This window comes from Protopterus annectens, chromosome 15.part0 (assembly GCF_019279795.1).
Source record: "Protopterus annectens isolate FY-2018-M chromosome 15.part0, PAN1.0, whole genome shotgun sequence".
In the NCBI taxonomy this organism is placed as follows: domain Eukaryota; kingdom Metazoa; phylum Chordata; order Ceratodontiformes; family Protopteridae; genus Protopterus; species Protopterus annectens.
Window position 1 is genome coordinate 333,830,198 of NC_056749.1, and position 72,089 is coordinate 333,902,286.

Here is a 72,089-nt window from a genome sequence, read left to right on the forward strand (position 1 = left end):
GACACATATGTATAACAGTAATATAGACAGAATGTACACAGAATTTACATAGTCAAATAGTTACCAGTTTTCATATTGAAAAGTTACCATGTATTCCTGCATTTTGTTGGACAGAGGGAGAGAGAGAGGCCAAATACTAAGTATCAGATAGAGTAAGGCGAAGTTAGTGGAGTTTATGTTGTGTGCCTGTAGAGAAGTACTTTGATTTAAATTGTGTCTTGAGATAGTTGTGCTCAAAATATGGGATATAAGGAACAATCTGATAAATGGGGAAAATTGTTAAAAGTTTGAGTTCATGAACGGAAGAGGGATAGTTACTGCACTGACATCTGATTTGGGGGTATGGAAGACTGGACCTGAGTTATTATGACTTCTCATGTTATATAATGCATTGCAATAAATTTCAAGGCCCTTCATTTTATAATACTTTCTGCACTTAAAATCTGTTCATACCTGGAGTGATCAGCATTCAGTATGAGATGCCATACCAACACTTTCTTCTGAAGAATGTTATCTTAGACACCTCTAAGATTATCCAGCCTTACATGCTCTCATAAAAATAAATAAATAAATAAATACACTTGTGTAACTGACATACTTGTAAAAAGCATTCAGCTTTAACCTGCTGTCATAAACATGAAAATATCTGCATGTGTGTGTAACTGTTTTTTTATTGCTTTGAAACGCATAAGAAACTGCTATATTACATTTAAATGTTCTTTCCAAAATGTTCCTTTACACAAAACAAACTGTTTAAATGTGATAAGCTCAAAGATGGATTACTCTTAAAAATGTTGTAGTAATAAACAATGGCCACATTGGAATGTGCTTGTGAATGTAGGTTTTAAATGAAATACATTTTTTGTTTTATAACAAGTGCTTCAAGTTGCTGTATATTTCTATGAGAATAAGTGTGCATGTGCGTCTGTGTGTGCATCTGTGTTTCTGTGTGAGAGTGTGGTCTGTTGCCTGATGAATTAAACTATTGCTTTAGAGAATAAACAAGTAGGTGAAGCAATGAATAATGAAATAACTTCCCCAATCCAACAGTTTATTTTCTTTGCTTATGTTAGTAATTTTAGTAAGAGCCTTACAATGTCTAGTTCTACAAATGTATAATAATAATAATAATATAATGCCTCAAAACTAAACAATAAGCATAAAACTGTCATGAAATCCAGATATCAATTATAATCAATACATATCTGAACATTTTAAAAGCCTAACAGTTCTTGTAGTTCCCCCTTGGATAAGAGATGGCCTCTCATGTTCCATTAGAGATGGACATGTAGGGACCTTCTGCAGAGGGATTTTATCTGTAACTCCTATTTATGTATGGCAATGGATATCAAAGAACTTGGTCAAGACAGCTAAAGCTATCCCATCTAGATGATTCATCACATAAAGGGCAGAAGCACACTCTGGAGCTGCCATATGGGGAAATATGGACACATCATCTCTTTCAAATAGGCATGACCCTCATCACTTATGGCCTGGTCAATCGGGATGAGGATCTTAACAAGATCGAGAGCCAAAACTGCAAGCTAAGACAAGATGTACAAGAATGGAGTGATAGCACATAGTCTAAATGAGCCAGTGACATATCCCTGCTCTGAATTTTGATGTGCTAACGTACCATCCCAAAACTCCTTGCAAGGTGTACTGCTATAGTCATGGTTAGAAAGATCCAAACTTGTATCACTGGCATTAATTCCTATGGTGGAATGTAGTCTATGCTCTTGGCTATATGCTATAGTTGTAAGTAACATTTCTTTTGACAACAAATCACATTGGGTCCTTCACTGCCAATCATTTTTCTAGGATAAAGCCAAAATCTGTCCTGCCCCATATATAAGCAATAGTTACAGCAAAGAAAAAGGAAATTATAATGGATAGATAGCAATATGCATTAAAATATTCCCAGTCATATCTATACTGAATTTCAACTGTTCTTAAACGTCATCATAAATGATCATCAACCTCCTTTTTTCACAGTTTCTTCATGGGACTGGGATGTTGCATAAGATGTTGCCACCTCACTTGATTTGGTGTTACTGTTCTTCCTTTTAGACAGTCACAACTAGGTGATACAGGCCTTAAATCATGCAATCCTTGGGGGTAGAACCTAGATGGCAAACAGATAAGCAGCATTTTTTACAGCTCCAAAAAACACTACTAGAAAACAGGGAAAAAATTATTTTCATTAACCAGAAATAGAAAAAAAAATATTAAGGAACTTAAGAACTCTACAACTCTACCAAATTTCAAGAAATAATTAGTTTTTCCTGTCAAAATATTTTGGAGAACAACACAGCTGTTTGGTAATGGCCAGTTTAAAGATTTCTCACTCAGAAACCACTCTGAAGAAGGAGATACAATTGATGTTTTCCACATTACATAAACTGTCATTAAAAATAGATAGATTCACTGATAATTTGGAAAGTCTCAAGGAAAACTGCCAAAAGCATACAGATGTACTAAAATAAATACTGCAGCAACAACAAAGTAAATTACTTGATATGAAGACATCACTAAATGACATCGATGGAAGACTCAAAGAAGAGGAAAATCAGACAGAATTCTTACTTCCCCAAAATAACTGGCTACTTAATAAAGTGGATGATTTAGAGAATAGGGAGAGGAGAACTAATATAAGAATATTTGGCCTTCCAGAAAAAACTGAGGGAGAAGACATCATCACCTTTTTTAATTCCTGTCTTCTTGAAGTGCTTGATTTAAAAGAGGGATTATCAAATGGAATAGAAAGAGCTCACAGAGCCATAGGAAAATCTATACCCTCTTCACCTAATGCACCACCAGGATCAATTGTGGTAAAGTTCCTGTCCTCCTTGGATAAAGAGCTCATTTTAAAAACAGTCTGGAGAAAAATTCCCATAACATATAAACAGAGTCTGATCAGATTTGACAATGATTATTCTGAAAAAGTATTCGAAACAAGGAAAAAAACTTGGCAATTAGTGAAACTTCTCAAACAAAATAAAATAAAAGCACAGATAGTATAGCCTGCTAGAATCAGAATTTTCAATTCAAATGACATGAGAACCTTTAACAACATTGAAGGAGCTTCTACCTTCATCAAGAATAATAATATCATCACAATTCCTGAAAAAATGGACTGGACTGTTTTCACCAACTTGAACAGATCTCCAGAAAAAATACTTAGTCTGATGTAAGGAAAAAGAAACAAAGAACTGATTCAAAAACTACACAGTCTTCCAAATCTGTCAAAGAATCAACAGAGATATAGACTTGTGAACTTTAACTCAAAATGTATATATTTTATCTATTATATTGCCTATTATACTCTGAGACATTTATACTTTTTCTTATTATACTTTATGCAACATACTCATCACGAGTCTAGTGGTTGTGTCTGATAATGTTAAATGGTTTTATAATTCAGAGTGACTTCTAAAAATATAGTTACATCTAATTCATAGGCAGTGAGGAAAACCAGATTCAAATGTTATCTTTCACTTTAGTATAATTAGATGTCATAGTCATAGGTCATAGGTCATAGGTTAGTACTAAAAGGAAGAACAGAGACAACTTATACACAAATGTTTTTTTTCTCATCTCCCTTTTTATTAGTGTATTTAGTTCACCTCATTGTTGCATAATAGGAATTGAAAATTTTTAATCATAGTTTCTGTGGCTTGCTGACTTCACTACACTTCAAATTCCCATTTTAAAAGTAAAATAGATATCCATATTTTTAAATGTGGAAAAAACAGAGTCACTATAAACAGAGTTAATTACTGGGTTCTGACAATGCTGTTGTTGTTTGAAACATTCCTGTGCACTAGGTAGAACTTTCCTTGTCTGCTATGAAAGATTTAAGGTGGAAATAGTTAAGGAATCCCCTGCTTGTCTGTTAAGGTAGCGCTGGTAGTGTGATATCAGTTGCACAAGCAGTATATTTTAAGCTCATTTAACATGGTCTTTGGATTTAAACCCTGACTTCTTTCAAATAAATAAAAATAATAGGTTTGAAATCAGTGACAGAGTAGCTGTTTTTCATGTAGGTACCACAAAAAAGAAGAATTTACTGTAACATTGAACAACATCCAATTGAAAAAGTAATTGAAGCATTACAGACTACATTGTTACACTTGAAGTAAACACAGTCCTTTCTTACTTCTGAATTATTCCTACCTAGGCTATAAGATGCACTATGCTAAGGTGATCCAGTAAAATGGCATGTCTGATAGTTTTGTAAGCATCTGTTACAGTGTTGCAAGTGTAAATAGGAAAATGTGTGAGCTGCACACATCAGTTGCAGTTGTGATCTACTTCTGCGCACATAATAAGTACAATTAAGACAGGTTTTAGACATATTATACTGAATACTTCATTACCCTTGTATTAGAAATCATCTAATTTCAGAAGCCACAAAGGGACTTATTACCTTGTACTTATAACTCCTGCTTATTTGAATATAATGTGCTCATTAGATAACATAGTAAACCCTGTGTTATTTTCCGCTGCTCACACTGCCTAGACATGTTCAATTGAATTGATTAAGTAGTAACCAAATAAAAAGTGAATACAATAGATAGTAAATTACCGATTACTCTCCTCACCCTGTAGTGCTTTCTAATCTTCGGTAAGTGGGGTTCAACTTTCAGTAAAGTGGCAAAGATGCTGGTAATAAGCCAAAATTCTTACACCAACATGCAAGTAGTTGTTTAACTGCACTACTTTATTGTGGGGGCATGTGTACTTATTTTCTATGATGAACAGTTGATTTATTCCCAGCAAAACTTTAAGCCATGGTTCTATAACTCATAAAATTGGCATCTCAGACAGAATTGCGAGTGCCAGTTGATGTATTGTGGGAATTACCTTGATAACTGGGAAGTACTGGGAAACCTATAGTAAAACTGCACATAAATTAGCATGATAAAGTAGTTTAGATGTCATTAATTCTACCAAGAATTGCTTGAATTACACATTTATAGACATAGGTTCCTAAGAAATGCAAATCCTAAATGATATTCTGTATGCTACATATCTGGTTAAGGCAGGGATTTATAACATAATCTACCTTTAATCCTTCAAACAATTGTATAGCTGACTATTATGCAGCTGATATTTTTACTGAATATGGACAACTGTTTAAATAATAAGGTTATCAGTTTCTTAATGAGATGGTTGGTACAATGAGTTCATCCTGAAAGTCCATCTTTATTTCTTTAAAGTAAAGGACCCATGTGAAAATGTTTTCATGGTCTGCTTTTGTTACTGCTTCAATTAGTAAAATAAGACAGATTTGTAAATTGTAATTCTTGATGAGAAATTCAAGTAGAACACTAATTAAATAGATATGAGATAGAGAGATTTCTTAAGGCACTGTTCAGCTTAATAGGTTTTGTATTTTTTAGAATGTCATTACTTTTAGCAATTTAATAACAAAGATGGGAGTCTGCTTGCTCTTGTATCTTGCCGCATGACACAGTCTTTGATAAACACTCTATCATAAAGGTTCTAAGGAAGTGTGGCTGAGCAGAACAGCTTCAGTAATGCTCTGTCTTCACTAGCATTTTGTTCAATATTCTGTGATGCTATTCTCATAATATGAATTGATATTATAACTATGCATTAGTATTAAGAAGTTTATAAATTACTCACCCACATGGCCACTTATCAGAGCAAATTGCTTCTGTTTCATCATCAATGAGTGATCACTATGGTCTAATGTTTTCTTTCTTAATTTTTTCTTTTAATATGTCACAGCTACATTCATAGGTGGACATAATATAAACTGAATCTGGTTATGCATTCATTTGTCTCTAATTGAAACCATATGAGTGATACATTGAGATTTATGATGTATTGTTCACTCAAACATATTTACATTATCATCTCTAGTGAACACAACTCTAATACTTCATTCTAGGGACTACATAGTTTTTGTCGCATGATTCAGGTGTTCTGAATAGAGTTGTCCATATTTATCTTCACTTATTGATACATTTCTAAATCTACTTCACTCAGTTATAATATATTTTTAGTATGTAGGAGAGAGTTTATCTGACATAATCATTAGTATATTGGTCATATAATATTGGAGACTATTAATATGTATATATACTACTCTCAGGCTAAAGAGAACTAATGTTAAGCAACATTTGCTGTGTTATAAATGAGCTTTTACTTTATGAATGTGTAAGTCGTGCATGATAGGATGATTATATTCTGAAAAAAAAGTCTAATCTAATCAAAAATTAAATTGATTTACCAAATCAATACTCATATCCATACATTATGTTAATTCATTATTAATAGTTATATAGGGAAAATAATAATGAATATTGTTAAGTCTCCAAGATAAGAGAAAAGGTATACTGGAGCTCGAAAGGGGTTAGATTTTTTTCTTTTTTTTTTCATGATTGATGGTAGGAAATCTGTTAGATTTCTTCTCATCTAGCAGATTGCAAGTGTATTTCACTTCATGTACATTAGAAGGGTTACAAAAATATTTACATACTTGTTGTTATACAAGTAAATTTAGCTTTTTTCTTTTTTTATTGGCCTGAACTAAACTCTATTTTAAGTTATTTGACCAAAATTAAAATATTGACTACAATGAGAATTATTAACACAGTAGTTACACATTTTACATTTGGTATGGTATTACAAAATATAATACAAAACAAATATGATGTAAAGGTAAATACTCCGAATGGACTTGACTATTTTATCCTTAAACACGGTTTAAACAATCCAAGGAAAAGATCTAATTTATTAAGACATATGAAAATAAAGTACAAGTAGTATTTCTTCAAGAGACTCACTTCAAAACCTTTAGCTGGAATCCTAATGAATATATGATCTTATCTTACTCTTCATATAAGAAAAAGACTAGGGGAACTTTAATTTTGTGGAAAAAATGTCACTATGCCTCACATCATTTACAAATATGAAGATAAAAAAGGACTTCTGGCCATAGTAATAGTAAAATATAATAATAGACTCTGGACATTAGTAAATATATATTGGTTTCCAGGTATTGGGGTTGGGACAATAAGAAAACACATGGATCTAATAACTGGAGTATATAAAGGAAATTTGATTTTGAGAGGTGACTTTAATTGTATATTGGATAAATCAGAGACCACAAGCAAATGAAATGTATGTGTAAGTTCTATAGGGAAGCTACTTAAGACATGGGAAGAAAGTTTAAATCTAATTGATACATTTAGTTATAAGGAGAATAATTCATTATTATTTTCACGCCAAGACCACAGATTTGGGACACATACAATAACTGATAAAATATTCATATCTCAAGAGCTAAATTCAAAAATAATAACACCCATGTCCCTTTTCAGACTATAATTAATTAATTCTCAAAATACATACAGATTATAAGAAATTAAATTTTATGTCAAGAATTCCAGCTTACATTACAAAATTAAAACAATTTAAACATTGATTAGATTCAGAAGTACAATCCTTTTTAGATATAAACTACACTACTGAAATAAATGTAATTAATCTTTGGGATATCTTGAAAGCCTATCTAAATGGAAAAAAATATTTCATGGTATAAAAACAAGCTAAAAGAGTGGGAATCAGAATTATGTAACATCCAAAAGCAAGTTACAGATCTCACTAATAATTAATCTACTTACACACAAAATAATCATAAAAAAGCATTGGAAGACTTAAAAGATATAAAGAAGTCCTAACTCACAAAACTAATACAGCTGTAGAAAGGTTAAAACTTAGTTTCTATGCAGTACATCCAAAACATATGCATAATTTAGCAATAGGATTAAAAAAATTGATTAAAAATAATATTACAAGTATTATACATGAAGGAAGGAAAAAAAAAAACAAGGTTTTGGATATAAATGATATACTAGATGCATTTAAACATTATTTCTCTGACCATGATAATGATACTTCACATATAACTAATACATCAATCTTAGACTTGGAATTAGTAAAGGTAATGGTGATACCAGAAAAGTTAGTTAGACATTCAAAAACAAATATCTCTAAAAGAAATTACTCAACAAATCAAGGAAAGTATAAGTAATAAAACACCAGGAATTGATGGAATAGTTAATGAATTGTATAATATATTTCTATCTTCAGTAATAACATTGTTTCACAAAACTTTGAATGAAATTCTAGCACAAAACACAACTCCAATTTCATGGAAATACTCCTTAATTACACCCTTTATAAAAGAAAACAAAGACCCTTTACAGTGTAAATCTTATAGGCCAATATCTTTACTTAACAATGATTATAAAAATCTTCATGTCAATATTAGTAGAAATAAAAATCATTGACACACACAATAAACAAGGATCAAACAGGATTCATTTATGAAAGACACACACATGACAACATACAAAGAATTCTAACACTCATAGATTTTCTAAACAGAAACAACCAAGAATCTCTAATAGTAGCTTTGGATATAGAAAACAAGCCTTTGATTTGTTGAACTGGGATTTTCTTTTTAAGGCTTTAGAATTGTATGAATTTCCTAATAATTTTATTACACTAATAAAGAATATTTATAAAAAATTTGGCTTATGTAAAACGTTGGCCATTTACCTCGAAGTCTATTAAAATAACCAAAGGTACAAAGCAGGGATGTCCGATGTCTCCCATCTTGTTTGCCTTAGAATTGAATTATTTGCTTAATTAGTACACCACAACTCTAATATATTAGGCATAGATGCATATGGTCAACTCAGTTAAAAAATTATGTTATTTGCTGATGATGATTTACTCATGTTATCGGTCTCTGATAAATCAGTACAAAAACTAGATGAAATAGTGGAAAGGTTCTATCATATTTCCGGCCTTAGATTTAACAAGGAAAAATCTAATTATATACATTTGAATAAAAACAGAGAATTCACCTTAACTACAAATTGTGTGATAGGAAAACAAGTTCCCATAATAAAATATTTAGGAATAAACACTATGTGGTAATTTGGAATCTACATTTGCCACAAATTATAGCAACATAATTAATAACATGAAAATGTTAATAGTAAACTGGAACAAAATGTTCTTAAAATTTAAAGACAGATTACAAATAATAAAAATGTCAATAATTCTAAAATTAATTACTTTGCACAAGTTATTCCTATAGTACCTAACAAGAAAATCTTGAAAGAAATAAATACAATTCTATTAAACTTTCTTTGGTATCCAAAAAGAAATAGAATAGCCTATACACATATGATATTTTGGGAAATGGGTGGAATTAAACTTCCAGTTCTAGAATCATACATAAAAGCTTCCATATTAAGAACTATCATTAATTGGATAGATCCTAATTATTCTTCAAAATGGAAAACTTTGCACACTATTATTTTTTTAAATGAAAGTAAAATAATTAAAAATTGTATATTAAGTGAACAAAATAATAGGATGTGGTACATATTGACTGTTATTATTCAATATAATATAACAAAACCATCAAACTTAAATTATATAAATAATATTTACAATTTATTCAGAAGATTTATATATACTAACAAGGATATTAAGATTTGGCTAGACATGATAATATCCTTTAGCTCTACAAATAATTTCTTCAATAAAATTCATAGTTATTTTAACTAGATGGGAGGGGAAAAACTTCACTTGTTGGCAACATTGTATAGAGAATTAAGTAGTATTAGACACTCAACAAATTCAGAATAAATATGACATTACAGCAGTAGATTGGTTGATACTACAAAGCATATCATATGTTAAGGATATTAATAGTAAAATTATTAATTCTCCTTATAAAACAAGTCCAAATTTGATAAGTCTAATATCTGAAGTGATTTACAACAATTATAATTGGACAAATTTAATTTCAAAATTATACAAAATATAGATAACATATAAAACTAAGCCTAATGCAAGATATTGGAATTTCATAGCAAGAGGATGTCACACTAATCTATCAATTGAGAGTAAAACAAATCTTTTATGTTCTATTAACTTAACATTTAATTTACAAGTATGGAAAATATTTACATAGAAATATATTCACAGGGTATTTATTACACCTAATACACTAGCCAAATTCAGTTAACTTGATACATCCATTTGTTTGAGATGTTCTTTAAATTGTAAAGTTGATTGGTCTCCTTTATTTTTTGATTGTATTAATATAAAACAATTCTGAGAAGAAATTACTATTTTTCTCCAAACTATATTCACATATACCTTTATTTTAACCAAATCTTTAGTCATCTTAAATGTTATTGATACTATTGGAATGAATAAAAAAGACCTATACCTTCTTTGGAAATGTTAATGATACTATTGGAATGAATAAAAAAGATCTATACCTACTTTGGTCCATACTAGCTGTGGAAAGGAAATGTATTAACTAGAAAGTGGAAGTCTTCACAAGAACCTTCTCTGGAAGAATTCTTGAGATTGATGGAAGAAACAGCGACATTAGAAATCAAGGTAAAGGAATCAAGAATTTCACCTAAAACATGGACAAACAATCCTTGGGAAAAATGTAACTCTTATTGAGACATTAAAAATGAACCCTAAATTAATGTGTAACTTTATACTTTATTAATTGAATATTATACATTTTTGTTACTAATTTCATATATTTTATACATTTTTTCCCTCCTTTGTTCAGGTCAGTTGTACATAGTGTATATAAAGGTTTATAATACTTGGTTATTGATGATTGTATTGTTAAGCATTAAATCCCACGGTGGTGGTGCTGCGGTAGCATTGTCACCACACAGTAAGACACTGTCCGGTTCGATTCTCAGCAAAAGCGTCTTCTGTGTGGAGACATGCGTGAATGGGCGTACCTTCATTGAAGGTTGTGCATCAGGGCTGGTAACTGGGCACGTAAAAATCAACTACCAATCATTAGGGGACCAGAGTTCCGTTGCGGCGACCCCTAACTGGGAAAAGTGGAAAGACACAACAACATTGTTAAACATTATATTATTTCGAAAATAAAAAATTATTTGAAAAAAAAAACATGCAATCCTTCTTGACTTTTCCTGTCTCTCCCAAATCATCGTCTGGAAGCATTTATAATGCTATTAAGTTAATTTTTTTCTATAATTACATTGGTAACCCTCACCTAGTAATTGGTTAATGAACCTGATTGTTTGTTAGCAAAAATACACAGTAATCCCAAAATATCAAAAAAAAAAACACATAACGCCACACCAGAAAAAAATGTGAAGTTCTTTACTGATGTCTCCGGTACCTCGGCTTACGCCTTCAAGGAATACATTTTTATACCAAGCAGCATCCATTTATATAATTCAATTCCCCCTATGTAACAATCAAGCAATGAAAAAACAATCCACTTCTTAAAGACCCCATACATATAGACATAAACAACTGACATTTTCAAGTATATGTGTTATTCATTGCCTATCACGTGGATATTCTAATTATTAATATTGTTATTCCACATTATTAAAACCCTTCAGTCTTAATTCAAAAAATTTGTACATGTATTAAAGCATCCATTTAAAACTTTAATATACATTCTAATACCAATGTGAAAAATATATAGTGAAATATCAAAAACATTCTAAAAAGTGTGACCTTCGATATTATGCCAAACCTCGTCCTATTGGTCATAGCCCTACCGAGTTACAATGCTGGAGGGAAAATTGGACACACAAAACTGCACTTTTGTTACTCAGAAATACACATGGCTCATTTCTCTCCCCCTTTCTAATATTTATGTTTTGTCTTGCTTTATTTAAAAGAGAATGAACTGAATAATAGATCTTGTGAATGATTGGCCCATTGAAGGCACATGATCTTGGACTCGCCAAGATTTCAGAAGAAAATTGTTTTTTCATACTTAAGTTTTTTAGTACCGCTTGACTCTTAAATTTGCTTTATTGAACATTGTTTATGCTTGTGATTAATCTGGACTTGCTGCTTGTACAAACTTGCTTAACGCTTTGCAACTCAAGTCCTTACAACACTGTGTTCATATTTGCTGCTTGTAAGGTCTTGTTTAAAGTAGTGTAGCTTACATTTGATCACATACAGTATTGTAAATATTTATCTCAAATGTACTTATTTGTGAACACTGGTGTTTCTAATTAGCAATGCTTTAGTTACGGATTGCATTGCTGTTGATGTTTTCACAGATCATCTTACAGGTATGTCAAATCATTACAGCACACTGAGTATTGCTGCTTCAGTGCACTTTGTGCTGCAGAGGCGTATCTCAAATGTGCTGATTTCTAAATTATATTAGCTTAAAATTGCCTTTATTATGAGGTCGTCGAAAGAATAACTGCAGCTGGAAAGATTTAATGTTATTTTGCCATTGATGGGACACTGCCTTTATGCAGCCAGTAGATGGCTGTTTCTCTTGAAATTAGTTCAAGAGTAAACTTTGTTGCAGAAAGCTACAGTGTGTATTCAAAAGTGAATCATTTTGTGCATGGGCTTTAAGCGAGCTACACAGTGGGTTAGTTGTACTACATGGCTATCTGAATCTGAGCCTATCATGTACAATCTTCCTATCCACCTCTCTGTGTATGGGTTTAGCAATCATGCTCTCTAGCATTTACATCACAGAGTGTGACACAATTCCAGTAACTGTAATGCAAACGGTTGTGAATGTCCCATTGTTTTCTTGTACACTGATATTAGAATGCTCATTTTTCAGTCATCTGGGATACACAATTCTTTTCATAACAAAATGATTGCATGAGGAGGCATTCCTCCTCTAACTCTTCTTACTGTTGTAATCATATCTAACATGACTTTATCTGATTCTGCAATTTTCAATGACTTCCTTTACTTGGTATTGGACTTGCGTCTAGAATTTTTCTTTTCCATCTTTCATCATAGTATGTTGATAATGTAAAGGATGTCCAACTTTCTCCTTACCATCATGTTGTCCACTTCTGAACTGCATCTTGTCAGTGAACCAAGTTTCACTGTAGTTCATTTGACAAATTGGTTTTATATTTAGTTTTTCACTCAGCAAAGCTCTCCTGGGCAACCAAGGCTGGGCAACTGGGCACCAGATGATCAGTAGCCATTTGAGGTAGGGAAACTGAGCTTTATGGGAAGCAGAAAATGGACAGTAGTGACATATGAACCCTCCAGATAATTTGCATGGGTCCTTGATGTAGGTCAGAATAGGCCAGGTCTTCAACCTGTTTAGCACAGGCAAATAGCCATCATCACCATTTTTGGTGGGATTTCTCAACATGACCAAATTACCTAGAAACAGTTTTAACACAACTGGATGGCTAACATATCCATAGCTATTTTAAAAATGAATCCAACAGCCCTCTAGAATTTAAAAATATGACACAGTATCCAAAGAAAAAGACATATCTCATTGTCATTAGTACACACCTGGTAATATCTCTCCTAACCATGAACTTCCTGAAGGGAAAGTTGTGAATAACAAAGGGGGTCAAGCCTGAGTCCTGGAGTACACCACAGTTGTGTAGTTAAGAATTCAAAGAATTCAAACCTGTGACAATATGGATGCGTCAACAGAGATCTAGCAGGCAAACCACTCAGCTGTATAAGATGTGCCAAAGGGCATTCTCAAACATTAAATCCTAACTCCATGATCCACCTTTTCAGATGCCAGTAAGAACTGAGGCAAGACCAAATATTATAGTTCTTTTCTCTCTTGCCATCAATGCTCCTCTGATGTGCTATGCAGCGATTGAAAAACAGACTGACAAGAATGTGATAGACCATAACAGGTTAAAGAAAAATGGAGCTTGGTGTAAGCCACCTTCAGTGAAGCATTCCTGTTGAATGGCAGATGAGAGTTAAGGCAAACATTCTTAAGACTATTTGCATAAAAATATTTTTGGTGATCAGGACAATAACTGCCACTTTTAACAGAGGGAAACAGTCTTGACCTCAAAGACTGAACAATCTGGGGAGAAAATGGAACTGTACCATGGTTCATAGAAGGACCCAAGGTATAACTGGTCGAATAAATAGCTGAATCCACGGTCATGAGTTTGCCTTAAGCTGCATTTTGAAACTCAACCCAGCATAAGTCTAGATCATACCTCAGTCATATCACAACCTCTGATGAATGAAACACAACCACATTGAGGATATTTTTCAACCAAAAAATCATGCTTTACTGTCCTGAGTCAAACTTTTCCTGGTAGACAGACTGGGCTATATGCATCTCTGACCAACTAAAACAGCAGAAGGATGTCATCTCAGAATGTTTAGGCAAGACTTATGTCAGTATAGTTCTATAAAGGTAACACGTTGCCATTAAGAAGAAACACTTTCTAAGCAAAAGGCCAGCTTTCAGGGCACTGTAGCAAGCAATACATCCTGCTGAGCTTGTATGTACATCTCATTATCAAAGAGATCTCCTAATACTGAAATGTCTGAACAAGATCCAACAGAACCAAAGACAACACACAAAGGTTCAACTGTAGTCCAGCCAAAATTAAAACTTTCCTAAGCTTATAACAAATAGCTCCACGAATCTCACCATCTTCTGCAAAGATGTCGAGGTCATTAAAGCAGGCTAAGTCATGAGGCAAGGTGGCAACACACACTGCAAGAGATCTGATAAAGAGAAGTGTAACATACCTGAACTTCATCGCAACTGCATGCATAACAAAGGTGAATTAGTAGCAGGACAGTGGGCAGCCTAGGCTAACACCACTACTTAATGGCAGCTTCAATCCCACCCAACCACTGACCATGGGCTTGAGAAACATGGCATAGTAGATGGAGAGAATGTGGGCACAGAAACAAGGCCTGAAGCAATAAGCCTCCAAAACAGCTACAGAACGCCGATGGTAGACAATGTCAAATACCTTGGAGAGGTAGAATAATAAGATCAAGGTAGAATGAAAAGAGGCAGGAGGCAGATTCAAGGCCAAACACACACATTAATCTCTTATTGTATCTAATGTACCAGTAGAAATCCTGTTAACTAAAACCCTTCACAGTCATTCTTGTATGACTGAAGTCACTTATTTGACATGTATTCTATCATTTCTCATACCTAAGGGTCATGTCATGTGACATGTGTTTGCAACTTTATCAGTAACGGTGCATATTTTCCTATCTTTGTCCATACTTCTTTTCAAGCTCTTTGTATACTTTGTTGTTGTTTTTGGATAGTGACTGTATTAGGCTGGTAGAAGAAAATGTATATTGCAAAAGAGTATGAATATGTATTTGTACAGAGAAAATTGGTCAATAATCATCTTCACTTATTTTTCTGATAGAGCATATATACATGCATGCAAACTGTGGCTGCCAGGTAAATACAGTTCTTTAAGATAGTTTATACTCTAAGACTTCTAGTCTCTTGTGTGTTGCAACATGAATGTTTAGTGTCTATATTGTAACTACAAAGTGAGAAAAAAACATACACTTTTGAAAACACAGTATGAAAAACATTAAACTAGCTCTCCTTGAAGAAGCCTCTGAAGACAGCAGGGCATAAAATCTAAATTTAATCCATTACAGATGGCTCATCTTTTCCCAAGCGCAGTCTGGCTTGTTGTCAAGAGTGCTAGATATAGATATTAATCAATAATATCCATAATGTCACTGCACTAAAGTGATTTTAGTGCTTATGTATGCAGTTTCTGAAATATTTGTTTTAAATACTTCAGTATAAAATCCTAAGGTATATACTATATGCCAAAAAATTGTAACACTTGAAAGAAATGCAGATAACTTTTTTGCCAAACACTTGAAGGAATTGATTACTTGGCTTCAGACATGTTACTAAATCATATGACCTGTTATCAACAAAAACTTCAGAATCCAAATTCAAACATATCATAAAGAAATTAAAAAGTAACTGAGTAAAACTTTGAGGAAATCTTCCAGGTATCAAAGAAGAAAGCCACACATTAACATGAAAGCGGGGATTGCAAACAATTAAACTTTCGCACAGTTATCAACCAGAACCTGATTATATAATTAGTCGCAGTCTCCATTTAGTAATCGGTAAATGTTTGAAACTTATTAAGCTATGATTTGATAAATTGGTAAATAATATGTAGAAGTCAGGACCCCAAATGTTGATTTTTAAATTATCATTGCCAATCTAAATGTGCTATAACCATGTGATATAGAAGGACAACATTTTATCAGCTGTTTGTTGTTAATGAGCACAAGTCTTGGAATAAACATGTTTCATTTTTACATATTGGAAAATAAGAGTTGTGTTCAACATTAAAAACATCACTTATGGAAACAAAGGATTAAGATACTGTTGAAAAGAATTTGGGTAGGATTTGTTTCTGTCCACTGTAGTTTACTTTCTTAACATCTCACAGAAACTCTGAGAATTACACAGACAGGATGTCCATGATTATATCACACAAGTTTGTTTGTGTCTTTCAGCTTTTCCCAGTTAGGGGTCGCCACAGCGGAACTCCGGTCTGCTAATGATTGGCAGTAGAGTTTAATGTGCTGGCTTGCTGGGCCTAACACTCAACCTTCAACGAAAGAACGCCCATTCACGCATGTCGCCACACAGAAGATGCACTAACTTAGAATCGAATGGGAAACGTCTGACTGTGAGGCGACAACGCTACCGCAGCACCACCACTGCAGTGATTATATCAAACAAGTACAGATCTAATTACAGATTGTTTAGTCACATGACTGCTTAAGTGAAGTGATTTATTTCCTGGGCTCAAGAGGGCAACAGATGGAAGGTAATGTATGAAATCCTAAGTAGGTGGGTGAGCTTTTGGAAATATTGATTAATTCTGAGGAGAAGGCCAGAAGAAATGCTATGAGGCTGTGAGGACATAACTACAAATCTCTGGCTGCAATTATGCTATCCAGATTCAGAAATGTTTTTGTCCTTTTTCATACTCTGATACTGTCTGTCTGTTAGACATAAATATATTAAGCGTGGATTATTTGTAGTGAAGCTGTGTGTGTGTGTGTGTGTGTGTGTGTGTGTGTGTGTGTGTGCGCACTGGGGAGGGAGGAGACAGATAGTTGTGAAATTAAATATTTTACAGATAAATGCAGGAAGTCAGCAAATATAGATATGATGAATTTCAAATGTACTTAGCCATTAAGGGCCATGACACTTGACAATTAACTGTGAAATGTTTCTAAAGATTTTAGTTTTTATGACTTACGATGACTTAGAGTACGCATTGTGAACTGTAGCCATTTATTGTAAATGTGGCGAAATAAGACAGTGCCAATTTATAAGGCATATATTATAAAAAAGATGCAGTTCATGAAATTCTAATATGTACCTTCATACATCTAAACATGATGAGGCAAATGTATGAAAAAGGACTTTCCTGTGACAAAAGATTTTCTGCAAGTAGTGCTCTGCAGTTTGTGAAACTATTTCATGAGACAGTAAGCTTCACCTTACATGGAGATATGTAACATTTCTGTATTTCTTATCACTTTATCTGACCTTTCTCAAAAAGTTAGACCGATGTGTAGTCAAATGTTTAATAAAAGCAATGAAACTGCAATTTTTTATAATTAAGTAATGTAGAATTTTAAATCCACAGATTGTATGCATTTTATTAGCATTGTAAGATCAATATCCTTTGTAAACAATTTTTGCGAGTACTGCCTCAACATACATTTTGAAAGACACAAATTCTTCACAACCTTATTTTTTCAGTTGTAATAACTGTTTAAACATATTGCTTAATTTAATGAACAAAAACATTGACATTCCAAATTTATGGAAACTGAGAAGGAATGCAGATATTCACTTTTCAATTTAAGTTATTTTTCTGTGGCATTAACTTGAATAAAAAAAGTAATTAGAGACAATAATTTGAGGAGTATATTGAGTGCCCTTTTTAATGGTGGATTTATCAATACTAAAAAGGAAGTGGTATGAGCTAAACAGAGAAAAGTCATACAACATTTTAGAATATGCTCCGAAAGCAAAGGTTTTTCTGTTTACTGAACATTGTGGCTATAATTATTTTGCGTTGGATTGTATCTGACTGGCAGAAAATAGACTGATGACAACTGGATTAGTAACAAAGCTGTGTTTTTGCTAGTACTCATTATTGAGAGATACTTGAGCTATGACTTTTTATTTTGCCTGTTATCACGATATAAAACCAACATTTGATATTTGGTAGCCCACATTATTGAGAGAAACTTGAGCTATGACATTTTATTTTGCTTGTAATCATGATGTAAAACCAACATTTGATAATGCATTTAAAACAAAATTTTACAGCATACTTATAAAAAAGGCAAACATTGTTAGCAGCATAATATTGTTGAAGTAAATAATAAAAGCATGATATTGCATTTAAAATGTGTGGCAAAGGCAATATTTAAGACTATACTGTGAAAACCTGGTTGGTGTGCTGATAGAAACTGTGATATTTTACATTGTACAATACAGTAGCATAGGAGTGGCAATACAGTATGGGAATATACAAATCAAAATGACAGTTTAAGCATTATGGCAATTTTGTGGGAAAAATATGCTAGTGATGCCTTTCTGAAATGACCTATGTGGTGGTGAGGTTCTAAGTTGAGTGAGTAGAAATATGCTATTTATTATTACACTCTTTTTTTAAAAAACAAGTTTATTGATTTTAACATACAAGAGAAATATCATAACAATGTTATACAAGTAATTAAAATAGATATGATTATAACATTCAACAAAATAACCAAAGTATTTACAAAGACATCCACTACAATCAGATCAATTAATTAAACTAAAATACCATGCTATTGAAGTTAAGATTTTTTTAACAAGTTTTGTAAAGTATCCCATACAATATAATAAGATGTTTTTCTAGTAGTTCTCGATTTTATTGTCATCAATTCCATATGGCACACTATAGTCATAACATTTTTAAATTCATTGAACGAAGGAGGTGTATCTGAAATCCAATTTCTGGTTATTATTTTTCTAGCCACTGCTAGAATAGACCATAACAAGGGAAGCTTAACCTTTTTTATTATTACACTTTTTAATAACAAAAACAGGATACATTCTTGTACAGTAATTAAAGATATGTAGTAATTTTGCCATTGCAACATTATAATTTGCATTTTAAAATAACTGATAAACATCATCATATATTGATAGCAACACAGTCTATCTAAGCTCTACTGTGAGATATCAGAGTTGTGACATTTTACTTTGCATATTATCATGGTGATCACATATAGGGATGATATTTCACTGTAGTTATAGTATTTTGCTGTGTACTTGCATGAGACTCTGTACCATAGTTCATTTAATTTATAACATACTCACAACAGATGTTGCTTGTGTGCATAAGGAGAGGGGGGGCACATAAATATGCATCTATTTTTTGCTTTAATAGCTGATATTTCATTAGAACAGGTATAAGATTTATTGGACTACTAAGTTAAGAGTGTGGCACAGTCGTGCAGCGGTTAGTGTTGTCACCTCACAGCAAGAGGTTCTCTGGTTCAATTCTCAGCTGGGGTGCCTTTTGTGCACATTCTGCATGTCCTCCCTGTGTTCACGTGGATTTCCTCCGGGTTCTCCAGTTTCCTCCAATATTCTAAAGACATGCCATAGGTGAATTGGACACTCTAAATAGACTCTGGTGTGAATGTGTGTATGTTACACTGTCTGAGGAGGGTTGGGTGTCAGGCTACAGAAACAACCAGTGCCTGGAGGGGTACCTGTTGCCTGACTTCTTGAATGGCATGCATGGAAAAGAGAGAGAGAGACTGGGTAAAGTACTCTTATAGCGCAATAATCAAACAGTCCAGCTAATACTAGTGGCAGAGATGCAAATCTACTCCAACAGATAAATAAGACTTATAGGAGGGATAAGTTTGGCACATAGTGCTTACCCTTTGTCTGGAACAAACCGCAATCTCCAAGTTAAGCAACATAACACACTGCCTGCCTTTAAAAAGTAGCTGGACAGCTGGATGGGTATTCATAAATTCAAGCCTGGTATGAGTGGCTATGGCCTTCTTGAAATGAGACGCAAGGCTTAAGGGTGGGTACTTGCAAAGTGGAAATGTCTTTGAGTTTCACTGGCCTTGTAACTGCTATAATCATATGATCCTGTGTGGGTCAGTGTTGATTTTCTGAAAGGAGTGGTGCCATTTTGCATTACACATGATTGTAACGCAGAAATAATATGCTGAATTTTAATTCAAGAAAGTAATATTTCGCATTCTATTGCTTACCCACATGCTAGTCAGTACAAAAATGGCACACATCATTACCAGGACAGCACAGGAGTGAAGTGACCCTCCAAAAAATAATTTTTGTGGAAAGCACCACTTGAAAATTCACTATTGAATTTTAAAAAAGAAGAAAATTCACTACTGAATTTTAAAAAATAATGCACATTTTTGTAATTCAGCATGGTTGTGTAGAGAGAGTCTGAGAAACACCTAGCTTATTCTATTTGCTTGGCAAAAAAAAAATTAGTTCTGTTTGAACAACAATTGTAAATCACATACAGCAATTTGAGGATGCAGTTTTATACAATAGAGGTAAAACTAATACTTTGCACAATATATATTAAAACATATACTATGAAACTTTGAGTGGACTTGTGACATTTTTGGTTTTGCATTATGTCATGATGAAAAAAGCATGCAACATTCTAAAATGTCTGGGGATAACAAGATTTTACACTATGAAAACCACCAAAATAATCCCGAACACTCGACTAAATAAAAACCAACAGAATGTTGCTCGTGGATCCCAAGAAAAAAATCACTGTGCACTGTGAATTCCGATCCAACACTTTAATAGTTAAAATATTCAACAGCTAAAACAAACACTAGAAACAACAGGCCTGATACATTAACCCAAGAACAAGATTTTACACTATATTGATAAAAAGAACAGATGCTGTTATTAACAGAATGCTGCTGAGCGGTGACAATCAATATTTTGTTAAAACCATCAGGTGGTCTTGATTAGACCATTGGTGTTCTGGTTTGCAGTTTATATTAACAGAATAACAACACTGACACTGTTCTATTTAATTAAAAAATGCACCTTGTAATGATGTAGTGCAATTCTGTAGTGACAAGCCCTAAAACAACTTTCACATTTTATAATAAACTTTCAGCACTAATACAAATGTGCTGTAATGGTTATCTGGATTATTTTGCTTGCAACATAGACAGTGTTGAGAATATCATGTTGCACAACAGAAGAAGTAGATAACATTGTACTTAACATAGATCTAGACTGATATCATTCTGTTCAAAACAATGAAAAGAAGATACATAATTTAGAACGTCTGCTTATGTAAACATCTAACAATGTACTGTCGAATTAAAAAAAAAACACGGCGATCTCTATTCCAAAGTATCCAAGGAACGTAGATTTTTATTGCCCTTTATAGCAATAAGAAGTACAATTTTAAAATAATTGCAGAAAGTAACACTTGGCATTGTAATAATGCCATGGCTCTGCTTTGCCTTTTGTTACATAGAGTACACATGGGTAACAGCATTGTGTAATTTTGCGATAACAAACAGGGCACCTGGAAGACTGCATCCACGATTTTCATCTTGAATCTATACATAAAATCCACATTTTGTTTGAATTTTGTGCCCTTATATTTTTGACCAAAATGGTGAATCTATTCATATATTCAAGTAACTCTAAAAGTAACAGGTTAAGAAAACTCATGATAAGTTATTTCTCAAGTGATTTATTTTATGGCTGGTTTCATCATTCAGCCTTTTTTGCATGAACAGTGAGTTAAAACAAGCACTCAGAACATTTCAGTACCTAATAAAATTAAACAATGTGTGGGAAGATGCCACCATTCAAGTGGCTGACTTTCCTCTCTAGTAATATTTCATCCAAGATGTTAATTGAAATACATGACAAGTTTAAATGATTAGTTTGCACAAAATGGTGAACATTTTCAAGTGAGTTAAATTCAGTGAACCCAACCAAGTCTAAATGATCTGACTTCATGCTTAAGAAAGGTATTGGAGAACATTAACACATTTACTTTAGGTCTATATTAGAACACGAAGTTTCAAAACTTCGAATTTTCTAATATCGAACCCTATTAATCGAAAATTTAAAACATTGAACATACAGAACAGCAAATTTTTTCCTAGGGAAAAAATTTGCTGTTCCAAAACATACACACACACACAACACAAGCACATAAAACAAACAGCAGTCCACACACATACACCTAAACTCTTTTACAACCCTACACTAAACTATACATACACTACTAACTATCTACTTACCTTAACCCAAACCCTAACCCTAAGGTCCATCAATATCACACAGTCACCTCACCAGCGCCCTAACCCTAACTCACCTACCCCACCCAAACCCGCATGTCCACACAATCACACACTTCTGAACCCGACCCGTAACTTTCCACCACGGGTGATGAAAATACCAAAGCAACAGAAACGGAAAACCAAATTACTTCCCTAGGAAAAAATTTGGTTTTCTGTTTCTTTGATATTTTTAGCGTTAGCTAAAAACGGGTCGATATTAGACCACTCGAAGTTTTGAAACTTCGGTTTCTAAATATAGACCCTTTACTTATAATTGCTTTCATCACTATTGTGTCCTTATCAGTGTTGTCAAGAATTTGAGTTGTGTATTAATATTTATGATAAAGTAAAACTCCACTGTACTTCTACATACAACTCAGCACAATTCTTATGCTCATACTCATTACAGATCCAGTACTGATATCAGTGCTGAATGGTTTATCTGAAGTTACCACTGAAAGTCTCTAGTGCTGTCAGTTATTCAGTATGGCTCTCAATCATTGCCATTCTTGTTCCAGTCAGAAACATATTTGAAGTTTCAATCACTTTCCTTACTGCTTACAAAGGAGCTCCCACTGAAGAAACATGTTGCTTTCACAGCAAATCATGAGATCATAGAATATACAAGGCAAGTGGACTCGCTGACCATTTACATCCTAACACCCATCCTTGAACGGCTCATTCTTTTTCAAGAAACAGCTGGCCAGTCGTTCCAGAGATGTATTTATGTATACCCATCCAGTTATCCATGTCCTCTTTGAAGTGCCATATTGTTTGGTTTGTAATGCAAGTTTGACCTGGAGAATAGGAAAAACTTGTGTCATAGACCATTCTCTCAACTGTGATTTGTTTATTTATTGTAGTTAGTACAGTTCTCTGGTTGTAGTGTTAGTGGAACTGTTTGGGGGGATATAAAAGATCTTGGACTACTGGCTCTCTAATTGTCCAAAAGTCTAAGTAAATGTTATCAATGAGGAGTCTATAAGACACTGAATAAAGGCATAGTGCTTTCATCCTCTCCTGGTAGCACTTGTTTTTAACAAGTCTGTGATGTTTTCGTTTGGAACCTCTGGGCCATTTCCAGCTGCTGTAACATACATAAATATCATTTATGTAGATGAAATACCATTTGCAATCAGGTCCACCAGTTAAAAAAGACTTCTATTCACTGTTGCAAAGTGTTGGTCGAAGGCAAAGAATTATCTATCCATGTTCCAAGGTGTCTTACACACTTTCAGTTTGAACTGGGAAGTTGTCTTTACTGTAAAATGGATAAAGGGATTATTTGCCAAATGAAATACTAATTTTTTTAGCAATTTATTTTAATTAATTTATCATACCTCTCAATAACTTAGCTCAAGAAATCTGGACAAAGCCTAAAATAATTGGAGAACAGAGGCACAAAAATAGGTACATATTTTAAATACCACACTTATAAAATTAGAAGGCTGCTTTGGCATGCATTTTTCTTAAGGATATGAGGTATGAAACTCAAATGTACGTCATTATTTAGGGACTTCAACTCCCAATGATTTGCCAGCAAAACAAAATATTTATGAGGAGAAATACAAAACAATGAGCCAAAAAGCTGGGCATTTGGGAAAAAATGGACAGTTGAGAGGTATGCTCATTTCTGAGCACCAGTTATGTTTGAACTCCATTAGGAGCTTTTGCATATCAGAGTGTGATTTGAAGATGACATCAAGTTTGCAGCTGCACAAAGTTGGTTTAGCAAGAGATCCTCAATTGTAATTAGGAAATGCAGTCAATATAGGAAGTTCGCAGTAGTGGTGCTGCGGTAGCATTGTCGCCTCACAGCAAGACGTTGTCCCGTTCGATTCTCAGCTAGAGCGTCCTCTGTGTGGAGGCATGCGTGAATGGGCATGCCTTCATTGAAGGTTGTGCATCAGGGCTGGTAACTCGGCATGTAAAAATCCACTACCAAACATTAGCAGGCCGGAGTTCCGCTGTGGTGACCCCTAACCGGGATAAGCCGAAAGACACAACAGTCAATATAGGAAGTTGACCAGATTCATTAGACAGGATCTATTCTTAATAAAGCTGACCTGCTGGGGGTCAAGTCTTACAAGATTTTTGATACCATAGTTATTTAATCTATTATGACACAATCCATGGCTTTACAGATGAGATGTCCGTGGTGGGTCTACTTTTGTAATGTGGCATCACAACAGCTGTGCATCATACATCAAGGACAAAATCAGTGTCAAAACTCAGGCTGAACAGCTTTTGGATTTGTTTCATTGGGGCATAATCTGTACTATTTATTAGGTCACTAGTGTCAGTAGCACAACAGGTAGCACACTAGCCTTTGGTATAGAAGGCTCTGAGTTCTATGCCCACACCAGGTAGATCAATTGCTGACCATGCATTGCAACATAAGTGGAGTGCTGCACTCCTGCATGTCCTGTCCTTTGAAACTGAGGCACCATCTGCTTGAGTGATTTTAACACAGGTGTATGTAAAAGATCTTATGGCACCTATTGAAAAGAGTAGGGGTAATTTTTTTTAAGGTGAAAGGTTGGTATAATGGTTAAGGTGTTTACCTTACAGACACAAGGTGCAGGGTTTGATTCTTATATAGGGTAATTGGCTTAGCTTAAAATGACCCACATAGGCAAATTAGCCTAGCACTTATCTATGGACCTATGAAACAGATATATTGTCACGTTCCTTGGGTGGTGTATTTTTCGTTCTGGGGAGTAGTTTTGCAAGTATTCTTTGGTTATAGTGGGGGGGTTGAGATTGTTTGATATGTATGCATTGTATGATTGCATCAGTAATGGAATTTACAATGAATTTCTTTGCTACTACATCGGCTATATTTACTGGATACATTTTATGATGCCTTCTTTATATGTTCTGAGTTAATCCATCCATCCATTCTTATCCCGTTTTTCTCATTTTGCAAATGGAGTCTGGGTAATGTTAGGCATTATTGCGTAGTTTTCTAACATACCTAAGGAAGGGCTCACAGTTGTCTTTAGCATCTGATGCTAATTTAAGTTCACAGGATGCCTTTGTTTTCCTTGTGATATTTTTCTAGTTCTTTTAAAAGATTTTTAATGTAAACCTTGGTTTGACAATTTTTTGTTTTGCTGTGTAGTGTACAACTTGTTTTCCCCTTTTACTGCATTTCTTATTAAAACTTGTCAACCACCAGGCTGGTTTACTTTTAAGCTTCCCATTGATCGATGCACTTATCCAGGAGCACACAGAGTTTGTTTGCATATCTACTCCTTGGATTAGTGTCTTGAATAATAGAGTTAAACCCAAATATCGAAACTTCATCATATAATTGTAAAAGGTCTGTATGTTTGAAGTCTTTGGACTTTGTAATATTTGCATCTGGTTGAATATCATGGTTGCCTTCAATTGTTACATTTCCTTTGTTGACTAGAAAATGCTCAGACACTCTACTTGTATAAGGACTGACTGGAAGTCAGTGGAAGATGTTTCTTCCCAATGACGTGCACCAGATATACATCCTCCCCTGGAAAAATGTCAGAAGATAGCATAAAAGACATCATAAACAATATTAATGCACCTAGTTGATAGGGTTGCCTCCTTTCCCACTGCCTGCACAGAAGCCTGATTCTTTGTCCTGTTGTGGTGGGAGGACATGAAAATAGTAAATGTGCTGACACTTTACAAGAATTACAAGAAAAAAATTGACTTTTTCTCTAAATGTCACAGATATCTTTGATACTATATTCAAGTCATCTTAAAATGTAAAGTAGTAAAAACAACAAACATTTAAAGCTTAGCATATCAATACTGTGATGCTGCTTATGTAAGTTTGCCAAAACAGGTGACAACTGCCTTTGAACCATTGACTGATCTAATTGCTCTGTTTTGCTATGAAAGGCATGGCTACATTTTAAGTAGCTGTGAATCAGTGTACGTTGTCTTCTTATCGGCAATAAAGACAGTGGAAAACAGTTTCAGACCATTATGCAGTTGCTGAGCTCCTGCTGTCAGCAAGACTGATGTAGTGCCCATATAGATTCTCAGCAGTACCCAACAGGGTAAAGTCCAGATTTCTCTGTGTCTGTGGTATGCCACGCAGGCATAGACAAATTTCTCTGACAATTTTGTGATAAGTTAAGCTTTAAAAAAGTGGGTAGCTTTCACTTATTTTCATTGCAAGGGCAAGGAAATGAAAGTTTTACAAAGTACAAGCAGGTTTCTGCTACCTACACAATACTAGAAGCATATTGTTGGAAAAAAAAAAAAACAACCTAAGAGTTGCGTTAAACTGTAATAGAAGGTGGAGCTTTCCTTTAATGTGCTATCGTGAAGCAGAAGACTTGTTTTCCAGTGGGCATTACCTGTACATTAACGCTTTGCTGGACAACATCCATTCTCTAATCAGAGTGGTGATGTACAGGTCACCTATTCTCTAATAGTAAGTACAAAGTCAAGAATATGTTGCACTCTTGTGGATTGCTTGACATTTTGGTCCAGGGAGTTTTTATTTATGAACTCAAGGACATTTTGGGTATAACCAACAGCTGAGGTGTATAGGTGTTCCAGCTTATCACTGGGTAGTTAATATCCCCTAGCATAATGGAATTCCTGTTAATTTCAAGTTCATCCTGTGAAATAGGAACCTATCAGGATTTACTAAGGGCATAGAGAGGTCCAGGTATATAATATGATCTAATACTTGTACTATTTAATGTGATTTGGATCTGAGACAGTTCAGTTTTTGGGAGCTTAGGATCAGCCTAGAAGTGATGAGGTCTTCAAGAAGTATGGATATAGCACTGCAGTTACCATTGAACCAAAACCCTGGTATGTATGGTATGCTTTCTTTACCTTTTAGCCATGTTTCTATAAATGTGCATGCGATCCAAATGTCGAACGGTCTCAAGATTAAGATATTTGTTATGTAGATTATAGGTATTGAGCAGAGCTACTTAATATAATCTGATGCTCCTAATGTTTCTATTGTTTTGTTAAGTTGGCAGATCCATTCACCAGATTGTGAATAAAAAAAAAGCACTCTGGGGAAAGCAAAGGCTACAACCCATATATGAAACCTTCGAATAAGAGATGCAATTCATCATTTGCAGGTCAAAAGGGACTGTAACTTAATTTTCCCCCATGCTGGCCTATAATAAATCCCTCTGGAATTACATCAATTGTGCAACAAACTGTAAAAGCTAATCTTTTCCATGTGCTTTGGCAACATCAGAGAACAAAGGGCTCCACTCAAAACCAGTATTTTACTGCGTTTCTGGCAAGAACAGAGAGGTTTGTCCTATATTTCTTCATATCACTCAGAGTTTTCTGAGACAGGTCATTAATACCCACATGGACCACTACCACCTCATAATCATATTTATTTGATGTAATGATCTTTAGTGTTCATGACTTTAGAGATCTTGGCTCCTGAATGGAAGCGCACTGTCACAATCTATCTTTGTAAGAGTTGAGTCACTGTGTCTGACAATGGAGTCACCAATCACTAGTATGCCTTTGTTACAAGGGTGACAATGCTCACTAGTTGTGGAGTAGTTAACTACTTGGTGGCCCTTTATTATACTAGTTGTCAAAATGTTTGACTTGTGCTGAGGCCTGGATTGACTATGTCTTGGAGGCTTAGAAGAGACTTTTAATGACACCATAGTATAAAAGTTTACTATGGAATGCAATGGTCATGTGTGAATTGCTCACAGGTTGTGTTTGTGAAGGGGAAGAATCCAATGTAATCAGGTACTTGCAATTCTGATGTATAGATAGTGATTAGCTAAGCACTAATTCATTGCTTGTGAGCTTCAGGCATGTGTTACACTGCATGAGTAAACCAAGTGTTATGATGCTTGAAACAGAGGGTGTGCAAGCTGGCTGACCTTCTATTTCTGTCAAAGAACACAGTAAAAGTATGTAATATTATTCAGTTTTAAGAAGAAACTTTAAATTGTTAGTAGCTCAATGAAAATAGTATAGTTCTGATTATACAAAAAGGTTGTTTAGTGATTTATTAATATATCACTAGTATTTGTTGTGTAAAAGGAACAAGTACTACTAAGATAACTAGTTTTCAAGAATTTCTTTAAAATGGCTTATATATGTAGTGTAACAAAGAAAAAAAATTAAGATAAAATGAATGAGAATAGTTTCTAGTTATCTAAGTTAGTAGCTGGCACGAATGTGATGATTAGATAGCTTGTGAATACAATTAAAATATCTAAATGGGTGTGAGAATGGCTTGGTTTATTTGTAGGCAGTTTTTGATTGGAAAAGCCAGTATCTGTTTAGTATTAATGCAGTGATGTGCAGAATGCTACTCAGTGCTGTTTACCTACTTTTTAGTCGAATTTGATCGAAAGTTTGTTTGTTTGTTTGTTTAATTTAACTGTTGGTGCTGCCCACTAAAGTGTGCTAGCCTGTGTAACTGATTTATCACTGTTTCTGCATTTTCTGTGTGTTTCTATCAAAAAAACAGAAAAATAATCCTTGTTTTCCCGCCTCTCCTCGACTAGTTTAGACCAGTTTACAGGCATTGCTGTATTCTGGGCTGTGATGTAGTTCCTGTGTTGTCCATTACCTTACTTGGATAGAAGGAAGTTTCTTTGCTCACCAGTGGGAGTGCGGAGCCTTGAGCAGGCTACCTGTCCCTGTAGGAAGTGACCTCAGCACAAGAAGCTGTAGTAATTGGTTGTTTTGGACCATTTCTAGCTCTTTTGTAGTTCCCTGTTTAAAATCCGCATTTGCACGGCTTTGCGTGGTTGTGCGCATAGCGCAGCGCCGGTTAAACTTCTTCTGACTCCGCCAAGTCTGCTCTTAAAATTTTCCCTTAAGGAAGCTCTACTCTTAGTATAATCAGACTACTCACTGTATTATAAGCCTAGCACTTGTTCTCAATACTTCTCTACTAAGTAAGCACTCTCGTACTAAGTAAAGCACTACATCTACTTACCACCCCTGTGAATATCCACTTCCCTTAAAGGTACAGCACTCTCTTATACTGTTCTAGCATGTCGAATGGTAGATTACTGGCGTCCTCTCCAGTTCAGCTGGTCAATCTGGGTATCTTGAGACAATGCTACAATTGTCTCATATAGACAGACAACCCTCTCCTCCTCCCAACAAACACAAATAGATGTGAGAGATGCAACTATATAGCCAAACTGGAGGCTGAACTCTCTCAACTCAGGGCTGGCATGACCAGACAGGAGGAGATGGTAACCACACACACAACAATCCCAGTCCCACATAGACCTACCACAACTGCAAACCAAACACATAAAAACACAAAGACATACTCGGAGGCTCTAATAAAAAACTTACCAAAACAACAGAGGGTCCCAAAGCAGACATTCAAAAATCCACCGCCTCAAAACAAAACACATGCAACACATACTTCAATAAATCAGTGTGTCAACCAATCACAGCCCTTAAGGCCAAACACCATGCCTGATACACTAGTAATAGGTGACTCTATAGTCAGACACACTGATGTCCTGCTGACCAGGCTAAACAAGGAGAGGGTGACTGTGAGCTGTCTATCGGGAGCTAGGATCCGCCACATAACAAACGCACTCAAGTCACTCCAAAGCAAATACAAATATGACTCTGTCATTGTCCATGCTGGTGTGAATGACCTGAGACATACCTCCCTGGACTACATGAAAAGAGACATAGAGGAGCTCTCCGATTATGTAGCCCAGGCTGGTATGACCCTGACCCTGAGCAGCATCTTGCCCTCACCAAGAATGATACCACAATACAAAGACAAGATGATCAGCTTTAATAATTGGCTAAAGTACTGGTGTCGTTCTAAGGGGATCCAATGCCTGTCTGCCTGGGATGACATGTTGGACAAGCTACGCTGCTTCGCAAGGGATGGCTTACACCTGTCACCACTGGGCTTCCGGATATTGGATAAGGCTCTTGCCACCCCCATAGTGCCTTTTTTAGGCAAGGCTCAAAAGACAAACCCACCTCATTAGAAAACAAAAATGGAAAAAAACTAAGGGTAATGCTGCTCAACGCCAGAAGTCTAAACCTCAAGATGCAGGCACTCGATGCACTCCTCAGCATGGAGAACATCAACGTCTGTGCAGTAACTGAAACCTGGTTTAAGGCTCCTGAGAGCACCCCAGTGCTACCAGGCTGTACCTTGTATCATGCTTTTCGGCCACAAAACCCGGGCCGAACCACAAAGGGAGGGGGAGTGTCCATATTCATCAAGGACACCCACACCTCCAGGTTAGTAGCAACACATGAAGCATCAGAGACCATACAGGTGCAACTAACCATAGGCAAAACTGCTATACAACTGGTAGCATGTTACAGACCGCCCTCCCAATCACAGGAACCCCACTCAGCCTTTCTGAAGACATTGGAGGATATGAATGTATCACAAAATACCATCATACTGGGAGACTTCAACTACCCAAACATAGATTGGGTACATTATTCTAGCAATAACACCCTAGCCCAAAGGTTCCTGTAATTCATAAATTCAAATGCACTGGAACAACTAGTCACCTCTCCCACTAGGGCAGATAATATACTAGACCTGATCATCACAAACATGGGGACAAAATGCTCCACACCAGAAGTATACCCCTCACTAGTGAGATCTGACCACAAACTAATCACCCTGGATATACATATCCCACCTCCACCCCCAGCATAAAAGACCACAGTGAAAAACTTCTCAAAAGCAGACTTCACTCTTCTTAAGACTGAGATGGTATCCTTTAAGCCCACTGTGCCAGTGGATACCACATCCCACAATGCCGAATCCTTCACAAATGCTTTCTATGGACATCTCCAAGAATGCATGGATCATGCAATCCCAAATAAATCCAAGTCCCTCTCCACCAAAGGCAACAAAGGCAAGCATCCTGTCTGGTGGACCTCAGCCATTAACAAATTGTATAACAAAAGAAGGAAGCTACTGCACGTCAGAGCAAAATCCCATGAAGGGAAGACATCTCTGATCAACATTAGCAGAAAACTACGTTCTCTCATAAAAACATCCAAGGCCAACTTTGAGAGAAAAATCGCTAAGGACACTAAAGATAACCACAAAGCCTTCTTCAGCTATGTTAGAAACCTGAGTGGAAACCCTCAGATATGCTCAGAGTTAGTTCACAACAACAAAAAATACACTGAACCCACAGATATTGCCAACATTCTGGCTGACAGGTTCAGTGCAAATTTCTCCCCTCCCTCACCCCCCAAAAGAAGAAATACTTATCCCAGCTGAATGTAATCTCCCTGTCATCTCAGATGTCCAAGTGAGAACCACCCTAAACAAAGCTAAAACACAGGATCAATGGGACCTGACAGTATCCCGGGTTGCATGAACTCCAAGAGGAGCTAAACCCACACATAAAAATGCTATTTAACCTTGGCCTTACTTCAGGATATGTACCTGAACAGTGGCGTACAGCAACAGTGGTCCCACTCCACAAAGGGGGTACCTCTACAGACCCTGAAAGCTACCGCCCCATAAGCTTAACCCGCCTGGTCTGCAAAGTTATGGAAAGAATCATTATGGAACTCATAAACAGAGACATAGGGGACCTACAGACACTTGACCCCACCCAGTTCGGCTTTGTAAAGGGCAGATCCTGCCTTTTGAACCTGGTTGACTTTTTTGAAACAGTCACTAGAGCCATTGATGAGGGCAAAGCAGTCCATACAGCCTACCTGGACTTGGCTAAGGCCTTCAACACAATACCCCACTCAGGCATCATAGATAAGCTCAACAGCTTAAACATAAACCCTTATGTCACTAGATGGGTTGCAAACTGGCTAAAGGACAGAACCCATAAAGTTAAAATCGCTGGAGCAATGTCAGACTCAAAGCCAGTCACAAGTGGTGTCCCACAGGGATCTGTCCTGGGACCCCTCTTGTTCAGCATTTATTTCTCAGATGTTAAAGCAAACATGGGAGGGTTGTGGCTGACAAAGTTCGCAGATGACTGCAAACTAGGCACCATAGTCGATACACCAGCAGACACATACATCCTACAAAAAGGCCTCACAGAAACGGACAACTGGTGGCGGAGTCACGGCCTTAAACTAAATGCCAAAAAATGTATAGTCATCCCCTTTGGGAAAAACAAAGTACCCACAAATTATCACATAGACAGCAACCCACTGAGTACAGAAAAAGTAATCAGAGACCTAGGGACCCAAGTCGTCAGCGACCTCTCATTTGACACCCACATTGCCAAAGTGGTTAGAAAAACATTCTACCTTGCACACCTCATCATGAAGGGATTCACATCCAGATCCAGGGATGTCATTGTACCCCTATACTCCTCCCTCATCAGTCCCATGATTGAGTACAATGCCCCATTTGGTATGTACCTCACCCGGCATTTGCAACAGCTGGAGAGACCACAAAAGTACCTCACCAAGAGGATCAAGGGTCTCCAACATGTCTTATTCTGCCAGACTAAAGAAACTTCAGCTCTATTCAGTAGCATACCGCCTGCTCAGAGGTGATCTCTGCCTGATGTACAAGGCCATGTCCAATCAGGATCTGATAGACATGCTCCACCTCAAAAAATCCAAATCCATCAGGACCACGAGAGCTAAAGACTTAAACCTCGGCACAAGTATGAATAGGACATGCTGGAGGGATAGATTCATAACCCAGAGGCTTCCCATGCTTTGGAACAAGATTCCAGTTCATATTAGGCAGAGCCCCTCACTGACTCTCTTCAAGAGAAATCTTGATGAGTGGATGGGAGATCGTAAGTTTACCCCAGGGGTCACATCTGTGCCACTGCTAGACAGGGGCACAGTAAACTAATTCTATTATATAAGGGGACCTTCATTGTGTCATTACTAGACAGAGGCACAGTATTCTAACTTTATTCTGTACATTTTTGTACCATTTCATGGGGTGGCAAAAGCCACATCACTATGGCTAGGCTTACAAATGCCCCAGGGCAGATAGCCTAGTACTATACTATGAAACTATGAAACTAAGAAAAGATTACTAGGAATTCATCCAAAAATGCTTGCCAACAAAATACAAGAGCAGTTTAATTCTCTGATATAGAAGTCTCCCTGTTGAGTCATAGTTTTTGTTCAACTGTTAGCTTCTAACTGCAAAACTTTTAAAACAGCAGCAAAATTAAGGAAAAAAAATTCTGGATCATACCCCTTGAAATGTGTTTGCAATCCTGTGATTGCCAAGAGACTGTAGAAGCACAACAGAACATTTTTTAAACCAAAGAGTAAAAAAGTACAACAAAACCAAACAATAATAGTACTTAAACGATATAATTCATTATATATCTATAAAATACAACAGAAAACAAGTGGATGAGGAATCAGCTCAAACCTTCAACTTTAGTAATTTTAGAACATGAGCTCTGTGTGCAGCCTTTAGTAGTCTGTAATTAAAAACTGTAAATCAAGAAAAGTAGCTATTACAAAACGTATAGATCAAAGGCAGCTCAGAAACCAAGCTTAACTTTTCGCATAGACAGAGACGTATGTGCAGACATGCACACAGAGCAACCATTTGTTATTCTGAAAATTGTTAGTGCAGATCCAAGAATAACTGATCTGATTCAATAAAAAATGTGGTCTTAAAAGTCCAAAATTGCGTTTTCTGCTGCATTTTGAGTGCAGAAGGCTTGCTTCCCCTCCTTGTCTTCCAAAAGGAATCTTAAATAACAAAAATATGTCTGACATTCACTGTTCTGTGTTTTTACATTTTTTTTTTTCATAATTTCAGGGATCACACTAAGGAGTCTCAGAATTACAGTACAGACCTCCCCACACACATACACAAAAGAACTGTGACCCCTGATGTGACCTTTGAACACTAATGTATTTTAGGAGTTTTATAAAATGTAATAGGCTTTCTAACTGTAATTTAGAAATTAACTTTGATAAGAATTGCTGTACACCCTTCTGTGATAGTAAACAAAATGTTTTAACATATGAAATTCGACTGAGACTTACCGTGTTACCTAAATTATCTCGTTATAATATATAGGAGTATTAAGAATATGTATCTTAGATGGGTGTTCATTATACATGCCAACAGCTTGGAAACTCATGGAAATATTTCTTGCTACTTATAAATATTTATACATTACTCTGAAATAAAACATCTTTTAGTGGAGCCAGTATGTGAATTTGAATGGTTAACATTAAAAGATAAGTTTAAAAAAATATATAAAAACTGAAAAGAACAAAAATACCTGATTGCTGTACCATTTCAAGGAGATAATATAATGAAAAATTCATCAAGTCTTGTAGATCTTATAAAAGGGATTGTATAAGCTAAGTTTATGGAAGCTATAACTTTAAAATGGAAACCATATAAGAAAGTACTTCAAATTAATGGCAGATTAGATTTATAACAACAAAAAACATGATTGTTTCTGAATTAAATAAACAATAAGATTTACTTCTATATTTCCGTTATCTTCTGGAAAAATGTAAAACCACACATTACCTGTTTTTGAAGAAATGCACTCAAAAAATGCAATGAGAATGTGAATAATGTGCTTTTCTGGTTCTCTCTCTCTCTCTGACTTTACCCCCACACCAGCCATTGTGCTCAGAAATAGTTTCTGTGTTATGGTAAGCAACTTTATGTATTAAATGGCCACTTGCACAGTATAGATGATTCAGGGAGACAGCGAACATGAGTGAATAAACTGCAGATATTTTGTGGCCTGCTGACGTGCAAATGATAAAATTGAATAGTACTAAATAATGGTATTTAATTGAGGGCAATCACAGATGCACATGAGTGTAAACTATATGACAGAGTGATTCAGAATGGTATGTTTTTTATGCTAATGATGCCAACAGCTAAAAGGCAAGAACATATAGAAGCTGTTCAAGATGTGTTCTCATATTCAAGCTGCTGGGATGCATGGAGTACCTATCCCTGTAGATTGCTGAGAAGTTAGCAATCAATGCAGTGCAAAAGTAGCACATTTACCTTTGGTTTAGAAGGCTGTTGATTTTATTCCTACACCAAGTGGATCAATTTCTGATAGTGCATTGCAACATAAGTGGGGTGCTGCACTCCTGCGTGTCACATGTACCATCCTTTGAATGAGATGTTAAACTGTGGCTTCGTCTGTTTCAGTTGGTGATAGCTTAGATGGATGTAAAAGATCTCATGGCACCAATTGAAAAGACTTGGGGTCATTCATTTCCATGACACGTTATTTACACATTTACATTTTTATATAGACAAATAGATATTTAGAAATTTACAAAGTTATTTACATAACTTCCTCCTTACCCATTTTTTATGTTTATACATTTTCTTCAAACTAGACCCCCACTTATTTTTCCATATCCTTCATCTAATTTTCCTAATATTATTGATAACATCCACTTCCCTTAAAAATAATCTCATTTAATCTCTCATCCCAAATCATCCATACTATATGAAACAAATGTATATCCATTCTTAATGTGTATTCTTTGTTTCTATTCTTGTAATATCTCTCAAAAACAATTGTCAGATCATTTTCCCATAATTTCTTCACTCTTTTATATCTCAGAAAAAATATGATGTATGGTTTCTTCTTCATCACAATACAAACATTTTCTTTCACTTTTCTTATAATAAGGCACAATTGCTTTCACTAGTACTTTGTTTATTCCCAGTCTTAACAGAAAATCTTGGTACTCTACTTTATTGCTACACTACTTATTTCTTTATTTTATACATTTAATATTTTATTCTGGTAAATTCTGCTATGGGTTAACACAATAATACTGCATCATTATATTTGTATGCTATATTTTCCAAGCTTCTATCTCATCAGTCTTTATCTTTTCTCAATAATTTTCTATTTTTTTATTAATCTATTCTATTTTTCTCTGATTTATTTATTACATCCCTCAATTTCTCATACTTATACTTAAACAGGCATACTACTAATTTCTCATTGCTCTCATTTATCCATCTCAACATTTTACACACATCTAACGAAGCTGTAAATGCCACTGGATTTAACAATCCCAGTCCCCCTTTATCTTTTTTTTCCATATATAATACTCCTTTATTGGATGTAATCTAGATCCCCTTATAAATATGAACATAACTTCTAATAATCGCTTTTCATACATTCCTGGAATCATACACATACTTGATAAATACGCTATCTTTCACATTAATACTGAATTTATCAAATTAGCTTTTTTTCTTATAAGATAATCTGTATGTATCCATAACCAATGAATTTCATTTAATTCCTTTAAATGGTTTTCCCATTGTGTTCCATTCATTGTTTAATTACCAAAATGTACTCCCAATACTGAAATTTCTTTCATTGCAAATTGTATTTATCCTGTCTTTACCCTGTCTCATAAGCCTTATTATTTAATGTCATACCAATTTCTTTTAAATAATCTACTACACACAGTATGGCTTCTTTCATCCATAAACTACTTTTACTTATTATAATAATATCATTTGCATATGTCATCAAAACTGGAATATCTATACATGTTTGCATTACATACTTTGCATTTTTCATTTTACAGTTCACCTTACCTTATTACAATATTCATAACTAAAGCAAATAATGTAGCACTCATAGGACAACCCTGTTTTATTATATTACTGATCCCTGTTTCTTTATTTAACTATACATTTATTAGAATTTTTATTTTATTATTACTATACACTGTCATACAAACTTTCTTAAATTTTACCACTAAAAGGATATGCCTCCATTAATTCCAATAATATCTGATGTTCTACTAAATTAAACACTTTATTAATATCACATACCATAAATTTTACATTGTTTTCTGTTTAAAATATCATCCACAAATACTCTTACAATTACTAACTGTTCTTGGCATTCCTGTCCTTTCATATAATATATATTTCCCTCCATTATATTTTCCATATTATTTTCCAATCTTTTTTTTAATTAGCTTCATAAAAATCTTATAGTCCATGATATTTAATACTATTGGTCTCCATTTTTTATATCTTCTTTTTCACATTTTTTTCTGTATGAATGTTTGATATGCCACCTCACAATTTCTTATAACAAAATCCTTCATTTAACCATCCATCCACAAAAATGTAGCAAGTATTTATTTATTTATTTTTGCCATTCCATTAATTTTTTATATATTCATATCTTACCCCATCTGGGCCTGCTACTGAATTTATATTGACCTGTCTAAGTATGTTATCTAACTCATACATAGTAATCACTTTTTCAGTTCCCTTACTTAGTTGAGCTGAAATGTTTTAGTTTTCCATATTTTATTACATTTCTTCTTTAAACATTTCTTCCATATATTGAACTGCAGTTTTCATAATTTCAATTTTTCTTTCTCCTCCCTTTTTATTTATCATTTATCCAATTAAACTTCTATCTCCTTTCAAAATATTATTCAAATGTGCTGACACTTCTTTTTTTTTCTTGTAATAAGTATATTTCTTTATATAATAAATTCTTAAACTTTCCATGATTTATTTCTTTATCATAATACTCTGTCTCTCACTCTTTAAAAGCATTTTAATATATCTGAACATAGCTTTTTTTTTCCATCGTTCTGGATTCTCTGTCATTTAAAAAAAATGATTGTATTTTCTTTTAAATATAATCCACCATTCTGACCAACTAACATAAAGTGCCTTCATAATAACATGATCTCTCCATAACTGTATAATTTTTTCTTTTCCTTTTTCCATTCAATTCTTTTTCATTTGCTCGTTTTATTCCCTTTGCTATGTTTACATGTTCTATATTTTCATACATCTCCATCCATATTTCTAAATAAGTGTAAATCCTATTACAACTGCTTCTCCTTTTGCTATACTTATTCTTTCTTATATTATAAAGTAATTACCTTCTGATTTAAGAATAGCTGTTCTATATGTCCAGAATTGTCTATTCAATATAATCAATTTACCATGTTTCATAACTTCTACCCTTTTTTTAATATCCTTTCCTTTCTTTTTGCTTAGAAAATCACAGTTAAAATCCCGTTATTATTATATCAATATTCACTACTATATAATCCAACAGTTACTGAAATAGGTTCTCCCATTCTTTACAAATAACTTAAGCATATAATGCTATAATTTTGTATACTTTTTCTTGCCATCTCAAATCAACTAACATTTATCTGATTCTACATGATGCTATTCCTGAACAGTGTTACTTTACCAAATTTTGTATTATATTTCCACCCATATTTTTTTCTGTTTGCAATTGCTCTTCTTTAAAAAAAAAAAAAAATCATGCCTACATCATTGTTAATACACCAGTCTAAAACCTCCAATCATCCTCCAATATTTTTATTGCTATTTACATTTACCAAAAGAATTCCTAAATTATTGCTCTCTTTTCCTTAGTTTAAATTAATTTTTTATCCTTTCAGTTTATATTAGCTATTACCCACTCATTCATTGTATCATTTACATTTATCCCCTTAACTTTTTCCATATATTTCACTCTTGTTCCAACAGAGTTTTTCCATTCACTACTTTCCAGTTTATATCTTCTTCAGGTTCTACCTTAGATAAACGAAATACCACATAACCGACAAGACACGACAACACCGAACACTTACATCACCGACAATGTAAATAACCGACTCTGAAAATGCCGACATTGCTATGCTAATAGCGCCTCTTGCTCCTACCACATTACCTGGAACGTGGTAGGAGCGAGAGGCGCTATTAGCATACCAATGTCGGCGTTTTCAGAGTTGGTTATTTACGTTGTCGGTGATATAAGTTTTCGGTGGTGTTGTGTCGGTGAACTGCTTGTCGGTTATGTGGTGTTTCGTTTATCTAGGGTAGAACCTTTCTTCATTACTCATTTATGAATCCTTCTGTTTCCTCTCCATCTTCTTGCCTTTTATTATTATCCTTTTCTTTTTCTTAATTATCTTCAAATTCAATTTCTGGCTCTTATTCATTTTGTTCTATACTCTCACCTTTTTGATATCATTAAACCCTTTTTTTTTCCAAGTCCATCCGTAAATGCCCACTTTGTTTACATTTATAACATTCTAATCCACATTTCTTTGTATCATATCCTTTTTTACCACATATGTAGCATGTCTTTTATCATGATTATTCACATGATAGCCTTTTTTTCTCACACAAAGAAAAAAAAACATGCTTTTGGCTGTAGCCAATATTTTATCATACCCCTATTACCATCATCATTTATAAGACTTGGAATGTGCACAATTTCTTAGTTTCAGTTTTCAAAAAAACACTGCAATCTCATCCCCAATCCATAAACCCGTTTTATAATGTCACAAAATGTCTCTTTGTTTAACAAAATAATAGCTCTTACCTACTGAACTTTCACACTCAATGGTAATGTTATACTGTCCATACCTTATATCTGTTTAATTCATTATTATTTTTACTTTGTATTCTCACCACATATTTCTGTTTCATATTGTCATCTCTTTCTTTTTGCTCATAGCTTCTTCTGACTGTGTGTGTGTGTGTGTGTGTGTGTGTGTGTGTGTGTGTATATATATATATATATATATATATATATATATATATATGTATATACACACACACATACACATATACATTTACATATTTTTTTCTGTGTAACATCGCCTTTTGGCATTACCTCTGTCACTTCCTCTTCAGTTTTCTCTATTATCTCTCCCAGGGAAATGTCCTCTCATTCTCTGGTTTACTCTGGTATAACATCTTCTGCAATATATCAATCTTCAACCTTCCTGACTGTATGGTTATAACAACACATTCCTCTTTTGCCATCTCCTTTGATTTTGCAAACAAATTCTTCTGAAAAATAACCTCCAAATCTTCTAGTCACGTACATCTACTTGAAAACTGGCATTTGCCTCTGCTCTCTCTATCACTGTCTCCATGCTGCACACAATGCTCCCATCCACCAGTGCACTAGGAATGGGATATGTGCATGTATTTCCAACTAGCACTTCTGTGAATACCAATCATTGTCATGTAGGGGGATGTCGCCCAATGCCCTGGCCAAATTTCTCCTAGTAGAAATACCACCTTGGGTCTTGCTGAAAAGAGGCTCCTAGACTAGTGAGATTAACATGGTTAACAAAGGATAAATTAAAAAAAAAATAGCTTTGAGAATACCAGCTAAAGGACCACTCAACAACCATGAGTGATGTGAATGGTGGGTGTGTCAAAGACATTTAACTGAAAGATAGTCAATTAGTTCTTTGATGCAGTGACATTCGGTCAATATCCCACTAGACTGCCAACAATAATATGACATTCCCCACTATCCTGGGACAGTAATTAAGGAGCTTTAATCCACACTACTAACTCCGAGTAATATTTCACAATTTCCCCTAAAAGCACAACAGGAACACACACTATAACCTGGGACTGGACTGTATACTTCTGTCCACCCTTAATGTAACTCCTTTTTATACACTTCAGAGGAATGCATCCCAGTTTAAGACCTCTAATACACTCTCACTTAAATTAAATATCACACATCCAAATACTTCTGGGAAAGCCTGACACAAATTTCCAGCTGTGCCACTTCTCCGAAATAATACAATAGCATACTGCCACCAATCAGAGAGCCTACATGCCCTTTTAAAGGGGTGTCTAATTATGAAAATTAGATGTTAAAACAAATGATATCAAATTACCTATGCAGCCAGACTTTGAGTGGCCTGGGAAGTTATTAAAGCAGTTATAAACACTATCAAATCACTAAAGAAACCTTGATTGACCAGCCACAATGTAAGTTAATAAAATATTTAATAATGAGCAAAATCATTACAAATATAAGACAGTCATTTCCAATAAACAAACGGAACTCAATCACCAGGAAAATGACATCAATACTGTAGGATATAACTTCAACATTTAGAAAAACTCTAACTCTGATTAGTCATAATTTTCCTGTCTGACTAAAGAACATTGTCCATGATCTAAACTAAATTATTACAACAGAGCAAAGGCAGGCTTACAGTTCTTGGTGAGTCCATTTGGGTATCCACTGCATAGTACAACTGTGAACACCTGCAACTGGCAATTGACAACTATAACTGGCTGTTAACTGACAACTACTATAACTGACTTCAACTGTCTTCAGCAGGTTTTTTTTATAGAATAGCTTAAGTGTCACAACTTTTTCAGTTCTAATTTTCATTTCATATTTTGAAAATCAAGCAACAGCTCTTTACTGAAGTTCATTCCTGTCTTTCAGCCTCTGACAGTAACGCATAGCAACTGTCAACATTCTGATGATGTCATCTGCTGATCAGCTGATTCTGAGACAGTCTTCCTTTAAATCATCTTTACAAATATACACAGTTAGAAATAAAAAGGAACACTATTCAAGTCTTTAAGACATTCTGTACAATCAACAATCAAGAACTTATTTACAGCATTGCAGCTAGTCATGCTGGCATATACTACACAGGTTAATCTAAAATTATGTAAAAAAATTGACTGTGACTAATTTCTTCACAGATGGCATGCTACAACATAGATTCATAGATTACTACTAGGCTAATGACTTGGGTGGGTGCTTTCTAAGCCTAGCCACATTTTCCCAAAAGAATGATGTCCTGATTCCAAACAGGAAATTGAGATCCAAGCATTTATAAGCTATCTCTGTCCAGAAATGACATGGTGCCAGGCCCGGTGTAAATTTTCTATTCCCCATCCACTAGTCTAGGTTGTGCTTAAAGTGGGTATTAGATGAACTCAGCTTCACAATGATGGTAAGACTGATCCGTAGGAGGGGCAGCATCTGGGATACATATCTATCTGTCTAGCATATTCTAAGTCACAGACAAAATTCAGGTCCTTAGACCTTGTATTTCTGGTTTGACTTACAAATATGTAGGAGATTGATAAGTGTGGGGTTTGAGGATGAATTGTATGTTAGGCATAGCTCACCCTTCAGCAGTCTATAGGAGACTGAGTTGATGGAATGGGCTCAAACGTACTCTGCATAAGGCAGGTTTGTTATCCTTTTTTGTAATGAACCTCTGAGGTTGCTCTAGTTGCTGCATATATGCCTGGTCAGGTACATACAAAATGGAGCATTATACTATATGATTGGTCTGATAAGGGAGGAGTACATTGGGATAGATCTCTTTGGACCTAGATGCCATGCCTTACTTATATGTTGCACAATTTAAAAGGATTACCTTACCACTTTGGCCATGTGGTAGTCAAAGTTAAGGCTACTTTCTATATGCATACCCAGATCCCTGACCACTGAATCAACTTTTAGGGGCATATTATCAACATGGTAATTAGCCAGGATGGTTTACTTCCCGAAGGGTAAAATTTGCATTCTTCCACTGAGTTTAAGACCATGGCTTTGGTATCATTCATTAGTCAGAAAAAAACCCTCTTGAAGAATGCTACTGTCTGTAGGGAGTCAGTGATGACCACCAGATTGCAATCATGTGCAAACATAGTCAGCCATGAACCTTCAGCATTTACTTCTGTTTCAGAAAAATAGATGCCAGGAAGGAGTAGACCCAACACAGAGCCCTGGGGGACTTCTCTAGTGACTGGCCTCTTGGTGGATATGGCCTCATGTATTTTGACTTCATGGGTCCCATCAGTGAACCAGTTAGTGATAAAAGGGTCTATACCTAAATTAGTGAGTTTGTGTTTAAGGTCAGAGTGGGGTATTGTATTAAAAACCTTGGCCAGGTTGAGGCAAGCTGTATGCATAGTTTTACCTTCATCCAAAGCTTCACCATATTTAATAGGGATGACTTTCCCTTACCAAAGCAAACTTTGATGCGTCCCATGTTTACAGGTTACCTATGTTCTCATTTATCATGTCCATGCTGATTTTTTCCATGGCCTTGCATATGGGGTTTGTAAGACTTATAGAAGCATATGTGGTTCCACATACCATAGGAAGCAGACCCAAGACAATGCAGGCTACTTAAGACATAGTTAATTTTCTTGAAGTATTGGGAGTAAGGGATTGCACCCAGACAATGCACACCTTAAGAGCATAACAAAGACTGCATGTTACCAATAAAAACTCAGAAAGTCATGGGGTGGTGTCTTCCTGTTTCAATATTATGACCCTGCACAAACTGGTGTGCAGCCATGGATGGTCCTATTATCAGTAGTGGACAAGACAAATGATGTCCACCAAAGACTTCATCCTCATTTGTAAAATTTGCAGCTACAAATTTAAAATGTGCAGCAGATGACGACATTATTTACCAAGTCGATCTGTCTGCATGTTACTGTCTTTGAGCACCATCCTGGGTTGTGTGATTGGTTGCACATGCTCAGAAGCTATGCCCTTGAATTGGTATGGGGAGATGGGTACCTGTGACAAACACTGATGCCATGAACCCTGATTATAATAGGATTTCTGACATCATCTTTAGAGCCCAACAACTCCTCAATATCGGGCAGCTGTATATCAGTGGTGGAGGTTTCTAATAACATGGCACCTGTGAAAACCTACATCCAAAAAAAGTATCACACAAACTAAGCAATACCCTTCCTTCATAAGCACTTAAAAAATAACACTTAATACATTAGTACTGGAAATTTATAGGTAGCATAACTTGTGTATCTGAAGCCCTGATGTGCTGTAAACAAACAAAAAACTTTTATGGTTGTAATTTGTAATGCACCTAAATTTTACCGACTGTGGCATACATTTGTCCATATTAAGATAAATCCACCTGAGGCATTAACAGTTATTCTTGAGGATCAGCTCAGCTCTCCCGATTCTCAGGATTCCTCTCTGTACTATGGAACTGTGTAAACCTCATGCAGAAATTCCAGTAACTCCTTTACCTTTGTTAATGGATTTGACCTTGGCCTACCTCCTGTTGCCATTTGCTTTTGTATCAGATGGTCTGCCTGCCATTTTACAGTACCTTCTATGTAAGTGGCTCCATGTCTTATTTGATCATACATCCTGTTGGTCACCAGCGGCAATGATGATATTAGTGATGTCCCACCAGGCTTGTTCATGGAAGGGCTGGTCAAATTTGCCATGGCTGATCATCCACTGACCAGGGATATGTAGGACCTATATCAAGATGTCATTCCTTGCATGGGATAATTTGATTTAATAACACTTACCACGTTGTGACGTAGCTGTCAGAAAAAGGAAATGAAATGTAATAGAACTCTTACATTCCTACCTGATCTATGCATGTACAAATTTAAAGTGTTGGATGATAGTGCACTAAGAGCTATGTGCCCTTGATATATGAATGTGAAAGCTCACACAGAAATGGGTTAGGCTTACTACTTTCCAGATGCTATCTTCTCCAAAAAAAAAAAAAAAAAGAAATCCACCTGGATGCAGCAAGCAATGGCCACTCACAATATTTCACAGCTGTGTCTCATAGCAATTACACATGCCAGTGAGAGAATGTACCCTCAGACCATGTTAATTATAGCAAACATTGGTATGCTTCACTGTGTATTGTTTTTGTACATACATTAAGGTACAACACAAAACCATATAAAGAATTGTGTCCCACCAAGGTCAGAAATACTTCATTAATACCACATGATTTGCTAAATACCAAGTGTTTGTTGGCTGCTCTTGTAAGAAACATAACCGTGATTACTGAACACCCCTTTGCTTGGCCAACAAGGTATTGGATTCATAAGCTCTTAGGTGTTTACTAAGCTAATGACCACAAGGGATTTTTAAGCCTAGCTATGCATCTGAAATATCTGTTAAGTTCTGGTACCCTTGATAAGTGTACGTAGGGGCTTGGGAGGTGAAACATTTACAAGCAGGGGCTTGGGAGATTAACCATTTACAGGCTGCCTGCATCAATTAGATACATAGGTGCCAAACCAGGGATTCATTTCCTGTTCATATCCAAATGTCCAATTTACACCTGAATTGGATTAAGGAGGAACTCCAGCAGGTCCTCTTTATATCACAGGTAAGGTTTAAGTCTTTGGAATGAGTAATTCTGGTACTGTTTGTTTTAAAGAAATGCATGAAGTCCATCAGAGTAGGTCTCTCAATGCCTTGTATGCTAGACATAGCTCTCCCCATAACAGTCTGTAGAAGACAGAATACAGGGATGGGACCTTGATGTGCTCTGCATACGACATGTTATTTTGCACTGTATTCTATTATTGAGGAACCTCTGTGGATATTCCATTTGCTGGATATGCCTGGTTAGCTACATACCAAATGGGGCATAGTACTCAGTGATAGGTCCAATGAATGCTGAAAACATTGGAACATTGACTTCTTTGGATCTAGACAACATATTTTTATTTTTAAGTTGCACAACATAGAATGATTTCCTTCCTCACTACTGTAGACATGTGATCGCTATAGGCTAAATTACTGTCTATGTGTGTCCCCAAGTCCCTAACTGCTGGGTCAACTCCTAGGAGTGTGTTGTCAACATGACAGTTTCCAGAGGTGGATGACTTACCAAAGGATACTGTTATACATTTCTTTGCATTTAGTTTTAGTCCATGGCTCTGGCACCAGTTGTCTGTGTCAGCCCTTCCTGGAGAACATTTGTGTTAGTGGGTGATTCAATGACAGCTCCTAATTTACAATAATCTGTAAATGTAGTCAGCCAGAGGCCAATAACATCGCTCTTGTCTTAAGAGAAGTAAATGCCAAAAAGGAGTGGTCCCAGGACTGATCCCTGAAGGACTCTGCTTGTAACTTGCATTTTTGTAGAGGTGGACTCCCTGATTCTAACTTCCTAGTTCCTGTCTGTGAGCCAGCTGGCTATCCACTGGGTGACATAAGCATCTGTACCTAATCTCTCAAGTTTGTCAACAATGTCTGAGTGGGGGATTCTGTCAAATACCTTGTCCAGGTCAAAGTGGGTAATGTGAAACATTTTGTCTTCATCCATGGTTTTCGTGACCTTCACAAAGAACTCCACCAGGTTAAGTAGGCATGACCTGCCCTTGATGAAACCAGACTGAGTTAGGTGCAGTGTCTGGAGGCTTCCTTTGTCATTATCAATCATTTCCATAATAGTTCTTTCCATGGCTTTGCATATGAGACTAGTGAGACTTATGGGTTTGTAGTTTCCATTGTATGTAGATGGCCCACCTTTAAGCAGAGGGATGACTGTTGCTGTTCCCCATTCATGAGGTATGAAGCCTGTTTGGAGGCTACAGTTAATAGCAATTCCAGAGGGTCTGATAGAACATCATGGCATTTAGAAGGCTTCCTAGGGTATTGTCTGGACCCACTGATGCACTGATCTTGCCCTTAGAGAGAGCAATAAGGACCTGTCCCCTAATGATAACAGGATTATTTATATTTAATGGTATTTCCTGATGGAAGGTTGATGTGGAGAGAGGGATAAAGTTGTAAGTGAATCTGTCAACCAGTAGGTTTGCTATATCTTCTGGCTCAGTGTAGGTGGCTCCATTTATAATGAGCTCTGCACACAACAGTGTATTGCATTTGAGGTTGCAGACATAGCTAAAGAAAGCCTTGCGGGTTGCTCTTGGCCTGGAAGTGAAATTTACTCCAATTTAGCTTTGGTAGACTTTATTTGCATTCTTGATTTGTTTGTTTAGTTTGATGAGTGTGCTTTTATCCTGCTGGGTGCTACACCTACTACTTTTTGCTATGAATTTCTTCCTTCTGTTATGCAGCCTACCGATGTTGTGACTCCATCAGGGAGGCTTGGTTTTTGAGTTAGCTCTGTACTTTTTCCTGATAGATATAGCTGCCTCTGTGCAGCTGTTAATATGCCTGTATAGGTTCTGTATAGACAGCAGTGTTCTCAGGGTTTATGGGGGCTTAAATTTTGCCAGGTTAGCACATAATAGTCGGAAGTTAGCCTTAGAGTAGCTCCTGGCTGTATCAGGATTAGCTGGGGTTCCAGGGTTTTATTTTACTTAAGAGTCCATTTTGTGAACTGACCTTACCACAGAAGACATTACACTTGCTGTGTGCAGCACTATCCCATATTAGTTAGCACCGGATCCAGTATGGTTGCACCCCTTGTTGGTGTATTGACAAATGGTCCAGGGAATTTGTGTTTACAAAATCCAGGAGTCTCTGTGCCTGTACGTTTGCTGTCATATATATGATTCCCAGTTTATAGTTAGGTAATTAAGGTCACCCATAAATATGGTATTATGTTGGATGGTTAGTGTTTCCAGTAAGTTTAAATACATGGTATGGGTTCCTGGGTCATATTCATGGATTGTATTAGTGCGCACAGCAATAATAAATGCATTTCAGGTCAGTGTGATACCCCATAGAAATTTTTGTTTAGTTTGTCATGACAGAACACAAACCTTCTGTATAACAAACCCTCTCACAGTGGCAGTATGGATGTACCATTGCACAAGAACAAAAGCAGTCTGTACACAAACACACAGTAAGGAATGCCCGCAGGTACTGAAACACACAGTAAGGAATGCCCGCATGTACTGGCAGATGCACAAGAGCAAGTTGTATCTTGTATCAACGCCTTACAAAAGCATTTACATTTCTAAACAAATTCTGCACTTATTAGTCCTATTTTAAAATGTTCGTACCCGGTAAGTTTGTTGCTTCACTGCAGTCTTCTGCAGCACAACACAGTCCATGGTGGCTAGCATGGAAATCGTACTAATGGGCAACAGCTAATAATTTACCTGAAACTTGTGTTTTTTTAATTGTGGTAATTACCAGTGTTGTTCTTTATACGCTTCATCACCTGCATGCACTTGAATGGCCATCCGTGATGTGCAGTGAGCATGCATGGGCATGTTAGTGACCCCAAGTGTGGGTATGAGAAAATCTGTTTTACTTTTGTAACCTATCCGTGTACTCAACAGCAAAACATATTAACATCAGAAAGGTAGTACACAGTTTGTATGTAAATGATCAGACCCTAACACCATGATACCACACGATGGTTGCATGGCGACTAGCTGCATGATGTTGTGTAGTGTATAACATGGCAACACACCGAGTATGCATGACCACAACAGTCCTAGCATAGATCTCTGGAATGTCCCATGGTATATAATCATGACTTCAAAAAGGCTCTGATCTTGGTAGAACTGCATGGTGGTGTATGTAGCAAAGAGAGGATGAATTTTCTCATCTTGCTGATTGGCTGTGAAATTTCAAATAGTTAATGTTTAATTAGTTTTGGGCTACATTTCACTGCAAGGTATGCCCATCTTAATGTGATTGTTTTAGATATGTTCCTAAGTCCTAAGGGAAGTGTCATCCTTTCTTTGTAAAGCATACAAACAAAATGTGAATTTTAAAGTACTCCAGAACAGACTGATCAGATAGATGTAATCTGAATTTGAATTTACTTTATTGGAATTATTTGGGGTTCTCAAGAAATGAATTTTACTCGGCTAACAGACCACATAATGCCTTACCCTACATACAGATGGTAATCTGGATCAAACATTATTCTGATCAATCTTCAGTTTTTTAACAGAAGGATTGAATATTTTAGCACATTTGGGATGTGGATAAACAAAAAAAAATGCAAGTGGGAAATGAAATAAACCTGCTTTTCAAAACATAATGAAGTATTCTTTTTTGAAATTCAAGATTAAATGAAATGTTTCCCTGCAGATATAACCAGCTACCTTGAAAATTAATTTCTTAGTTCACATTAAAACTATTGAGGGCTAAGTTTCGGCATTTAGAGAATGAAATGCCTGTCTAGTTTTTGACTAAACACAGTAGCACTTTTAAAAAACTGAAAATAGAAGGATATGGCTTTTGTTTCTTTGTCTAATTAGCCTAACATAACAGTTTAAAACACATATCAGCTGAATCCATTTAAATGTTTAGGAAATACAAAATTAAGTACATTTAAATACCAACTCTGAATTTGCAACTAGACTAAAAAGTAAAAGTCATCAAGTCTTGTTTTCAAACAGTAATGGCACAGTGCAACAGAGCGTCATGAATCTGCCACGTAGCTAATTTTATAACCAATTTCTGAATTAGTTAGCTAATAAAAGGCTTACACTTTTCTCTCAGATGTTGAAGGACACAAATTAGCAAAATGATTGCAAATATCAAATTAATATGCCTTTACAAAAGTCTAAGAATGAGGTCCTGTCATAATTATTTTAAAATGGAAACATTTAAATGTCAGATTGAACTGAAAGTAAATCATCTAATTACTCGCAAAATGCCATAGTAGTGGGGCAATAATAATAAATGACAAAAATAAGGTTCACTGCTAATTATGGAGAAATCCAGAAACTAATCAAAAATATTTCAGGCTGAATACCATAGAGCTGTACAATTCTGCTTAACTCTTGTTGCTTACTAAATCACATAGATTGCTGTGCTAAATGTTATCTGTGAGAAATGTATCTTTCTACAAAAAAAAAAAAAACTTGTATAAACATGGTTATTACTGACTTTGTTAAAAATGATTTTTAGTATATGGGTGGAGAGAAAAAAATCACTATCATAATGAGCTATTCTTTATTTAATTTCAATAGCATTCCTTTCCAATGACAACAACAAAAAAAATCATTATTAATTTAATGTATATGACACAGGATATGAAAGAACATTTCTTGCTTTCTTCCTAAGCATGGGATCTTTTGAATATGCAAGGTTTCTGAATGAAGCATTCTTTCCTTTATTACCAAAGTGCTGCCACCATCTATTTATTACGTAATGTGCTACTACTGACTTTGCTTATAGCATTCAAGAAGGTGCATTCAGCATGAAAGAAGTTCATAGCCCTCTTAAGTGTACCTGTTTGGAGGAATTTTCCTATGTTTACATATGATTAAAACCTGAAGAAGATGTCCCTATTTTGGAAGGTACGTCCATATTTTCAGCCTAAATTTACCCCTTCACAAAATTTTCTGAATCCCCTCATCACAGATCAGTCTATCTTGTCTTCTCAAACTTGTGCACAAAATAAAAATACTTGCTGAAGTCTCTCATCACATGTGATTTTTGAAGCTCTCTCATACACAGAAAATGAGTTTAGCAATACAGTTCATTAAGGTCCACAGATTTCAGAAACACTCTGATAACGTGGATATATTTTTCTCCCTCAGGTTTGCCGATTTTTGTTTTTTCAGGATGTATTTGTGAGTAGAATCCTGCATTCCTACTGCAAGCAGGAATAGTTGCATGCTATTTGGTATTTAAATTGTATGCTAATTAGATGTACAGATTTTAAGATGGATGTACCTATTTTTCAAGGACCTTTGTTCCTATTTTCAATGTCTGCAGGTTGAGATATAGGAGTTGTACTGTCATTTTACCTTTTGGGCTTTCTGATCAAAAGGGTATGATTAGTGTCATTGTGGCGTGATTTGCACTATTTGCACAGCCGGGACACATGGAAAATTAGAGATGTGCGGTGTCAAGAGAATATCAATGAGTTGTGCTGCAAAATAATCATTGCATGCAATGTACTGATATTTAGTAACTAAGAAACACACCACTTAGATTACATGAACCAAATGATTCAAAGAAAAGCGGATGGAAATTATGCAGCAGCACATCTTAAACAGAAACAATACATCGTAATGCAAATCAAGTGCAAATATTATTTCAAATTAAATGCAATGCTTGAAAACAGTACCTGGAACAAATATTCGAACTACAAGAAAACACTTTACTGGAAATATACCAAAACACTGGGTGAACGAAAATAAGCAGCCCAACAGCGATGGAACCACTCTGCTCTTTATTAAATTCTGGTACCTCGGCCTTCGCCTTCACAAGGAATATTTTCCATAAAAAGTCCAACGCTTATAAACCATCAGCCATAGTCAATTAAACAATTAAATAATTAATTTACAAAAAATGCATTCATTTAAAGGAACCTAACCATAATGTATTACTTAACATATATAAACCTTAAATTTTAAATATTTTAAATTTTAAACTGAATTGCATATTTATTACTTGAATGATATTCATTCTTAAAAATGCTTAATGCAATACTCCCCCAAAATATTAACAAGTGCTAAGCAAATACATATTTTTAATTAATAAATATTAAATTTCTAAATTCAAACCATTGGGATATAAAGTATTATAATTAATAATAAATCTAGATTCCATGTTCAACAATCTTCTAGTGAAATTAATACTATTGGAATCTATCCCCCAGGGTTTGCCCAAGACAATAAAAATCAAACCATTATCTAATCCTCCATGTGCTTCATAGAAGTGGCTGACCACTGGACTTTCTAACCTCCCCCTCCTTATGTCACCGATGTGTTCAAGAATTCTTGATTTCACTCTTCTCTTGGTCTGACCAATATACCATTTTCTTGGTGCACAAGTGCATCCTAATATATAAATTACACCCAAAGAATTACAATCAAAATGGTCTATGGCATTAAAAATAACTCCATTGATTCTAGTGCCATCCAAATTTCTACATCTATTACAGACCTTACACTTTCCACAGGCATATGTCCCAGCATTCCATTGTCTTCTCCTCTGAGTTTTGAACCTTAACAGTTTGTTTAAATTCTGGAATCTTCCATAAGAAAAGGTCACTTTATTGGGAAATAAATGTCCTATCTTTTCATCTCTGCTAATAATGGGGAACAATGAATTGACCACCCTTCTTAAAATATTTGAGAATTCTGAAAATCTACTCACAAAAAATAATGTACTGTCCCCCCATGCTTCCTCCATAATAACGCTTTCAAAACTATTTTCTCTTAAACTAACATTCCTATTTTCTTTGCCACTATGAGATCCTATATGCCTAATCATACCTAACTCATTTTCAACTTGGCTTCTCGCTAACATTACCATGTTTTTAGAATAGCCTCTAGTACTTAATTTTGCCTTTACCGTGTTGAATTCTGAACCAAGCATATGCCTCTCTGATGTATTGATGGCAATTCGCTTGAATTCACCCACTGGTAAAGACCTTATAAGACTGAGACTATGCGTACTTGTGGCATATAAAAAATTATTAGTAGCTGTTTCTTTATGATAAGGTCTGAATTGTATTTTTCTATCAGACCCTACATAAAAACTTACATCAAGAAATTGAATTTCACAACGCCCTATCTTACAAGTGAAATCCAAACCACAAGGGTTATTTCTTAACTCTCTAATAAATTTATCAAAGTCCCTAGAATCACCTTTGCATAGAAAAAATAGGTCATCGATAAATCTTTTGTACTTCACAACTTTATACTGAAAAAAATCATTAGAATAAATGAACAAATTCTCAAAATGTGCCATGAATATAATGGCATATGAAGGAGCATAAGGGGCACCCATTGCTGTATCCTCTTTCTGAAGAAAAAAAGTTTTTTCAAATTCAAAACAATTATGAGTTAAACAGAACTCTAAAAAATTGATGATATAAGAAGTGCGTGGACCTTCACCTAACATCCTGGTAACTGCCTCAAGTCCCCAAATCTTGTTGATACTGGTGTACAGTGACTTAACATCTACACTCACCCAGTAGAAATTGTCCTCCCATGGTGTGCCCCCTACACTTCTACAAACTTCACTTGTATTTTTCACATGTGAGGGCACCCTACTTAAATACTTTTTCAGCACTGAATCCAAAAAAATTCCTACATTCTGTAAATATGTACCCCTCCCTGATACAATGGGACGCCCTGGAGGATTCCTCATATCCTTATGCACCTTAGGAATTTAAATTGTATGCTAATTAGATGCACAGATTTTAAGATGGATGTAGCTATTTTTCAAGGACTTTTGTTCCTATTTTCAATGTCTGCAGGTTGAGATGTATGAGTTGTACTGTCATTCTACATTTTGGGCTTTCTGAGCAAAAGGGTATGATTAGAGTCATTGTGGAGTGATTTGCACTATTTGCACAGCCGGGACACATGTAAAATTAGAGATGTGTGGTGTCAAGAGAATATCAATGAGTTGTGCTGCAAAATAATAATTGCATGCAATGTACTGATATCTAGTAACTAAGAAACACACCACTTAGATTACATGAACCAAATGATTCAAAGAAAAGCGGATGGAAATTATGCAGCAGCACATCTTAAACAAAAACAATACATCGTAATGCAAATCAAGTGCAAATATTATTTCAAATTAAATGCAATGCTTGAAAACAGTACCTGGAACAAACAATATATTATTCTGCTATACATAGTAATGTAATACAGCATGCAAACCGGACAGTTTCCAATACACAAAAACAGTTAATTTGATTGCAAGCAGAGCAGAGTTAAACAGAAGTAGTTTGGAACCACAAAAAAATCAGCAGATAAGCACGTAACAACTGCATTGCTACAAGCATGTGCAGAGACTCACAAACATATGCATTAACCCAGAAATTACTTAATTGTTGGTCAGCTTTTGCAGAAGTCATATGCACAGCTATACAGCTAATGCTACTGTAGTCTGTATAAATAAATATGTTGTTGTAGCATAGTATAAAGTGAAAATGGATATCACATAAGTCACATAAGTGAACATTGCAGCAAGTGAAAATGGATATCACATAAGTAGCATAAGTGAACAGTGCAGCAAGTGAAAATGGGTATCACATAAGTTTCGTAAATGAACATTGCAGTAAATGAAAATGGATATTACTAAATGAACATTGCAAGTGAAAATGGATATCACATAAGTGAACAGCGCAGCAAGTGAAAATGGATATCACAAAAGCTACATAATTGAGCATTGCAAGTGAAAATGGATATCACAAAAGTTACATAAGTGAACATTGCAGCAAGTGAAAATGGATATCACACAAGTTACATACATGAACATTACAGCAAGTTGAAAATAGATATCACATAAGTTACATAAGTGAACATTGCAGCAAGTGAAAATGGATATCACGCAAGTTACATAAGTGAACATTGCAGCAAGTTACATAAGTATACACTGCAGCAAGTGAAAAGGGGATATCACAAGAGTTACATAATTGAACACTGCAGCAATTGAAAAGGGGATATCACAAGAGTTACATAACTGAACACTGCAGCAAGTGAAAATGGATTTCACAAAAGTTACATAAGTGAACACTGCAGCAAGTGAAAATGGGTATCACATAAGTCACATAAGTGAACATTGCAGCAAGTGAAAATGGATATCACATAAGTTACATAAGTGAACAGTGCAGCAAGTGAAAATGGATATCACATAAGTTACATAAGTGAACAGTGCAGCAAGTGAAAATGGATATCACATATGTTACATAAGTGAACAGTGCAGCACATCAGCTGCACAACAATGGTTTTCATGCTGTCATCTTATCTTGTTATTAACACAATGTCACGCAGCACATACAATACCACTGCAGTACAAAGTGGACAACACAGATCTAGTGATATATTCTACATGATTCACAATTGTATCCCCTTTCAAAATGATAATTTAAGGAGAAGAGAGCATATATAATGCAATATAGGGCACAACACATCCATCATGGATGCAAAATAGTACAGCCAAATGAAGGATTACTAATCAGCCATCAAAATTCAAAAAAAGTCTGTGCGGTGGAGAGATAGCCATATATGACCATACAGTGTCTACATTGTGAATAAACTGACTGTTCATGAAAGTAAGTGCAGTTGTACATTACATTAGTAAGAATAACACACATACCAAAAAGAACATATGAGAAAGAAGCAAGACAAATGATCTAAGAGTTGAGACTGGACAGTTTGCAGGGTAGTTATAAACATGAAAGTGTTAGATAAAAATGGATACAAAAAAGTCTGAAAGTGGTACTTGTTAGGAGATGAGTACAGTGATTATGCACACTTAAGCAAATCTGAAGTCAAGTATTGGTGGTTTATCAATTTTCACTACAAAAGAAAACCCAACAAACCTATAAAGGTATGCAGCAGAAAATATATATATATATATATATATATATATATATATATACAGCTGAACAGTGTGGAAATATTCATATGAGTAGTAAAAGTGATATCTAGTATTAACTGTGCAACACAGTACAGGAGGAGCTTGGAAAGATATGAATCACACTATTATTAATCACAATGATTTTGAACTTTGGAAGGAGTTATACAAAAAACAATATACAGTAGCAGATAACAAAATATCAGGAATTGTGGAGAGAAAAAATAGAAAAATTACACGTGATTTAGAACTCTATAAGAATAATAGAGCTTATGTGTGGCCCTCACACAGAACCCCTGATAGTAATCAGAACAATTACCATAGCATGAGAAAACCATCTAAGGGTAACTTTAGGGAAGAAAATTTTCAGGGGGGGAGGTTTTTTCCAGCAAGAAATCCCCACAAGTACTGACTAAGGATTTGGAGAAACATGCAAGTGAATTGTCAGTAATATCCGTACATCCTGATGAAAATACAACAAACAATGGATTTACATTGTTACCATACTATGATCTTACCTTGAATAGAGCAAGTAACAAGGATAGTAACAATACTTTTAAGGAGGGTACAGTTTGTAAGGACACTAACATCGACAACCAACGTCCTAACATAATTGTGTATGAAGGGTTTAAAGTGTATAACTACACTGAGATTGGGATAGATACCGTCTTTGTCAAATTATTGAGTGAGGGAATGAAATTCATTCCCATGACTGGGATGAACGTAGTTGACAACATTAAGGAGGTCAAGATGTACTGTAGAAGACTCAACTTAGCAGTACAATTTGACAAAAACACTGATATTAACATCAACAAGGAAGGGAATTCAATTGGTATAGCAGGTACCGACCTTAGGAAGAAAAGTACATGTATCCCCGTGAGTAACCCCCTTATACTCAACTATGAAAAAATGGTTTGTAATGACATCTACTGGGTACACAAGAACATTAAAAAAGATAGGATTAAATACGATGATACTTTATCACCATTAGAGAGAGATAGTCTGGATAAATTCATGTGTAACAGAGACATTAGAATCATGAAGCCCGACAAGGGAGGTGGGGCAGTTATTTTTTATACTAACGAATACAATGAAGCAATACACAACCTTCTATATGAGTCAGGAAATTATGAAAATATATCCATAGACCAAATAAACATTGGACATAAAAGAATAGACTTATGTATAGAGGAATATTTGATAGATAATAGGATATCTAATGATATATACACATTTTTAAAGACTGACTATCCTATCTTGGCAAAAATGGTTGGAATACCTAAGGTCCACAAATCTTTGGACAACCCGCCGTTTCGGCCAATAGTTTCTGGATCTAGATCTAAAACCTTTAAGATAGGTCAATTGATTGACAGATGGCTAAAAAATATTTATGACTCCATTCCTCATATTATGAAAGATTCTTGGAGGTTTTTGGGAGACCTGACTAAAGATAAATGGCATTCAAATTTAATATATCTTACAATAGACATTAAAGACCTATTTTCAAGTATTCCCAAAGATGAAGGTTTGGAGTTTTTTGCTAATAGTTTACGAAAACACTCAGGATTTACCTGGGATAAAATCAATCTGATTTGTGACATGATGGGGTTGGTATTAGATTACAATTTGTTATCCTTTCAAGGAGAATATTTCAAACAGACTAGGGGAGTGGCCATGGGAGCAGCTTGTGCTCCCATGTACGCAAACCTGGTAATGCTTGAATGGGAGTCGAAGTACGTATTTAAGAGTGAATTCTATCCTGACATTTCCTATTACGTTAGGTACCTAGATGATATTTTCATTCTATGGAATACATCAGTGGAGAGACTAGAGGAATTTATGAAATTTCTAAATTCTACTACAGAATTTTTGAAATTCACTCATAGTTTCAGTTGTAGTGAAATTTCATATTTAGACACATCTATCAGTCACAATGAAGATGGCTTCATTTCCAAAGTTTACAGAAAGCCTACTTTCTCTAATGATTATATTCATTACACCAGTAATCACCCTCCTCATGTCTTCAAGAACATATTAAAAGGTCAATGCATCCGAGTAGCTAGGATGTCATCCACAAAGGACCTTATGAAGACAGAACTTAGATGTATTAAAAATCTTTTTCTGGACCGAGGTTATCCAGAAAAGATGGTTACTGAGGTGATTAATTATGTACAAGGTCAGTGGGGACTTAAATATACCCCAATTCTAGGTGACTATTGTATGGAAAAAAGGAAAGAGAAGGAGAGTGCATTCAGTGGGAGAGTTTGCGTTTTGATGTACACGCCACACACACATATTATAACAGACATTCTTAGTAGACATTGGGAATTATTAGCTGCTCTGGACATGGAAGAGATTTTAGGCAAATTTCCCAAATACGTATATAAGACAGCTCCCAATGTTAAACGTCTGTTAGAGAGGACAAGTACAATCAGGTACAAAGACAATAGCGAAGGTCACAAAGGAACAACTAAATGTGGTAGGTGCAAACAATGTAGATATATCAATCAAGCCAAAGCCTTCAGGCTGGATGATATCAATTGCACCTACATCACAAGTATGACGGGGAACTGTAATTCTAAAGGGATAGTATATGTGGCCTTATGTACAAGATGCAACGCACACTATATAGGGAAAACGGAAAGGCAGCTGAAGAAGCGTATGTACGAACATCAGTACAGGATACAAAAATGTGACACAAAAAATGCCCTATACAGACACATCTCAGAGAAAGGCACTGACCACACTTTTCTTTTCACCATTATTGATCAGGTCCATTTTTCACCATTTGGAGGTAATTGGAAAATGGAGTTGGCCCTCAAAGAAAGTAGATGGCAGATACTTACTGACTCGACTAGAAAACCTGGTTTGAACGATTACATCAGCATCAAACCATTTCTAGCTCTTTTATGAAATTAGTTAACTCGTGATCTACATATGTTTAGAGTACAGGCAGGTAGGTTCAGGGCGAACTATTTTTAGCTCTAATATTTTTTAGTCCACATCCTTAGCTAAATATATATTACTGTATGTAGGATATCATGCAGTCACAGCCGACTGTGATGATATACATTTTGTTTTATGTAGATATTTAGAGTTTATACTATTACACACTGTACTATTTAATATCCTCAGTTACAATTATACCTATACATTATATAGTTACACAAAACATATATACAATTAATTTTTGATTACAATAATGTAATATTTATACATGTTTTTAAATTGTGTAACTTAAAGGTACTTATATGAATTTGTGCTTATTAACAATATTTTTATATTTTTATATGAATATTTTTATTTTTATATGAATTTATATGAATGTATGTGAGTTTTTAAGGCTTTTTTAAAAGGAATTAAGTTCATTTATTTGAATAATTTGATTTCAATATGAAGGCTTCCATCCAGACAGTATGCCTTTAAAAAATTTTAAAAATTTTTTGGCGGTTTTCAGTATGTAATCATTCAATTAAGGTGATTATAAAATGGAATGAATTTGCTGAATTCACTGTTCTGAGGAAGACTGTGGCATACAGTTGAAAGCGCTTAACCGGAGTTTTATATGTCGTGTGGATTAATAAATTTTTCTGCTGCATCCTAGTGTACGAGCAGTGTGTTCTACAATACATCCATCTAGGTTTGTGTTTTTTATTCAGATGTTTGAGATTTTGTAAACTTGATTATATAGTCTCTTCGATATTTTTTTTCGAGTTTCCAAAAAGCCGATCATCTGACATAGACCCTGATAGATATATACACAAATATGTACGTGTATATATATATATATATATATATATATATATATATATATATATATATATATAATATATTCACTTCAGAATCTCGAAATTCCAAAACATCGAATTTCATATGATTGAGACCATATGATCGATGTTTCAGAATATCAAAGTTCCAAAATAAATCCAAAAAACAAAAATAATTTAAATGTTTCCATAAGGGGGCAAGCCCCCCCTACACCCCCCACACCCCTGCTGCATAAATATGCCAACTTCGAGATTGCACTACAGCTAGGAAAAGGGAAATCTCCTGTTCCATGCTATATGCAGATCTCCATTCAGAATTTCGAAATTTTAAAACTTCGATCAAATGGTCTTGACCATATGAAATTCGAGATTTCAGGATTTCAATATTCTGAAGGGAACTCACGTGTGTGTGTGTGTATATATATATATATATATATCATATGCATTATGTGTGTTTGGTCGCACATTCCTTTTGTCAACAGTAGGAAGTGCAGGGCTATTTGGTCGAATGTCTTTTATTGAGCACGTTTTATCAGATATGTGCTTTATCATAACAGGTAAGTGGGATGTTTATTAGAGGTGTGCATGTGTGTGTGTTTGTGTGTAAATGGTTAGGTTTAGTTTTACTATAGTATGCATATGTATGTTTGAGACAGTCTCATTTTATGGTATGCCCCCCTTGCACTATGTGAGTAATTTGTGTTTACCCTAACCTAAAAAAATAACCTATCCTTAACACTGTCATTAATCAAACAAATTAGAAGCTAGTGTTATGGTGGGGTCCTAGTGTAAGGATTGCAAAAAATTGTATTTTCCTTTTAAGATTTTTAGTGGGTTTGATTTTTTGAGTTTTCAGTATGGTGGTATTTCTCAAAATCTGCTGGCTGTTTTTCATTTGATTTAATGTCATTGAGATCTGCCACAATATAATTCTCTCTCTCTGTCGTAGTGGTGCAGTGGTATTGCTGTCAACTCACAGCAAGAGGTTCTCCAGTACGATTCTCAGCTGGAGTGCCAATGTGCCATCTGTGTGGACTGTGCATGTCCTCCCTGCATTTGTGTGGGTTTTCTCTGGGTACTCTGGTTTCCTAAAATTCAGACTAGCAGACTGTGGCAAACAAACAAAGTTTAATGTAGTGCTAAAAAGCACATATAAAAGAGAACATCAAACAGACCAATTTCGGCTTAGATAAAAACAGCCTTCTTCAGTGCATATAATTAACAAATAGAACATCCCCTTTCTCTTATATAATCACCAAGTGAGGCTTAATTAATACAATTAATATTTAAAGGTGCTCATTCATTCCAGGAGAAAATAAACCCCCAGCTTAATAATCCATTTTATCTCCATATTATTAAGAATATGATGCCAACCAATCTTATTAGATCTGTTATCCCTAATACGATCAATAATAGTGAAATAAAAAGATGCATTACTATGTGAAACAGTATGTTTGTATGTTTGTTGATATCAGACATCAGAGAATTACTAATGCCCTTACAAATATTAATTGTATTAATTAAGCCTCAATTGCTGATTATATAAGAGAAAAAGGATGTTCTGTTTGTTAATTGTATGCACTGAAGAAGGCTGTTTTTATCTAAGCCGAAACTGGTCTGCTTGATGTTCTCTTTTCTATGGGCTTTTTAGCGCTACATTAAATTTTGTTTGTTTGCCACATTCCGCTGGTCTGAATTTTGTGAATTGCCTTTGACTTGGGACCTTGCAGTTGCCATACATGCAGGGGTGTTCCTTTTCACTATGGTTTCCTCCCACATTACAAAGACATGTGTCTGGAATGTTTCTCCCTGGGCCTCCACTAAAAATTGGCTTTGTTCCAAGTCAAACTTTCCTGGTAAACAAATGTTAAATAAATAAATCTTTCTATCTATCTATCTATCTATCCATCCTTCTATCCTTCTTCCTGTTCCCCACTCCCACAATAACCTTGGTCTTTCCTTCCCTTTCTGATGCTCCTCATTTCATTGACTAAAACTGCAGGGGTAAATTGCTAAGGACCATTTAGTGAGGTTAGCAGTTATTCAAGTAGAATCCTTCAGTTCCACTTGGCCACCATGGTGAACTTTGCCCTTTCTTCAGTGTAGTACCATCTCGGAGTTGGTATATTTAAGCAGGAGGTTGGAAGGGGAGAAGTCTCCACTTTAGGGGGTTTAGTTTTGGTCCGTTGAGGTTTTTTTCTGTGGTGGCCAAGTGGTTCCTTTTACAGAGAGAGGATTTTGGCAGTCTGTGCTTTCGGTTTAAAGCTGTTTCAGAGAAGTGGAGTCAGATAAGTAAGAGTTGATAAATTGTAATTTTGATGGGTCAAAGTAGATCCATACATATATATATATATATATATATATATATATATATATATATATATATATATATATATATACTGACAGGTCCTTAACAGTTGATCAAGTTTTCAGAAACTTGAATTCCATATGGATGAGCCTAAATGATCGAGATTTTTGGAGATCACAGTACAGCAAGGATCCAGAAATTTACCCTTTTCTTCGCTGTAGTGCAATCTCAGAATTGTTATATATCATTTGCAGGGGGTGTGGAGGTAAAAAAGGTAGTTTTTTTTTTTTTTTTTTTTTTTTTTTTTATGTTCGAGTTTTTGGCATCTCTGTCATATGGTCTCTGATATATATTTTTTTATTTTTGAGTTTCTGAAAAGTCAGTCATCTGACTTACACCCATACTGACACAAGTATGCACACACACATACATCTTTTCTGCCGAAAATATGTTTCTTGTTTCAAATCCTTTAAAAATCCTCCAGTACAAAAAAAAAATCTAGTACAACTTTCCATATCCACCCCTTTCAATAGATTGCAGCAGACTCCCTACAGCAAAGTAAAGATGTACATCCTAGCCCTCATCCCATTTCTCCTGTGATAATATATACAAAATTATCCCTTCCCTCATCTCCCAAAGCACTATCAACTCCTCTAATGCCAAACTCTCTCTCCGTAACATTAATAGCTACAGTCTGTACAACAAAATTCCAGGCCTTAGTAGTTAGTCACTCTCCTGATATTATCTCACTTACTGGCTTAAACTACAAATTTTAAACAATATTGCTGGCTAGAATGTACACAGAACCGATCACACAAATGTAGAAGGGGTGACCTTAATTTATTCCAGTGAAATCAACATTCTACCCAGTCCACATGAAATTCCAACATTCTCTCCTGCAGACATATTGATAAATCTTGCACATATTAATAATCACAAATTGTTGTGCCATCACCACATTATACATTCTTCCCTCTACAAAGGACAACAGAATTATAGAAGATGCTTTAATGGGTAACTAAAACTGTTTCCATTGGAAAAAACATATCCTAGGGGACTTTAATAGTAATTTCTATATTAATGTCAAAGTTTCCACTTAACTCAATCAACTGATGTGGTTTTTGTGAACTCATCCACTGTCCCACACAACAAATCCTCAAACAGATATTCTGTTCTTGAGTGCATCTTAACTTATGTCCTGACATAATAGAAACTGGTACTCTCCCAGACAACCTAAGTTGTTACCACCATCCAACATTTGTAATTGGACACCATCAAAAAACCTAAAGTCCCCAAAAAATACATGTGATAAAAACGTTGACACTAATTGCTTCTTCTCCCCTCCATTACTTTGCAACTACACCCCCAGTGAATTCCTTTCTCTTGATAAAGTTGTTAAAACTTTCAACAACCTAATTCTCAGTATCCTCAGCATTCATGCTCTCATTAGAATGTAAAGGATGAATTCCAATTTGGCTGCCTGGCTAAAACTGGAAATAAAACAAATTGTACATTGGAGAAAGAGTGCATGGAACAAATAAACCTCAACTTACTACAAACCTATAGACGTCATACCACATTCATGGATAAAGGAGCGCTATAAAATACACCTTACATTTATCAACAACATAAACGTGACCAGGAAACAGCAGCAAACTACTTTGCAGCTAAGCCATGACAAAGGATAAATTATCCCAGGGATAAAAAAATTCAAAGGTGACTCTGTCACCACTGCTCTCTTGTCTTGCCCTTAACCTGTTAAGCTGTTCTCTTAACCAGTTAGGTCGTGCTTGCAGCTGGGTTCTCACAAAACAATAAAGTGATAAGACTTTTCGTTTTCTTTTTGTGGATGATTTAAAACTGTTTTGCTCATCAGATGAGAAACTAAAAACACAACTGATGTAAGACTGTTATTTGGTCTTGATAACAGTGCAAAAGCAACCTTTAAAGCAGGAAAGCTGCAGCATGAAGGAAATATCAGTCTGGAACAGGAATGTGATATAAAGGAGCGTGAGCAGGAGGAAATGTATTAATATTTGGGAATTGTTGAAGAATCGACAAAACATCAAGGAATATTTTAGAAGACTAAAATTTACCTCAAGGAATAAAGTCCAAGCCATAAACCAGTTTTCTCTTCTTGTTCTAAATTACAGTTTTTAGGTAATTGACAGGCCACAAAAGGTGTTGGTCCATTTGGACAGGAAGACAAGAAAAATGCTTCACGCTTAAATAAAAATCCGTGAATACCAAGATTATATATTCCCTGTTCTGAAGGAGGTATGGGCCTCCAGGAAATTGATTATGTGTATAGATTTGCAACTATAGGACTGCATAAGTGTCTGCTGACCTCAGACGATCTAAACATAGTGAAAGTTTTAAAACATGAGGAGAATAAGTCTAAGATGACTTCCCTGCTTTAATTTAGCAGAAGCATATCAGTGTCAAGTGGGAATGGAAATCAAACCAGAAGTAGATACAAATCAGACATCAACAAACAACAGAATGAGTGTGAGGTAAACGGTCATATGAGAGGGCAAGAAATTTGGAAAAGCATAAATATAGTTGGAAGTACTGAAAACACCAGAAACAACCTCCTGCCCATCAGAATCTGGCACAGGAATGGTTAAGAAGAGATGAATTAAAACAAAAAGAAAAAAGGTTAATACTGGTGGCCCAGGATAGTGGACGATGTACATAATGGTTTGCAATGTCCATTAAACATGTTGGAGAAATAAATGCAGGTTTGGAAAAGCAGAATTTGAAACAATTGCACATCTTCTTGCTGAGTTTGATACATTAAAGATAGAGGGCCTGTATACTGAAGGGCATACAAATGTGGCAAGACTGTTTCATTGGGGGTTATGCAAACATTACAAAACTGAGACAGCTGAGATGCATTGGAAACATGAGCCACAAAGCATTATAGAAAATGATGAAGTTTATATTACACTGGATCAACAGTTGAAAAATAGGTGCAAGAAAACCAGATATAGTATTCCATAAAAAGAAGACAAAAAGTAACATTGATCATTGAAATTTCTACATCCAGTGATTACAGTATCTTATGTATAGAGAGACAAAAACTCATAAAATACCAGCATTTGCAGACAGAAACAAGGAAAGGACAATGTTGAAGAATGATACCCAGACAGTTCCAATAGTAGTATGAGCAATGGGTCTCAAAAAAGTATTTACAGTCATATTTAGATATGCTACTGTTGTATGTAACTCCATATGAATTGCAGAAGGACTCAGTTCTGGGCACATTGTGGGTGCCAAGAAGAGCACTTTTGGCTAACATGAAAGATAAAACATTACACATTTCATGAACTCTAATCATACTTTGACTTAGGAATGGGATCCATTACTGTCATGGTATTAGAGAAAGTGGATAAATTAAACACACTGGAAGCCACTGTCCCTAATATTTGGAAAGAAACATACATCACACCTCTGCATATAAGTGGGAAGTCAGGTAAGCTCTCAGCCATGGCTACAGTCTCACCTCTTTCTAAACTCTTGGAGAAATGCGTCTACAACTAGATCAACACTTCCTCATCAATAATGTACTATCACCTCCACAACATGGATTTCATTCCTAGCACACCCACAGTATTATCATCCATGGTTTAAAAAAAAAAAAATATATATATATATATATATATATATATATATATATATATATATATATATATATATACACAAATATATGGATCTAGAATATTTGGTCAAAAGATCAAACATCCAAATTGATTGAGGGCGAGTATACTTACACAAAAGTGCTATTCACCGAAGAAGCACTTTCGCATAAGTATGCCTGTTGCCGAGGCCATACTACAGTGCGGATAAGGGAATATTACCTTTTCCCCACTGTAGTGCAGTCTTGAAGGGAGAATATTAAAATAGGGCGGTGCAGGGGGGCAAAGCCCCACTGCAGAAACGTAAATGTAGTGTTTTTTTTAGTAACACACTTTAACGAAAGTGCTTTTTCAATGAAAGCGCTTTCGTTAGTGTGTTCGGTGATTATGGATTCGGATGTTTGATCTTTCGATCAAACGTCCTAGATCCACATATATATATATATATATATATATATATATATATATACATATATATATATATATATATATATATATATATATATATATACACACACACACACACACACACACACACACACACACACACACACACACACACACAAAAAATACTATCTTCCTTGATCTCTGTAAGCCATTTGATATTGTATCTCACACTAAAGTACTCCAAACATGCCGCGGTGGTATGGCAGTAGCGTTGTTACCTCACAGCAAGAGGTTCTCCCGTTTGATTCTCGTCTGGGCTTGGGAGTGCCTTCTGTGTGGAGTCTTCATGTCCTCCCCGTGGTTGGGTAGCGTTCGAAAGACATGCTTGCATAAATGGGCATGCCTTCATTGAAGGTTGGGCGTCGAGCTGGCACCTCTACATTTCGTAAAAATCTACTGCCAATCATTAGCGGACTGGAGTCCCACTGTGGCGACCCCTTACTGGGAAAAACCGAAAGACAAAAAACAACAACTGAAGTACTCCAAACACTTGTTTACTTGGGTTTTTCCACTGCCACTCCTATCTGGTTGTCTAGCTATCTAAAAAATTCCACATAATCAGTGAAGCAGCACTCACACTTTTCTTCTTACCTCCCAGTGACCACACGTTCCCATTAAGTCTCAATCGTCTGTTTTCAACTTCTTCATAAATAATCTATACATTGCCTGCTCCTATGCACTGTCTCCACCCACGCAACTTCTGTCCAATATATTGGTGATGCTACCTCTGTCTGTAATGCTTCCATTGTATCTGCTCTATAATATATCACCAATAATGATTCACTTCAATAGAGATCTGACTCACCCTTTCTCACTTCTTTCTAAATTCAAACAAAGCTAATCTAATTCTCTTCACCCTATAGACCTACACTTTTGACAAAACTGCCTTCTCAAACCTCTCCTCTCAAAATATTCAAATAGAAGTAGTCTTCAGTACAACACTTTTAACTGTTGTAATACATGACTTGCTTAAATTCAACATACACATATAAATGTCCTCCAAAAAAATAACTATAAGCAAGGCATTTTCTATAGAGCTTCAACTTCCTCACCGACTGTTCCCAACAGCTTACAACCACTACATACACCTTATTCAGCCCACAATGTGCCTCTCCAGACTTCACAAATATTAGCATTCCCCAATTAAAAAAAAAATAGAACAGTATTATGATAAGATGGCCAAATTTGCATGCAGTTTGCAAAATACAATTCATCACTATGTTGCTATTAAAATATTACATTGGTTTGAGTTCCCTAAAAATGTAAATCTCCCACAAGTAAATGTTGCCCACAGTATATTTCATTTTTCAGATAAATGTGCTAATCTGAACACTCTGTAACAGTGGAGAACTCCCCAAGTACCCTTTGCTCTGTGGACACAAATCTCGTCACTGTCAAAAAATCAAATAATAGTTTTGGAGACTCTCTATACTTCCCTTGCATAACAATAATCTGTAACTCCCTACCAACCACAATCCAGCAGACAACTCACACTCATAGCTTCAAAACTAGTCTAAAGTAATATTCTGTTAACTCTTGGCTTTGCTTATTCTCACGTGGATAAACTAAAATATTCACCTTAACTTAAGCCTGTACTACCACACTAAATACCTACTTTACAACCCTCATCTGCTATCAGACTATGCAACCTATAATTAACTACACCTATATGATCCATAAAAATGTTGCAACATCTCTCATTTACACTTTGAAAATGAACTTGACTATATATGTATTCAGAGAGAGAGAGAGAGAGAGATCCTGATAGAAATGTTTCCGACAAGGACATAGGAATAGAATGCATGTAAGAATGTCCAAGGTGAAGGTGCTTATATATGATTGGCAATAATTTTTTACAGGGTTTAGTCTCCATTTTAGTATTTGGAAAGCAGTGCTATGTTTCAAGACCATGATCAATTGAGAGTGGAACACATAGACCAAGTAAGAAAGCAAAAAGAAAGTATTCTGTATAAAACCAACAAACACAACTGTTTCATATACAGTGTGGGAAGCAAGGAAAGTAAAGGTACAGATGCAGGATGGACTACTGGTCAGTGAAAGACTGGAAATCAAACCATGAATGGCATACACCATAGATGGAGATCTGAAGAAGCCTATTCAGGTGAAAGCACTTACCAAGTTTGTTGTTTGCTACAATAAACTGGTGTTTTAACACAGTTTCAGTGGATATTTTGTTTGTGTGAGTACTGATCCTCTATATATTTCCTGCCTTGCATCGCTACTGTGCCTTATATGTGGTTCATTTTATTTGGATTGTGGTTGGCACAAGGAGCGTTTACCTGGTAGGGAATAATTTTCTTTGGATATCTGATTAATACTGGAATATGTACTATGTGACTTCTACAAGCAAACAGTATCAGGAGTTAACTGTACGCATAGTCTATACCCCTTATTAGCATGAAGATGCAAGTATTCAGGACAAATGTGTACTGCTGTATGAACCTTGTAAAATAAATAACTTTTCAAACTGATATCAAAGGGTTAACCTCATGCAAAGGAACACCCACAAAGGATGCAACTTAGGAGTATAGAACAATGTTAGACTGAAATGTGTGCCATATATAATACTCAGCAAACCAAGGCAGCAGCGTAAAAGGTAAACTTTAGCCCTGTTTATCTCATCTCGTTTCCATGTGCATAAACATCTTTACACATTTATGAGCATTAAAGTGTAACTGTATACAGTTCTTTATCACTCAGATATCCAGTTGCATGCATTGTAGACAAATCTATACTGACAGATGAATATGCACAGTACAGATGTGTCCAAGCATATACCAGGTAACATGCCAGCAAGCCATTGGCATTGTGTAGTAATGGTAACCCTAAACCATTTCATAATGTGTAAGAGCTAGCTGGTGTCACAGAGCAGGCATCAGGCAACCTGCTAAGAAGTGTGTAGTTAAAATGCTGGTTCAGGCATACCCGGACGGATTTGAAGTGCAAAACAATTTACTCAGGGCATTTGCATGGTGAACATATCTTCAGGATCCTTGACAGTGTGATGATCAACTTCTTTCAGATTATGGTCTACATCTTTACAAAGGTATCCTCCACTGCACAACCCTTCTTCTATGGAAGATCAAAAAGAAAAAAAAGAGAGAGTTAAGCAGCAGGATGCCTCATGATAACCAGTTGCTATAGTCTCCTTCCATGCTACATTGGCAAGTCATTCAGTACATCACTGGTCTTCCGACTTTGGGCCCTCCTGATTCATACATTCTCTGGAGATGCTTTTGCAATGTTGACCTCCCACACATACAGAAGTGAAAGAACATGGCACAAAAAGCAATTATAATGGCAATGTGTGACAAATCACCAAAAGACATACCACTCTGATTCTCCAGATATGTCTGCCTATAGTTGTATGATGCAATACGCTATTCTCTTTCCATTTTTCTAAGAAACATATATACTTGCTAATTAGTAATCACATCCATAAATATGCAGTCAGTAATGCATACAAAACATAACACATGAAAGCATCAGCATTCTGGTGCTTTTGCATCCACATCTGCTGCTATAGACTCTCATCCTAAGCTGCCAAAAGGCAGGATAGAATCTAAAGAGTTCCAGAAGAACTTAAGTTTATTTTTAAGAATGAAACACCACCAACGCAAAAAGAAAGAAAAAAATGCTACTCAAATATTAATAACCTCAAAAACTGTAGTGTAAAAGTTGCTGGTTTGAGACACCACTGTTCAAATAAACTGTGGACTAATCTACACATAAAACAAATCCTGTTGTAATTAAATCAAAAGGTGCTTCAACAAAGTATTAGTTTAAGGGTGTGCACACTTAAGCAACCAGCTTATTGTATGTTTTTTTATTTTTTGTATTTTTTCCCTAACAGATTTGTTTGATTTTCAATTGAATTGCGTAGGTCGCATTAAAGGTGAGAAAAGTTTTGAAGTGATTTATTGTGGTCTCATTTTTTTATATCACAAAAACCTGGCATTTTAACAGGAGGGTGTAAACTTTTTATATCCACTGTATAGTCCCAAGGTACCAAAGAACCAGTTTCTTCTCAGTTTGTGTGATGAGTTCTTCTCCCGACTTTTTCTGGTACCAGGAAAAGAAGTCATGTAGAGACCCATACTTGATCTCTCCAAGCTCAACACCTCGCCCAGTGTAACCCTTTTCAAAATGCCGTAGTTTTAAAGCCTTCTCCCCAGTATCATTCTGCAGGCCTTACCAGTGTATTTGGGTCTGAAGCATGCGTACTTGCATATCTTTAGTAGGACCCATGGAATACAAGTATTTCCCTACCTAGACAATTTGCTAATCCAGGCTTCTTCACCTCAGGTCTTACTGTAGCACCTCAAATTCTCTCGCACCCTCCTACTGCAGCTGGGGTTCAATGTCAATATAAAATAAATCTTAAAAAACTGACAGCAAAGGCTTCTGATGGTCAATAAAGACTGGAAAGTGAAAAGCTTTAGCATATAAAAAGCTTAATCCAATGCTTTCGTCTCAACAAGACTTCCTCAGAAAAACAGTAAAGTTATTGAAGTTATTGCTTAAATATGTTTCAAAAAACAGATAAAAATCAATTAGCCAATGAAAACTTGATGTCAATTAAAAAATCAACAAATGTAAAACCACACTTTGTTTCATGTAAACCCAAATATTTCATATATGTGTCAAAACCTAATAAAATATTAAACATAAATTGATAAACCAATGAATTCAAACTTTTTTAACTAATAATTTTCTATATTTCAAAAAACATTTGATGTTAATGGCCTCATTTAAGCCAGGTTTTTCATCTGCTCCTAGCTTAACCTGCCATAATGTTTCTCTCTGCTCAAATCATTTTTAACCCCACCCCCCTAGTGTCAGAATTAACCACTTCTAATATGGAAAATAAAATTTTTTTTTATATTTATTGCACTCTTCGGTATGTTTATATAGGGCATTATTAACATCTTTTTTCTTTATGCTGTAGTTGTGTTCTCTCATACGTTCCATCAAGGTACGTGTAGTCAGTGGCAAAAATTAGAAAGCATAAGGCCAAGCAAGATACAAACCACCTCACCAATCTAAACAAGCAACTCAGAGGGATAATCAAGTCTAGCAAAGCCATATCCGAGGTACAAATAGCCTGCCTGGCCAAGGACATTCACAAGGCTTTTTAGCTAGGTCCAAAACCTCAAAGGCGGTACACAGCATTGTGCAGAATAATTGTAAATGGTGCATCTTACACTGAGCTGAAAGACGTAACAAATGTAATTGTCAACAAATTCATCTACAGTTCTACCACACTCTCACTCCCAGGCACACCTCAGGGAAAAATCATAACTCTGCTAACTATAACCAGAACATGCACACTCCAAGTCCACAAACACATCATCATTATTGGAGCCTGAATAATATCCCAGGATACCTTCTAAATAGCATGAAACAAATCCTGTCAGGACCAATAGAAACCGTCTTTATCCATAGCATCCAGACAGGCTTCATGCCACACAAATGGAGAACTGCACTGTCATTCCTCTGCACAAGGGTGGGCCATCTATGGACCATGTTAACTACACACCCACAAGTCTAACGAGTATCATTTGCAAAGATATTGAATGAATTATTATGGGGATGATTAACAATGACATAGGAAACATTCGGACACTGGACTCCACCGAGTTTAGTTTCTTCAAGAGCAGATCATGCTTACTCAACTTGGTGGACTTTTCAGAGAAGGTCACCATAGCAATGGACAAGGCAAAATGGAGCATGCTGGCTACCTTGACCTGGCCAAGACAAATGATATAATATCACACTCTGACATCATAGACAAAATCACAAACTTGGATATCAAACCCTAAGTAACTAGCTGGATAACCAAATGGCTTACAGGTAGGACCCAAGAAGTTAAGATAGGGGAGTCCACCTCTATAGAGAGGCTGGCCACTATGGAGTCCCTCATGGCTCTCTGCTGTTTCCATTTTTTAAATACTTTTGCAGTTTATGTGGAAAATGATAAATCTGCAATAGTTTATGGCAAGATTACAGAGACTGGGTTTACCATAGGTTCATATGTTTGTAGGCAAGCACTAGGCTAGTTGCCCTTATGGGACATCTTAGGCCTAGCCAGTTTTCCTTTTTGTGCTCAAATTAACCTATCTCATTTGATTAGACAGTGGCCTTACCCATCACATGGTCGATAATTATATATTACACATAATGAGAATAAATGGGATCATACCATAGATAAGCTGAAGGGACCTATGAATGGGATAAAGCATTTAGGAGCTGCCTCTGTCTTTTAGTAGTACAGGGGAAAAATCTTGGGGCAACTTTTTTGATTTGCATAGATAGTTCATACCTCTCAACTGTCCATATTTTCAAAGATTGTTCAGATTTTTTTCTTTATATTTTTCGTCTTTACCTCATAACACTTGGTGGTTTTCTGGGAAATCACTGAAGACTGAAGTCATTAAATAATGACATACATTTCAGTTTCAGCCTTCACATCTGTCAGAAAATATATCACAAATCCTGTCATTCTAGATATGTTCTAAGTTTATATGAGCAATATTTAAAATGTGTCCATATTTTTGAGCCCTTGTCCTCCCATTATGTTAGGATTTCTTGCAATAAGAGATTGAGGTATGCCATAGATCCAAGTTGCACTTGAAAATTGCCAAGAATGGACTATGTTTTATATGTATTGAGTGTCTGTCCCAGAGCAACAGTATCCATTGTGAGATATGCCTGTCCTTCCAAACCGCTTTGCTGATGTTGCAATAGAGGTTTACATCCATCAAATGAGTATTTCTGAAACTACTTGACTTGCTGATGTGCACTAATTCCATCAGCATTGCTCAGAGGATGCCTTGTATGC